The sequence below is a fragment of the Labrus mixtus genome, chromosome 6 (assembly GCF_963584025.1).
Source record: "Labrus mixtus chromosome 6, fLabMix1.1, whole genome shotgun sequence".
Lineage (NCBI taxonomy): Eukaryota > Metazoa > Chordata > Actinopteri > Labriformes > Labridae > Labrus > Labrus mixtus.
Genome location: NC_083617.1, coordinates 20,468,004 through 20,540,092, shown reverse-complemented (window position 1 = coordinate 20,540,092; position 72,089 = coordinate 20,468,004). Strand labels below are relative to the sequence as shown.

Below are 72,089 nucleotides of genomic sequence, written 5' to 3'. Positions count from 1 at the left end.
ACACACACACACACACACACACACACACACACACACACACACACACACACACACACACACACACACACACACACACACACACACCTTTAAAATAACCTCATTCCAATCATTTGAACTAAACATGTTTTTATTTTTCAAGTGGTAAAACTAGGACAAATTGTGTTATTGTGTCCTGTTTTCAAAGCAGTGAGTTCAGTGGTTTTTCTGAGGTGTAATATTTTATTTATATTTATCAGGCGGATCATAGCCTGCAGCTATAGAAGTTCCTCTGTTGGCATTTGATCCAGCGGTACTGCATTAAAGGTGGCAGGGACCCCAACAGACCACCCACTAATTGCAAAACAAGCAAGGTTAACATGCTCATCTTTACAAATGGACTGTTGTTAGAAAGCTGTGTTATTTACATGTGATTGAATATTACTTAGGCCTGACCCAGAATGACCGAGGAGGCAACAAACCAAAGATTTATCTCGAGATAACACAGAATAAAGACACATCTGGATTAGTCCATTTTGTGCATGATAAGAGTGGTCTTGTTGTCAAGAAAGACCCACAAAACCAAGACTAACTCTAAACTCTAAAAAACTAAAGTGTATGCAGACTAAGACAAACCAAGGCTGAGAGGGATTAACACCAAGCTAGGACAAAAAAGAAGATTAAAAAAAAACCCACCAAAGATTCCTTTACATTTACCTTTTTCATGCATGTATAGTCTTATAAGCCTATAGTATCTATGTGTGGTTGAATAAGTGGGCCATGAGGAATGTTGGGTTGAATAATAAAAATACTTTGTATAAGTCATTTTTAAAAGCTTTATATGCGATTTTTTTGATCCAGCAGATGTCGCCCTTGAGCACCAGCATGAACCCAAAACAACTTGCGGTGCATTGTTGGGTTAGCATGCTAATGCTAGCGATCTTTATTATGCTCGTATCTTGACATTGCATGTTAATTTACCCGAAATAAGCGTGATCTAGAAACACAGTTAAGCAGTGAGTACAGTATGTTATTCTTCTTTTCTCTAGTCCCTCAATTAAACAACTTTTATTCGCGAGGGGAGGAGTCAGCCGTCGGGCAAAGAAAAAAGACTCTGAAAACATCACAGACAGCGGGACTCGGGTGTTACACCCATTGTACAGTCATGACTCAGAGTTATTTTCAGAGGATATACTACTATTTCTATTATATTTAAGTGTGAAAAATCGCATATAAAGCCTTTAAAGTGAGACTTTCCTTTGTTGTCTATAAGCAGGGAAAAAATGTCAACGTCTGGAATTAACAAACATCTTTAATGAACATCTGTTGACTCTCAATCTAAGTTATGTTCCTCCCTGTTCAAATAAATGACAATGATCTCCAACTTTATTACTCAAAGTCATTATAATTTAAAAAAATAATTATAATAATAATTAAATAAACACTGGTTGGTGACAGTTATGGTTATGGATAAGACGATGCACGTACAGTTCGGAGACTTGTCAGCACTGATCTTGGCCGGACTTGAAATAAAATCAAGAGTCCCCGTTGCCAAAACATCAAGAAAAGAACAAATTAAAATACAGACTTGCATTATATGCAATCAAGCATGAATCATACTGCCTCAAATCATTTAAAAAAAGATACTGCTAGTGTAGCAGATTAGCATAGTAGTAAATTCCACTGGTCAAAACTACATCTAGTGTCACTGTATTCTTTAGCAAACAGAAACTGTAAAAGAAGGTTCAGACGGATGTTAAGAAACTGCAGTCACATTTTCCATGTTTAAATGAAGTCCAGCTGCAGAAAAAGTTTCACTCATGATTCCAGTAATGATGCAGGTGTTCATTGTTTGAAAGTTCAGGATAACACGCAGTTTAGGAGGAAACTCTGAAACAGGCCTGCAGCGCAATTAAAAAAAAATAGGCGTATCTTAAAGATGGGAATGTAGATTGATGTTTTGACTTTCCATAAATTGGATTGGATTTTCATTTGATCCCGATTGATGGCTCATTACACTCCTACTACACACGAGGAACAATTAAGTTATTAACTGAGGTACAACAAATAAGAGTGTTTGGGCAAACTTTCAAAGGTGGGTCCAAAACTTTCAGTTTAGGTATTTTATCATTTTACAAAAGCAATGACTTTTATTTAAAGATATTTTATCTGACATGAATCCAAGATGAACCTCGCTGATGTCTGACCAGAAACACGTGTTAACTTTTGTAGAGCGATACAACTGTTCATTAACTAATCTGTTCATAACATTTATTAATCCTAAGAGTGATTGTTTTATTCTTACAGGGGAGTGAGGGGCTTCTAGAGACTCAACAAGCATCAGGTAAAAAAGGCTGAAACAACGTATTAAAGCTCATACTATCAGTGCATAAGAAACTCTTAACAGCCTGAGCAAACAAACCTGAACTATACAGAAAGTAAGATCGCAGGTTAAAACTCCCCGTTATAACAGGTCAGCCAAAGTGGACAAGCCTTCAGCTTGTGTCTGATGGTGTTTAACTGTGAGGCTTTCACTGGAACATGGTGACCTGCTAGACAAACAGGATTACTGGAGGTGTTTGGGTTAGGCTGTGCAGGAGAAACAGGATCCATACAGCCTAAAGAAGAATGGGATTATAAAGCAAGGACTCTCTATCTACTCGGTGAAACCAACACAATGAGGTTTAGTTAATTTAGTTATTTTTAAAAGCACTTACCCGTCTATCTGAGGAGACCAGTCTCAATTCCTGCACAAGTTTCCCAAAGATGGACCTGTGCGTCCTCCTGAATGGATGAATAGTTCCCTGCAAATTTAAAGACGTCAAAAACATAAAAACTAACGTCTAAGTAATGAAAGAAAATTACACATTTTGATTCAGAAAATTGTATGCAGCAAAATAAAATCTAGCTTCAGTAATGTCTAGTTTCCAGAAATGACATCAAGATGAATGTGAGTACAGTCAGTTTCATCAGGACAGTGACCGTGAAGAAGAATTGGAGGCAAATTGTGACCTACACTGACATCCAGTGGTAAGTGAGTGAATAACAACATGATCCTTCAGAGGATTTTTCTGCAAAATCAGGGTTTGAATTTAGAACTTTGTATGAGGACGATAACATCGGAACAACACAAGCAACATTGGAACATATCGACAGATTTGACTTTCTTTTCTTTAAAGATGCTTTACAACAGAGGAGGGGAAAGGGGTCGCATGAAAGTTATCTTATCAAAGCAAACTTTTAAAGCACTTCAGCGTTTTTATGATGTCCCTAAACATTTCAAGTTAAAGAATTCCAACGCTATCAACCATTCACATCCTTATTATTTCAACTCTGGTTTGACTTTACATCAGGCAAATCTAAAGAACGATATTTTAATTGAGTAATTTTTCCATTAAAAAAAAAAGGATATATGCATTATGCAGATAAGGATGCTGGGGAAAGGGTTTCACGCTTTTATAGGTAGCAGAGGTAGTAACAGAGCTGAGGGATGTCAAGGAAAATTGGGAGCAGAAAGGTCATGTTGAGAAAGTGTTACGTGTTTGGACCTACTGGCAATTAGAGGATAACAGCAGCTGACCTACAGCTACCAATAATTGGGGACAAAATGAGTAGTTCTCTACTCTTCAAGCATGGCATTAGAAAAACGTTTCGGTTGTATAACAGAAGATAAAAGGTTATTGTTAAAGTTAATAAAGTAATGCTGCTGCCTGGCTGTATGTTATATGTCACATCACTAACTGGGGTAGCAAAATGCAAGTGTTGTTTGGGTGGGTACACTTAAAAAACATTACCTTCATAATGATAGCCTTCATGGCTTTAAACTACATACATCACTGTCACTGTAAAAACACAGTAGTATACCCTGCTGTAAGCCTTCTCCAGTTTAAGTCCTGTCTGGCTTTGCTCTCTGTAGACCAATCATTGCAAAGAAATAAACATAAAAAGAACAACATTACTGGAGTGCACTGATAGAGTGGTGAGGTTTTGGGATGAAAGACAGTGATCAACACTAAAACAAAAACACCAGAGACACTCACCAAGACGTATGTGTCATGTTCATGCTTCTTCCTGTGCAAGTTGACATCTGTGAGAGAAAACAGAGGCCATTGTTAAAATGTAGTAACAACAAATCCCAACCTGGTGGGGAAAAAAATGACAGTATACTAAATTCCTGCAAGTTTTATTTGTAGGTTTCGGGTACAAGAATTGGCACTGTATGTGCACCTTATTATGCTTATGTTGTTGTTTTTTTCTGTCTTTAATCAAGCTTAGAATACACACTTGTCAAAGATCATAAAATGGTCCAGATTCATTCGTTCATTTTCTGTATTTATCATGGAAATTCTGAAGATTGACACGATTTTGTCTACTTTTGAAAACAGTTTTGATAAAACTTTTGAGTATACATATAAACTTTAGCTATGACACAGTGCGTTTTAAGGACATGCGGGTTACAAAAGACAACAGCTCTATTATCAGTACACTGTACCGGCAGGACACAAACAAAAACACCCTGTTCCTAACCTCAAGTTTTAACCAAATTCTCCTTAAAAAAGGAGACATTTTCCCTATTAGACATTTTTTTGCATTTGAGAAGTAGCTCTCATTCTACAGAGGATTTTAAAGAAAAGGCTGTGGACATAAAAAAAAACTGATTTGCACAGCAGGGGTACCCAATCTAGGTGGATAAGTTTCTGCACATGAACTGGCCAGGATTTACTTAAAAAGAGCGTCAAACAGGAAAAGAAATTCACTGTGACGTGTATCACTCAACACTTTGCCTACCCGATCTGTTTTTTAAAGAAAACATTTTCACATCCTAAAGTCTGGCAGGTAAGTCTGTTTTCAACCCTCTTCTTTTTGTAAGTAAAAGATTTCCCATCAACAGCACCGGAAAATGTTGAATCATCATTATCTTCAACTTTTATGTTGAAATTGAATTGACTTTATATATCTGTTTTAGTTTTACATACTTTATTAATTCCATAGGGGACATTCTGGTTTACCCTCTGAGCCAAGCTTCTCAAACACAGGCTCTAAATAAAATCATGCACTAACAAGACCTAAAAACCATTAATGGAGAGGTGTCAGAGTGAGGGGCTTTGAATTGCCCCCCGGGGACAAATAAAGGTTGTTTGAATTGAATTGAATTGTATATTGTGTTGTTTTAATGAAATAATGCTGCAGAATCATTTTCTCTGATGACCCATCAAGGCATCAAGTCTTCATTATAAGTTGAATAAAAAAAGGTCTGAATACAAACAGAATTCAAGTAATAAAATCTGGTGATAAATGATTGTGAATGTTTTGTAGTTTTTAATGTTCCTGACAGGAGGCTAAATGCTAACTGGATTAGCTACTCACAAACGAGATACACTGGCCACAAAGACAGCCCTCTAAACAAAGCACTGACGACTACAACCACTAACACTGTCGCTGTAAACAACCAAAAGCAGAATCAAAATGAAAAAGCTCAGCTCCACCTCAGAGTCAGCTGTTAGCCGCCTGTTTGATTACGTGTAGTTAGCTGTTAGCCTGTTAGCATAACAAACCTGAATCATTGATGTTAATGACATCAACTGACACCATGTCAGGTTTATCCAGCGGACCCACTTTCCTCTCGGTCACCCCTGACGGCACCACGTCGGGCTTCGGGCCGAACTTTCTGGGGTAAAAGTCACCGGCATTGTGGTAAGACAGACCCGAAGACGTGGACATCATTCCGTCCATCGCCATTTTGGACTTCCTGTACCCATAAGCCCCTTCTACACGGCTGCGTTGCGCATGCGTCAGTCCACAGATCTGTACAACACTGTGCACCAAATTTTAGCCAGACGATCCACTTGCTATTGAGATCGTGTTTTTCTTTTTTTCATATTTACAGCAAAAGTCCCTTCTTTGGCAAGCCGTTCAGGAAATTAATATATGGAATTTGAATAATATTCAAAGTTTAATTCAATATATTCAGAGTTTCATTCAATATATTCAAAGTTTCATTCAATATATTCAGACTTCATTCAATATATTCAAAGTTTCATTCAATATATTCAGACTTCATTCAATATATTCAAAGTTTCATTCAATATATTCAGAGTTTCATTCAATATATTCAGAGTTTCATTCAATATATTCAAAGTTTCATTCAATATATTCAGAGTTTCATTCAATATATTCAAAGTTTCATTCAATATATTCAGAGTTTCATTCAAAATATTCAAAGTTTCATTCAATATATTCAGTTTCATTCAATATATTCAGATTTTCATTCAATATATTCAGACTTCATTCAATATATTCAAAGTTTCATTCAATATATTAATTTCCTGAACGGCTTGCCATACCCTACCCTAGACGGTATATAAATGGTCTTACAGTTTTTCTCAGTCGCTTTGGTACATTTCTCGAATCATCCTCAACATTTGCAAAACAGTAAGTGCATTTCTCAAAACAATTCGTACAAATAGCAAAACACCATGGATTACCTGCAAAAGCCAGTCTCTTGCTCAAAATCCTTAGTTCATCTCTCAAAAGTAAATATCTGTGTCAATGAACATGTCAGTGCCATCAGAATGACAAGTCCTTGTGTCACTGTGTACGGATAAGACAGTCAAATTGCTTAGTCATGTTGTCAATATAACAGTGTACTCTGGAGGGGTGTTCTGATATAAACTATGGCTAAAGTTCTGATGACAATTATTGTAAATTGTAGGTTACACCTTAGTGTATGTGGGAGATTGATTGCAAGAGACTGGACAATATTCACATTTACGCTTTTACTGTTTGTACTGTAATTTGTTGACAGGCCATGTCATTGCAATACAGAAAGCAAAAGACAGCACTGCATAGCACAAAGAAAAAAAACAAGAAATGTGAACATACATCTCCTTAGGGAAAACTGTACATGCAGTGCTGTAGGAATTACAGTGCAGTCTTCCTACACCTCCTGACGTTCCTGTCTGTTGGGCCACAAATTCTCATCCACATCACAACGAATATCTTCTCTTGCGATGCAGCGTGGAAAGAATCTTTTAGAGTGTCTTATCCAGCCTCTGCTGTGATGTCATCACACGCTGCATCCATGGCAGCCAGAAGGGTCATCTGTGTATGTGGCTGGCGATCATATACTTTCCAGTATTTCCAGTTGTTCTCCCAACATTTGGCTGCACCCTTCGACCAGCCTCGGCCATTGTAAGCCCATGATTGAGAACGTGGTCTATTTTATTATATATTGAGAAGTGTGGCTCTTATCTCATCAGGAACGCGCATATGTCCTCGGCCTCTTCTGCCTCTTCCTCTGTTTTGCCTCGCAGCCTCCCTCCTCCTCCTCTTCTTCTTCTCTCTGGCTGTTGACCCCGTCCAATTCCTTGTCCTTCCATTGTCAGGCATTGTAACATTGTGTTGTGCTCCGGCTATATATATACTTGCCAGTTGATGGTTCATGAGATGCACCTTTCAGCTATTTCAGAAAACTGGTTGATCATTGCTTGATCTAATGCTTCACACATTTCCCGTCGTGAGAGAAAGTCAAGATTCACCTGGGAGCAATTTACCAATTCACGACAGATTTAGAAAAAAAGTCTCATGGAAATGTATAGAAATATGCTTGACATATTATGACAATTTGTTCAACCATTTTGCATGTAAAGACTTATGTGATGAACTAATGCCTCAATGTTGTGGGGGGTGAGACTATTCAACAGAGACCCATTATAATACATTTTGATCAACATGACATAAGCAATTGATAATGTAGGAAACAGCAGAGAATTGTACATAATCATTTGCATGGATGTACCAAAGCATTTGCAACTTGTTCAAAGAAATGAGAAACTGCTTTTTTGATGTGCACAAGTGACACAATGATGTGAAGATTGAACAAGTAGTTTTGAGAATTTAAATTCTGATCTGAGAAATGTACCAAAGCGACTGAGAAAAACTGTAATATCAAAAACTGAGCTTACCTGACATTATATATAACGCTGATTTTCTTTTCAGCTGTATTCAACACATGCCTGTCACCTTACGTTCATTCAAACAGTCCAACACAGCTGCCATGTTGTTCATGTAGCAGCTTTCAAACAGGTTGGTGCAGTTCAAAGTTATTTTCAGGTCACTAACATAATAAGCATACTTGCAAGACAAGACAAAAGACCACACCTGGCAGAGTAGAAAGGTGTTTCTATACGGTGCTGTTGTTGTTACTTTTGCATTTTAGTTGCTTTAGCAACTTCTTCCATTGCTGGTCACCAAACAGATCAGCAGGATTTGCAAGTGTCTTCATTCATAAAAAGTATGAGAGAAAAGAGAGAAAGCGTGACAAATTCAAGCGTGAAAATGTTGTATTTTGTCTGAGGCCCCATTGATCAGCATGTGTTGAGATGGTGTTGGACCCTTTATGTAATATTGTGTGTTTGTGAGTGTGTTCGGTCGAAGTTAAGTGTATGTGGAATGTATAGTTCCTCTATTCACACATGATGAATGGAGATTTCTGTGTGCAGGAGATGACACTTTGAGGCCCCAGAGTCAAAGGAAATGTCTAAAGAAAGGGGTCGAGAGAAAAAGAGAGAGAGAGAGAGAGAGAGAGAAGGGGGAGGTTGGATGGATTATGTTGAGAAAGCTGAGAAAAAAAGAGGTAGCCTAGCACCTAGCAGCAGAAACAGAAAAAAAAGGAAACATCACAAGAAAAGAGCCACACACAAAAAAAAATGGGTAAGAGAGAAAGTCAGACACACTGATTTATTTTTAATTTGTGCAGGAAGTGCTTCAGACTGCAGTGTAGCACTACAGTTTTTTCCCTCCATCTGGCTTCCAGCCCTGAACAGCCTCTGGATCTGTTTCCTGCCACATTTGGTAGCCCTCATGATAATGCCCCTGTGCAACATGAGCATTTCCAAACACTCAGCTCATAATTATTGTACAGCACAGTGTACATGTGTGGGAGAAAAATGCAACTTTCAAATGTGCCAACAACATCTGGCTCCATCAGGGCCTCTCATTGTGTTGATTTGTTAGATGATAATGTGTAAATCTGCAGCACGGCTGTAAAGTAAGAAATAAACGAGTGCAGCTGTTTGTGCCGTGTCCCTCGATCCATTTTGAAATGTTGGATCAGTCTGATGAGAAAGGAAATAATGATATTAAATACTTCCTATTGTGGCATTATAAGCACTCTTAGATTACAGTTTTCCCTCAGTCGCTTTGGTACATTTCTCAGATCAGAATTGAAATTCTCAAAACTACTTGTTCAATCTTCACATCATTGTGTCACTTGTGCACCTCAAAAAAGCAGTTTCTCATTTCTTTGAACAAGTTGCAAATGCTTTGGTACATCCATGCAAATGATTATGTACAATTCTCTGCTGTTTCCTACATTATCAATTGCTTATGTCATGTTGATCAAAATGTATTATAATGGGTCTCTGTTGAATAGTCTCACCCCCCACAACATTTAGGCATTAGTTCATCGCATAAGTCTTTACATGCAAAATGGTTGAACAAATTGTCATAATATGTCAAGCATATTTCTATACATTTCCATGAGACTTTTTTTTCTAAATCTGTCCTGAATTGGTAAATTGCTCCCAGGTGAATCTTGACTTTCTCTCACGACGGGAAATGTGTGAAGCATTAGATCAAGCAATGATCAACCAGTTTTCTGAAATAGCTCAAAGGTGCATCTCATGAACCATCAACTGGCAAGTATATATATAGCCGGAGCACAACACAATGTTACAATGCCTGACAATGGAAGGACAAGGAATTGGACGGGGTCAACAGCCAGAGAGAAGAAGAAGAGGAGGAGGAGGGAGGCTGCGAGGCAAAACAGAGGAAGAGGCAGAAGAGGCCGAAGACATATGCGCGTTCCTGATGAGATAAGAGCCACACTTCTCAATATATAATAAAATAGACCACGTTCTCAATCATGGGCTTACAATGGCCGAGGCTGGTCGAAGGGTGCAGCCAAATGTTGGGAGAACAACTGGAAATACTGGAAAGTATATGATCGCCAGCCACATACACAGATGACCCTTCTGGCTGCCATGGATGCAGCGTGTGATGACATCACAGCAGAGGCTGGATAAGACACTCTAAAAGATTCTTTCCACGCTGCATCGCAAGAGAAGATATTCGTTGTGATGTGGATGAGAATTTGTGGCCCAACAGACAGGAACGTCAGGAGGTGTAGGAAGACTGCACTGTAATTCCTACAGCTCTGCATGTACAGTTTTCCCTAAGGAGATGTATGTTCACATTTTCTTTGTGCTATGCAGTGCTGTCTTTTGCTTTCTGTATTGCAATGACATGGTCTGTCAACAAATTACAGTACAAACAGTAAAAGCGTAAATGTGAATATTGTCCAGTCTCTTGCAATCAATCTCCCACATACACTAAGGTGTAACCTACAATTTACAATAATTGTCATCAGAACTTTAGCCATAGTTTATATCAGAACACCCCTCCAGAGTACACTGTTATATTGACAACATGACTAAGCAATTTGACTGTCTTATCCGTACACAGTGACACAAGGACTTGTCATTCTGATGGCACTGACATGTTCATTGACACAGATATTACTTTTGAGAGATGAACTAAGGATTTTGAGCAAGAGACTGGCTTTTGCAGGTAATCCATGGTGTTTTGCTATTTGTACGAATTGTTTTGAGAAATGCACTTACTGTTTTGCAAATGTTGAGTCTGATTCGAGAAATGTACCAAAGCGACTGAGAAAAACTGTAAATGTTCTCTATTACCTAAACCCCATTGTGTAGCATTGCAGCCCCTACAAACCCCCAAAACATTCTTTTAAGCAGCTTTATACTTACTTGTGTATTAAATTGTTTCTAAATGTGGTTGTAAGATGTTTTGAAGGTTCACCGAAAATGATAGATTTCATTCTTGGGGGGTCTTGGCGAGTCTGACTCGAGTCCAAGTCGTGTGACTTGTGTGTAACTATAGAAAAAGTGTAACTAAGTCTATTTCGTGAAGTACTTTTCCTGTTGTATTTGTTTTATTTTGAAATCCAAGATCTCCTGTCATTTCACTTCCTGCCTCCATGTGCTCAGCAGTCCCTTGATTACCAGCACCTGTCCTCACCTGCTCGTGATCATCCCTCCTTTGCTTTCCCACCTCAGTTGCTAGATTGTGTTTGTTAACTTTTGATTTTGCTTCTTTTTTTTTTTTTTTTTTGCCTTTGCTCTAATTTGACTTGTTTGCTTTGTTGGACTACCATCAAGTGTACGACCTCATTTTTGTCAAGTAAAGACCAAGACTTTTTGCTTCACTTTTTCGTGTTCTGTTCATCTCTACTTCTGGGCGTTCCAGTGTCTGATTACAGACAGTGTAACAAAGTTGGTCTTTGTGCGGAATCCAAAAATCTTAGAGGAAATGAGACAAAAAAGCAAATAAGTCCTCTGGCAAATAAATTGGCAGCCAAGCCTTTATTCAAATACTATCGCATCATGACAAAGCATATCTGAACAGCCTGAGAAACGAGAATGTTAATCCTTAAGGGTTACACAAATCCAGGTGACAAGTTGTTCCCCAGCTTGTTTAAATTTGCTTTGTCATCATGAGATAGCTATCTGAGTAAAAGTTTATACCATTGCCAGAGGAAGGCGTTGTTTTTTCTTTTGAATTACTCTTTTGGGAAATGTGAACTTTTTATTATTATTCATTTACAAAACATGAACTATTCCTTTAGCCTCTTAGAGTTATAAAAATATTGTGCAGTGAACAACAATTTGTAGCTAAAGCTATTTTCCAATACCTGTCCCTGAAAAGGTTGTCACTTAAATATTCAGGGAAAGAAAAAAAGAAGAAGAAGGGAAGAGGTTAACAATGGATTACAGCTATGGAAGAAATAAAAATTAAAAAATTGCTTGTATTATTTGAAAACCTTTATTACTACCAACACATCCCCAAAGAATAAAAGTACGCAAACATGAATCTCTGCCAGATGACAAAATGTCTGTGCCATTTGACAAAGTGTCTGTGCCATTTGACAAAGTGTCTGTGCCATTTGTCTTGTGAATTCAATGCTGTCACTTCAGAGAAACTAATAACAACAGTAAAGACATAAAATGACACCAACATCATATGTATGGTAATCCCCCTATCCAATTTGATTCTATTGAGGTTTGGCCTCGTAAAAGAAACCAGTCAGTCAGTGTGAAGTTGAAGCCGACTATAAAAACGTCTGAGAGCATGTCTGCAACAATGCTGTCTTTATTATCTCCACTAAAATGAAACACATGGGACAGAGAATCAAGAAACATGAGCCAAATGTTAAGACAGTGGTTCTCAACTTTGTCTGCCAGGAAACCCCTTCGGCATGATGAACGTATTTTAAAAGTGAAACATGAAACTTTAAAATGTGTGATCTGTGGAGATTCACTTTCAGCCTTATGTATACCATTATACTTAGGGGCATTGTTTTTGTTCAGCCTTTTACCTCACTCAACACCAGTAATGGACCTCACTGATGCTCTTGTCTCTGAACTGAAACAAATCCCTGTTGAACATCTGGAGGAGGTCATGTTCCACAATTCCACATTCCCAGTGTGCAGCCCCCCTAAGAGCAACACATTCATGCCCAGGATTCTGTATTGAATGTTTAACTGTTGTATTACAATGAAAATAATCATCGCAGTGGTTCTATATCAAGTCAACTTAATTAAACTGTGTAAGTACACTGGTTTGTTGTTTGAATAAAGGTCTGAATGTTAGTGTATCATTTCAAAAGGAATTTCACTCGTGTCAATGATTCAAGTAAAAGAATATCAAATTAATTCTGTTGAGATGGACTGAAACACATCCAATGACTTCTAGACTTTCTCCTCTTTTGAAATGATATTCACTTAAAAGCTCTTTTAAGTTTTCACAACGAGATCCGATAACTGGCCTAGATATGTTTATATAATAATGAATAAACAATGTCTCAATTATTATGTTGTAACCTCTGCCATCTATGTGAGGCAACAAAAGCACTTCGTCCATGTCTTTGTTTACTGAATTTCCCCCCTGGGATTCATAAAGTATTTCTGATTCTGATTCTGATTAAAAAAACACAGTCCGCACTTAATTAACCACATATTTCCCGGAAATTCCACATATAACTAATAAAAAGTTTAATAATGCTGTAGTAGCCTCAAATCAAACTTTAGCCAAAAGCTAAACATAACGTTAATTAGCAACATTTCCTCATTATGTTTATTTTTTTACAACAATGCAGTAATTTCAACAAGCGCTTATCGCACACATGAGTATGTATTCATCAAAGAGGTATGCACAAGAATTCAGGACAAAAGGACAAAATGGTAACATCCAGTTCTACTGGAGAATGTACGACAACATCCTGTATCTACAAGCATAATCCATCCCTGAGTCCAACTCATTTGCAGAGGGGGCTACTAAAATATCCCCATGTGCTTACTTCATGTTGGCTTGTGTGTCCTCAATCTATGACATATGAACGGACTTCAGATGTTGTGAAAGTGAGATTGATTACCTCATGTAGTATTTGTTATTCTTTTTGAAAGGTAGAGTTGTATTTAATTCAGATTTTCATTTACTCAGCATACCAACATTTTTTCTTGATAGAGTAATAACTCTTTTGACCCAGAGAAATCGTATTTCTCGGAAAGAAAACAAAGGTTATTTCCCTCTAACGCAGGATATAAACCATATATGAACAGCTCTGGATCCAGTAGTACTTGTATGAATAATGTCTCCAGGATACAGGCTCTTATGCATGCCAGAAACTCTGGTGGAAAAGGATACCTTTGTCCCTTCTGCACTTGACACGTACATCAGGTGGGTCTTTATTTCTCATTATGTTAATAGAAATGTTGGCAAAAGTTCCTTTCAAAATATGCTGATTAAAATAAGTTGTTAGATCTGCTGTTTTAAGGCTGGTATTTAATTTGCACTATTGGAAATAAATGTACAGTCCAGTGTTTTTTTTTCCTTAATGATACTTGTGACAAATCTTATAAATATGTATGCCATGTCACTTAAGATATACTGTTCATTATTCACATCACATTGTTGTAGAATGAAACGTAAAAAATAAGGTATACAGTTCAGATGATAGAGTTATAAAAAATAAACCAGAGTAAGAAAAAATGATGGAAATGGCAGGCTGTATGTTTAAGTGAGTAATGACAAACACATGTATATACAAAATGTCATATTCATAATCATTAACTGTGACACTTAGTTACGATACTTGTTTTCCTTTACTGTTGTGCTATTTGCATGTGCCAAAAGAAAATTAGCAAGGACAAAAAATGTGGTGTTACAGCTGTAACGTCTGGCCTTTCAAATTCATCACAAGTGGATGCCAAAAACAATTTACATTTTAAACAGATAATTCTTTCTTTTTTTTAAAGTTGTTTTTTTTTTTTTTTTTTGGGGGGGGGGGGCATTTTTGCCTTTATTGGATATGACAGCTGAAGAGAGACATGAAATATTTGGAGGAGAGAGTGGGGGATGACATGCAGCAAAGGGCCGACTTCAGATTCAAACCTTCTGCCGCTGCAATGTGGACTATAGCCTTGGTATGTTTGTGTGACATAACTGCTATGGCTATCCTGATCTTAGAGGTCATTCTAGTTCATGGTCAATTGACTGGAGAGAATGGTGAAAGTAGGGATATGGCTTGGGCTTTGAAGATGCCTGAGCAGCACAGGGCTTTCTGGGAATGGAGCCCCTCTCACTGCCAAACTCTAGCCTGGTGGAGGAATACAAATGTGCCAACGCAAGGCTGAATATAACACTCACAGAATCCCAGGAACCCATGGTAAGAGGCGCTGGAAAGGGAGTGCAAAGCGACTCTAGCCACAGCAGTGCTGGATACAAAGTCCCCTCTCTGACACCAGGATATAGTGGACCACATCCAACAAAACAAAGGGGTCTCTGGTTTGGAGCAAATAAAACTACCTGTATAAAGGCTACTCCAACTGAATGCCATCATTTGGTGGAAGAGGAAGTGTGCCACCAAGGCGAAGCAGCCTGGTTTGCCAAGACCATGTCCTAAGCAAAGCATGGCCATAGATAGCTTTGGATGTGTAGAAAGGAGGCAAACTTCATGGCACTCCATGTGGGCTGTGGAGCAAGCAGACAAGGCCACATGTCCTGCCTTCTCACACAAACCTATATTTTGCTAGGGAGGAAGGCTAGGTGTCGTCAGTGCACTGTTCTTTGTCGGCTGCAAGACAGCACAAGGTGGACACACCCAGTGCTGAGGTGTTTAGTGGCTGATTTTGAATTAGACGTGCACATTATCAGAAACATTTTTTTACACCACTATATTGGCACCAATTAATCTGAGGGTAGCTGAAAGCTATCTTAAGCTTCATCTGACTGCATCTTTAAAGTAAGGACATTATGCTCAGGTTTCTATCCAGTAGTTAAACGGTATGCATGCCGAGTGAGAAAGCATAATGTCCTTACTTAAGCAGTTGTCTTGTAATAAACATCCAAAACACCCTGATGTGCTGAGGTTCAGAATTGGCATTGTTTCAAAATGGAAGCAATGTTGCCTGTTGGGGGTTGCTGTTGGTGATTGTAGCACTGTCTCTGGTTCTCTCAGGTATCTTTACAAGGATAGACTTTAAACTCTGAAATTTGCATTCCTCTGAGCAAGAAGGCCATCAGGTAAGTAACACCAACTCCAAGAACAATATAACACAAGTAAAATGAAGTGCAGAAACCTTGGGAGTTGTATCAACCAGCCCTTGTAAGTCATCGATTAATCATTTTCTTTTGCATGCGACCACAAGGGGAATAACATTCTGCAGAAACTCAGGAATAAGATTTATGTCTGTTCATTTTTGAAAGGTTTCTCTTACAACCCCCAGCTGTTTGAGGAAGGGGTATCAGGCCAAAATATTTTCCTCTCTTGAGGTTTCTTCCCCTTTCTCTTTCATGAATCAGAAGTTTTTCTTCGCCTTTTAGGGGATTGTGTTGCTCATTTGCAACCGCTGGTGAATCTGAGCTGCACAAAGATACATATATACATATACATATATATATATAAATACAAGATAATATTGGTACTGTTTTGGATTTGTGCGAGAGTGTGCATGAGTGTGCGTGTGGTTCTACAGTCTGTCTGTCATGTACCTCCCATCTGGTGAACATTGCACAGGCATCAGACACACCTCCTCAAACGCATACATTTGTGTGTGTGTGTGTGTGTGTGTGTGTGTGTGTGTGTGTGTGTGTGTGTGTGTGTGGTAACAGAAGGAGGAGACACCAGGCACCGCCTTCTCTTTTTACTACTACACACATACTCACCCTTTCTCTCTGTCTCTCGTTCATTTGCGGGGCAGCAGTGGACAGACGCCGCTCCACTGCACAGAAAGCTGCTTTTCTGTTTTCAGCCTACACCCTTCATACTTGTCTGTGCGCGTTGTTAAGAAAGCCGTAGTTACTTTCTCTCTGAGTTCCTGATTTGAGCAGTTACACAATACTGATACAGGATGAGCTCTGAAGACTTCACTGACAAAGCCCTGTCCAGGATGCAGATGGCAAAGGAAATGAAGGACGAGGATAAGTTGTACAGATACAAGGGGGTCCTGTACCCCTGCCTCATGTGCCCCGAGGATCATCTGAAGGCTCTGGAGAACATGGAGGCCAGAGAGGAAGACCTCATGCTGATAGCGTACCCCAAATGTGGTGAGTAACTTTGGTCAAATTTCAAAAATTCATAATGAACTGAAGCTGTTCTGCATGAGAGGAACATATCAAAAACAATATACATTCATACAAATTATTATTATTCTTCCTCCCTCTGTTGTGACCTCTGAACACTCTTGCACTGGTTGCTTGTTATCTTTATGACTGGTTTAAATGAGGCTAGATTTTTTTAAGTGTAAGACACCACTGCTCTCTCCAAGCAAATCTGAAATTGCAGCAAACAGAGTTTAACTACAGAAACCAACCGAGTTATGTTCTACACAATTTTTATAGTATTTTTAAGCTGTAGAAAAAAGTTCAAAGATGGTAATGACTTTATATATTTCTGTATTTGGATCCCCTTTAGCTCCTTGATAGCAGCTGTCTTCCTCTTGTAAGGAATAATACAGCCACTGCATATGGGATATGTATGTATATATGTGTTGTGTTGTGTGTTTGTATGCATGCTGGCTGCTGGAACACCTAAATTTCCCTGCTGGGATGAATAAAGTATATCTTATCTTATCTTATCTTATCTTATCTTAATGCAATAATGACTTTCTAGCTTTGCAGTATCCAGCCTATGACACAGCTAATAATTAGTGATTTGGAAGAGATTCAGTAAATGAGAAAATGTGTTTTATGAATTACGCTTAAATAAAGTCTGATACATTGTACGGCTAAAATTTAGCCGACATTGGTGGAATAAACCTTTTCCATTTATGCTGAAATGAAAAAAGGTGAACAGCCACACAAATTACCAAGCACCGTATTCATATTTTTTTTGGCTTTTAAGTTGAGACTGTACTCAATTTAGCCATAACTGTGAAATATGTTTGTCACCTTTTCTGCAGTTTGACATGATTGGTCATGGTCCTGTAGAATGTTGTCATTGACTAAATACAATCCAATACTAAACTAAGTTGTGTTATTACAAAAAAATAACATGAAACATGATAACATTTAAATACAATAAATGTAAAATGTTAAAGACTAATGGCAAACAGTCACAAAACATCACATTGTAATTCATCATAGTTGTTAAGGTCTGTAAAATATGAAATGTGAATTAGTTTTATCAGAAATCCTTTTACTTAAATGACCCGATTGTTTCAGGGATCCTCACCAGTAACATGATTTATATTATGGAGGCTCTTAACATTATCTGCAAACTTTTCTCAATGAGAAAAACCTCTGCCCTGTAAGTAAATGTTTTGGTCTCACGGTTTATAATGACTCAACTTCGTCCAATTCGAACTCATTAGTGAATCATTTTGTCATGCTCCTAAAAATAAATAAACTTCATTTCCCAGTTTTTCCACATTAACCATGCCTTGCGGTCTTTTCTACATAAAACATTTGTATGATTAAAATTATAAAGTTTTGGTATCACAATCCAATGTTGAGGATTGATTAAAAAAAAAAAAAATCTTTCTATATATCCCAAACCATGAAAGGTTCAAAATGTGAAGAGCTGAACAAAGGAATAACATTTTCCAGATTTGTATTTATTTGCAGCTTACCAAGAAATACCAAAATGAACGTCTAAAAGTCTAACAGACACTTTGAAATACAATTCACTGCAAAAAAAAAACACCAAAGATCACTTGAAACCTTTTTCTTGAACGTTTCAAAAACAGCAGCCTACTTTGTTTCTTTTGTTCCTCTTGACTTTCATAAATACACTTTTCCACATACTCAAAACATCTGCACAAAAAAAGAGAGAGAAAGAAAGAGAAGGGAATTACATTTCCTGGTTGGTTCACTTAAGGACAGATAGATATCTAGGATTTGAGGTCTAGCACCTGGAAAACATCAACATAGTCTGCAATGTTTCTAAACATCTCCATAACTGAGATCCAAATGTTTTTTTTTAAATGCGCAAACACATACTGAGGCTGTATGCAAGGGAAGAAATCCACCTCAAAGCTGACGACATATTGAAAAATGATCACAGCGGAGTATTTCCAAGCCTGAGGGCTGGGAGTTGGGACCCTGGCAGGAGGAGAAGATAAAACTAAGGGGTCAAGAAATGGCAAAAGAATGTGATGACAAAACAACTTTCTGTAACAAAAAGCTGTTTACTTTGCCAGAACACACCCTCATTTATCAGACACATAAAATGCAAAATAAAGTTTCCTTCCCCTCTTGATTTATGTGTTATAACAGTTCACTTCCTGACTCAGACCACACCATAAAGGTTTGCTTTTTTAGCGGGTTTTCTGTAAACTAACTGCAACTGGCCAAGATCGTAGTGATATTTTTACAGATACTATTTTGTTTTATGCTGCTAAAAGAAATATGTTAAAATAAAATATATTTCAATTAATGACTTCAATGTTATTTTGAAATTGTTGGTGTTTTGGAGCTGACCGTACCAGCTTTTTGCTGTGTTAATGCCTAAGCTAAGCTAAGTTAAGCTAACCGCTGACTAGCTTCATATTTATCATCATGAGGGAGGTAGGCCTACTTATATTCTTTTCTTTCATTCAAAATTATTTAAAGAGTTAATAGTATTATTTTTGCACTATCAACAAGAGCACAGTTGCTGTGGAGATTGTTTCCCATTGTGCTTCTCGTGGAAATTAACAAGAAGAAAAAGGAAGAATCGAGCGGAATGAGAAGCAGCGATAACATTTGCTGGGTTAGCATCAGAAGCTAACAGGCTGTTTAGCAGGGCATTTCCTTTATCTGTGGACTTTACACTTTGGAAGTTCGATCAGAACATCAATACAAGAAAAGGAATGGCTAAAGACAGCAATCCCTTCAAAAGTTGGCTGGTGTGAAACTCTGAGCAATAAAGTAGAAAAAAAAAACATGGCACATTCCAAAAAAAGCTAAACCTGTTTCTTTATCACGTTCAGAAGTTATGCTCAGAATTCCAATAATGTTGGAACTACACTAAGATGGGTCTTTAAGTATGAATTTCACTTCCCATGATGAGTAAAGAATCCCTCCTGATACTGAAAGGTTTTATATCGTTAGCTCAGTTAGGAAGTCCCAGAACATTTAGGAAGTCATTGTTCATTTTAATCTTTAAAATTGTATTTCATAACTGCTTCCTTGAAGAGCTACTGTACGTTTGGGCTCTTAACCTTTCTTCCAGTGATGCTTCAATAACCTTTTCACCTGAACCACTTTGCATGCAACCTGGGTATTGTAGTGCATGACTTAGCATAAATGCCTTCGTGAATGTGGATGTGATTTATTGATATATAAAAGCACCACCAAACACCACCTTAAATCTCTTTATCAAAAAAACACAAAGAGCTCCCAGTGTCGTTTGTGCAGCATGAAAAGCTGCTGTCAAACTGGTGCGTTAGAGGAATGTGGCATGTTTTTCTTTTGGGAAAGTGTTTATTTTTGCCCAGCAGCTTGCTGGTGGAGAAACGACATGAAGACAGAAAAGTTCATCTTATTTGGAGGAATGTCAGATTACAAACACACCCAGCCCACATCTCTATGCATAAAGGACCAGTTTGGACAGGGGCCCACGTTGGGGATAATGGAGCTTTTTATGGACAGGGGTGTGACTTAACATGTCCTCCATCCATTCAGCCAATGGAAGCCCTTTTTTAATGGCTGAATGTCCAATTTAAAGTCAAGGCAGTTAATCAGTGTTTCATAGCAGACCGCAGCAGATTATGGCTTCCTGGCGTCTCTGCGATATATGGAGGAGATTAGAGATCTGTTTGACCTTCACTTCAAGAACCATAAATTTACAGTCTGCTGCCGTTTAGTGGCCGGTAATATTTACTTCTGTCACTACACACTGTGTGTGTGTGTGTGTGTGTGTGTGTGTGTGTGTGTGTGTGTGTGTGTGTGTGTGTGTGTATTTGTATGTTAATTTATGTGTTCCTAAAGAGTTTTTTCTATTCAATTTCTGGGATCTGGGAAACAATTTTTTAACATTTTAGATTTTTAGAACTATTAAAAGTCTCTCTTATTTCCAAAGCAAGCTCCAATTTGATTACAAGGCGATCATTTATATTTCTATAATTAAAAGTGCAATCAACCCAAAATAATACTTTCAGTTGTTTTGTATTTTGCCTGAAAAAAGTTTAAGTGCATACAACTGTATCGAATCTCTAAAAGGACACATTTTCTTCTTTCTTTCTTTGTTTAATCAACAGGTTGCTGAAACATTTTTCACATGCAGGGAATATGTATCTGAAAAACATGGGAAAAAAAGAAAAATATATATTATAATGTGCATTGAAATAAACATAAAACTTGTTCAGTGGTCCTACTAGTGTTTGTGGTAAGTGTTACATGTCAAAATGGGACTTTCACTATTCACAGTTACAGAAGGGTTCAATTTTGTTGCACACCACAGAGAAAATAAAGTGAACACAAAACACACCTGGAGACAAAAATGGCATGACTTTTTCTCTCTAACCATACAAGTCATACCCAAGCCATAAAACAACCTTCAAATAACTCAGGCCGATGTTTCCCCTCCTGTTATATGTGCTGCAGAGTCATTATTTAACAGCAGGATCTGTCAGGGAAACAAGATTAACCTGCTGGAGAGCTACACACCAGCTAGATGCCAAAACAAAAGAGAAGGAAAGAAATGAACAGATAACACATTGATGTTTTATAACCGTGACTGCTGTGGGTGCACTGAAGAATGCAAATAAAACAATCTGATGTTGAAGTTGAAGCCAACGAATTCCAATTACTGAATTAGCTGCAAAATTCAAATGTATTTACAATTTATGACAATGACATTGTAACAAATATGCAGGTTTTTTTTAATATTTTGTATGAATTATTACATCGTCCATCGAAGAAAAACATGTTTTTTATGCGCTGTACTATGACACAGTGATATTGGGGTGTTGAAATTAATTGTTTATACAATGCACCTCGGTGTGGACATTGACAATTCGATGCAGTCATAGAACATCAGCAGTTGTTGCATACTGATGTTGCTTGTAGATTTTCAATTCACAGCTGGACCTACAGTACATATTTACTTATTTTGGGTTTACAGTGTAACGATATTTATGCTGACATTGATTCCTGAAGCACTTCACAATTAATAAAAAAAGACAACATATTCATCTGACTGATTGTCTTCAATGATGAAAACGTCCGGTAACAGAAAATTGAGGATGCAACTCATTGTGATGCATCGTCTGTCCAATCCAGTCGAATCAAATAATTGACAGGATAATCGTAATCCAATCATATCGTGAGACCAATGAAGATGCACAGCCCGACAGTGATATGTGCAATTTAAATCTCTGCAATTCAGATTTTTTATATATTGTTTTAATGTTTCTGTTCCTGTCCAGAATAAGAATTGGAGGGTTGTTTAACAATGCTCAACACTACAACATGTAGATTAAAAAGTGGTGTGGTGTGTGTTTTGAACAGGTTTTAATTGGATGGTTGGCGTGGTGAGGAAGATCATTACTGAGGCCACTGGAGAAAGAGTAGAAACCAAGATGCCCCCACTGATCGAGTTCATGGGACCAAAGGTCTTAAAGGTACTCACTGGATGTGTTTTTGTCTTGATAGACTGTTTATATTACTTTGATGTATAGCCGACAGGAATTCATTGGTTTGTGGACAACAATTTTGAGGCCTATAGAGTTTGGCATTCTTGCAATCACCATCTTGGTTTTATGCAGCCAGAAGTGATTATAATTTGAGAAGAGGGTGAAGTTGGAGGGGGTGTTAACAAAAAGTCCTCAGGTAATCCTAGAGTTAGCTTAGTTTGCAAGATGCATTTATTAATCACTGTTACTTTTTTATTAACTGGGATGCCAGCTTTCACTGCCAAAAAAAATGAAATAATGTTAAATAGAAGTGCTTTCAAAAAACATTAAACAATCAATGTGTCTTTACATCCAGTCAAACTCTGAACTAAACGCTTTTAGTTGCTGGGAGCGACTTTTAATTACAAAGTTGCCATGCTCTAAACATGTAGATGTATTTTCTATTTCACTATAAATGGAACCATAATGTACTAAATGAACATCGTTCTTTTTTTGTGTGACATTTTTTATTTAGAAATGTACAAAGAAATTACATCATATATTAAAAAATGTTTCCCCCTTTACTTTCCCCCACCCCCCTAAAAATGAACATCATCTTTGTATTTTTGTAATCAGTGGAGTGAGCCCCCTGCTGGCCTTGAGAAAGAAAACATATTCAAGGCGTTGGTGAAACTTTTCAGACCTATACAGTCTGAGTCATGTCTCCATAATTATAACCTACAGATGCAATTTTCCAGCCATTCCTCATTATGCAATGAACAGCTTTTAAATAGTGGAACTTTTGCCCACTGAAAAATGGAAAGCCTCTAAAATCATTTTGTTGTGGGTCAATCCCACCTCAGATTGTTGTACTTCTGAGTGCTAATTTAGCCAATTTCAAAAACTAGGATTACTTATTACTTATAAGAAGAAAAAAAAGTAGATTTTGGTATGAACTGATCAAGTCTATATAGGAACACAATCTGAATGTCCTGGAGCTCTGTCAATAGAGGGAATACTCCTCTGTTTAACCCTGGTTTTTATTACTCTTCCCATCCTCCGTCAACAGCGCTCTATTTCTTCTGCCGGGTAGAGCTTACACAGTTACTCTGGTTGTTTAACTGTTCATCGTTTTTTCTGTCCTAAATCGAGGCTTTATTTCACTGGGAGATCGTAAATGTTGTCAAAACTGAATGGTGAAAAGGAGGCTTATAGCAAATATATTTGAGCATTGATAGTGTATGAGTCAATAGCTCTTTCATTGTGTAAACTACAATTACTTAACCTAATAATCTAGTATAATGAGACTTAACTGTCTTTTGTACAAGGACAAAAATAATTCAAAATGAATACAAAAGACAACTGGACTTTGTTGAGGTTCTTGACGAAACAAAAAGGCTGCTCTTCCACTGTATGGGTGGAGTCTTGGAGTGAGGTTATTGATTGAGGAGCTGTGCAGATATTGTATTACAGAAACTATTGTCATCCCAAGAGGAAGGAAGATTGATTTCTTTCTTTCTTATTTCTCCGCTGTGACCTTTTAGAAAAAAAGCTGAAAGAAAATAAGAAGACAAAAGGGCACACACTGGCAGATATGATGGTCCAGGAGATTTCTGTGCACATGAAATGAAAAGTTAAGACCGAGATTAAACTATATATAAAATAAGACTGTGCAAGAACTGAAGTTATTTATATTCTCTCAGAGGTAGTTTGCATTTTGTGAGCACGCTACATGCTAGAATTGGTAACCAATAATCTTGAAGAAAGTGTCCCTAAAAAAAGTTATATTTAGTTTATACGTATAGCTGAAGAGTTTTCTCCTAAAATGTTTCCGTAAAAATCTGTTTCTTCTTTCAATTTTCATACCAAGCATTTTTGCACTTATAGTAGATTCAAAACTGAAAGAAAACTACTGAAAACAGTAGTAAAATAATCACATATTTAAATACAAAACTGTTCTTAATGTTTTGATTGCCTTTTTCTGATTTTGTCAGATTTCTCCACAACTGTGCAGATTTTCATGACATTTGAACACTGGTATAATTAATTATGTGTTTATTATGCAAATCCAGGCAGAAATTCAGACAGAAAACGGCTGAATGAATTATGAAGCCAAATTCTCTAAACTACTCTAATGCTTCAAATTCTCTGGTTTAACTAGTAAACTAGTTATTGTAGCTATTAATATTCAAACAGAGGCAGAAACACAGAAATAAACTCGCTGTTTTAAAACCAAAAGCCTTGAAAGGTCAAGGACACACACACATCTGCTGTTGAAAAGTTAACTTAGGTTTCATTTAAAAACAAGTTTAAATCTATAGCCTGAAAGCAGCCTAACTGCTGTTTAGAAAACAACAAAGAAAAATAAATCACCATTTACTTTGTAATGAAACACTTTCCTCTTGCTCATGATGGACCATTCAATCTTTTTTTATAACGGTGCCAAGCGTTAGTTTGATTTAACATGCATTCAATGCTGAACTGTTTAAATCATGAAAAATCAATTGGGAGGAAAATACCTTTTTTCTCAGTGAAAGTTAAATGGTCAAAATGTTAAATTGTCAAGTCTCTAGTCTTAAAACACAGAATCAGTAGCTCGTTAGCTTAGCTTAGCATAAAGAGCAGAAACAGGTGGACAGAGGTGAAACCGAATCAAACCCTGTTTTTTACATAGGGAACTCAAAGCTCTTTGTGTGAAATGTTGGCAGGGAACTTTTTAACTCTTTGTAAATATTATTTTTTTCAGGAAATGTATAATTCTGGTCAATATGCTATATGTTATATACTGTCTATACAAAACATATTTATATTTATGTACATTTATTTATTGTAATATATGACGTTTACTATCCCTACTGCCCTTGTCTCCCCTCAGGCTGTAAATGAGGCTCCATCTCCAAGGTTTCTAGGGGCTCACCTGCACCCTGATAACATCCCCGCCTCTTTCTATACAAAGAAACCCAAAGTAAGTTTCAAAGCTTTTGTAGTAAGATGTTAAGGTAACCCTTATTAACTAGGGGCAAGGAAATCAAGTAAGGTCAAAAGGTCAAAGCTTACCATGAAATCTTTTTATTTAAAGTCTGATGGGACATAAAACCATAACAGATTCCAGAGATGGAATGCAAAGAAAATCTGAGAATATCAAAAATCAGCAAATGGCTCAGACTTTGGTGTTTATTCCCAGCATCGCAGACTGTTTTTTAGGAACATTGACTGTCACCTTTCTGGCAGGGAAAAACCAGAGCTTGTGAGAAAAGTGTAGCAGCTGAATACAGAATAAGTGGTCTTACATCTACCTATAATGTAGTTCAAGTACTAAACTGCCAGGGAGAACTATTACATTTCCTGTTACCAAGGACAAGGGGCCCAGGACTGGTGTAGGGATTCTCTTGAGCCCTTGGCTAAGCACCATGTGTGTAGGAGTTCTCCCACGGAAAACGACTAAAGACCTGGCTGGACGCACATGGAGGAGGTTGATTGTTTAGAAGAGGTTGAAGTGGTATCCCGATCTGAAAATGAATTGTGTTTTGTTGTAGGAATTCCATGCTTGCCATGAATCCTGACCAACCTAGGGGAAAATGCTAATCACCCACATTGCCTTATCATCAGATTTGCAATAATATGTCTTGTACACTTGATCTGATCTGCAACTGATGATTAGTGTGATGATAAATGGCATGCAACCAGACAGACCGGGTAAATCTTTCTTTGTATTAAGGGTGAACTGGGAACTGACTGTCTGAATATCCTCAGTACAAACTGAAACACATTCCCAGTGGAGGTGCTGTTGGCAAGGGTTGTCCCTTGTTACAGATTCTGTTTGTTATTTTCATATACAAGATCTCAAGGTACAGGAAGAGGCACAGGAGGAGAGTTTCCAGTTAAAGGACCTCAGAGTTGCTTGCATGTATTTATCAGATGACTATCAGCAGTTACTTGGGTGGTTTACAGCCAAATGCGAAGCAGATGGGATAAGCACCTTCAAATCTGAGGCAATGGTGTTCTACTGGACAAAGTGATGGATTGCTCACTTGAGCATAGGAGTGAGTTACTATCTTTAGTAGAGGAGCTTAAGTAAGTTTATGAACAGCATATCAGCAGTAAAAGGGTAAATTGACTTGTCTAGTCTTCTGACCACTCAAAGTGCTTTTACACAACATGTCACAATCACACACTCATGGCAGAGGCTGTGACATTAAGTTCCAAATTGTCCCTCCATACTATTCCATTCACACTGATGGAGATTGGGATCAAACTCTCAACCTTCCAGTGAATAATCAACCAACTTTACCATTGAGCCACAGCCACCCACCAATGCACCAGCCCACCCGGGTAGGCTATTGTACCAAGGCATACTATTGAAGTGGGAGCTGATCCAAAAGGCAAGGCTTTCAACTTTGCCAGTCGGTTACAGTTACAAGCTCAGACAGTGTAATAACCTTTATAGCTCAATTTATTAGGCATCAGAGGCATTACATGAAAAAGCGTCTTTCTTTGCCGGACTTTGTATGTAATATGTCTTTGTGTTTATGCCCATGTGTTGTTTTTCTTCTTCTCTTGGATGATGTTTTATTTTTTTGTGTCAAATGTATGTTCTTCAATCTACTGTGTTGAATTTTAACTCCATTGCTTCTAGCGCTTCTGTACAACAAGTATTCAATTGCAACTTTTTTTGTGTTGCGAAGATGCTGGTGATCTTCAGGAACCCTAAAGACACTGTGGTCTCCTTCTATCATTTCTGCAACAACAACCCAGTCCTTCCCTCTCTAAAGTCCTGGGACTCCTTCTTCTCTGACTTCATGAGTGGTGACGGTGAGATAAATCCACACTTCCAACCCTCAGGAGCCAAAGACATTTATGTTGCATTTTTAGATTAATCTGTTTTCACCACCCAACAGACAACACAGTTGTATTATCCCCGTATCATGTGATGTATGGCCAGACTAACCCTTCCTCCTTATGGTCTCACAGTGTGTCAACGCTGTAGTTGACAGATATAAGTTAAGATAAGATAATACCTTATTGATCCCCAGAGGGGAAATCCGGGCGTTGCAGCAGCACAAAGACAAGTAGCAAGTAGGTAGTACAAAATAAAAATCGAAACAGAATAGGTAAGATAAATTCAAATAAGATAGAAAGTATATACAACTGGAATATAAAGGAGTGAAGTAAACTATACAGGACAATGAAGACGATCTGTGCGTTGGATGGAAAGTTAAAGTAACAAATAATGATTTAAAGTGACTTGGTATGATTAATAGCAGCAGTAAGGAGGACATACATACTACCTTGAACTGTCTGACTTTATGATCCTGAGCTCAGCTGGGTTTATGATGTAGTAAACAGCCAACTCAGCAGGTTCACTGAGAAATCTGTGTTGACCGCGGCGCTCTACTCAGTGAGTCTATTAAACCAAGAAACTCATAAAATCTGAGTTAAGATGATTCTCACGCCTTCTCACAGCAAAGTATACTCATACCTGTACGTCAGCAAGAACAGGCAAGAAAAGAGGTTTGAAAGTACAAATAGTTTTCTCATCTGTTTTTATCTCTGTGTATGTATGTTTAGTTCCCTGGGGGTCTTACTTTGAGCATGCCTTGGCCTGGGAGAAGAGGATGGACGACCCCAATGTCATGATTGTCACCTTTGAGGAGCTAAAACAGGTAGATAACATTGGGTCGCTTTAAAAAACGTTTTAGATTTTTAGATATTTCCTTTTTACACATTTAATCTTAAACATTTAAACCACTTATTATAATGAGATACTGGAAATGAGTAAAATGTGTCTGAGAAGCTCTTTTCCCAAACACAAGAACCTTCTGAGGGTTTTCATGTCTGTTTTATGTTTACAATATTAATACAAAACTACTGATTCAACAAGGTAATATATATTTTCTTACTCTTTAAGTTGACAATGTCTCTATATTTCCAACAGGGTTTCAGTACATTTGATTTCTTCCAGTCAGCCAGAGGTTTCAGTCAAAATCCATGAAACATCAACATTGATCATCAAAGAGCAGAGATCATCAGTCACAGTCAGTAACAACTTTGGGGTTTTTTTCTGCCCTGTAGAACCTAAATGAGGGCGTCCGTCAAATCAGCACCTTCTTTGGCTTCAGCTTGACCACGAGTCAGGTCCAGAAGATCACTGAGGAGAGCACCTTCAAAGCCATGAAGGAAAGCTCCGCAAATGCCCACACTATTGGGAACATCATCTTCAGGAAAGGTGCCTGAGAGATTTTTTTTTTATACCAAACTAAACTGTTTTACCCATTTCACTAAATTTACAAAACAGATGGAAAATATGATACCTCTCCTATTTTAATCCCTGTGCAGGTGAGGTCGGTGACTGGAAGAACCACTTCACACCAGAACAGAGCAGAGAGATGGATGACGCCTTCAACAAACACCTGGCAGGAACAAGGCTGGGAACCAAACTCAACTACCAGATTCACTGTCAGTAGGAAGCCAGGGAGAAATCAAAGAGAGGGAAATGTGTTGTTTTCTACGCCTTGGGGACTTCTCTGCCCTGAGCTGAGTCAGATAGGCCCCCTCCTCAGGATAGATCTGCACAGATCTCTTTCTTTCCTGGTTTGGACTTCAATCCCAAAGGCATCAACCCTTCTGACATTGTTGGAGGCAGGAATGTGAGGCAAAAAACTGCCTGGGAGGCTCAGTTCAAGCACTAAAGTCCCTTCTGAAAGTCTGGAATAATGAAGAAGGAATTCAAAAAGAGGGGATGCAAGAAGTAGATAAGAATGCATTATGGGTTATTTACCTTTAACTTTAACATGATGGCTGACTTTTGTTGATGAACAAGTTGTACCACATATCATTCAAGGAATAGTTTTACATTTTGGGAGATCAATACCCTCCTTGTATTTTAAAACTTAAGAATGTTATAGCAGGGCTCACCAAAAGACTGCTGTCCAAGTCCTGTATAGAAACAAACCCAAACCTTATTTTGACTTAAAGTGCATATGTTAAGTTTTACGATTGGGTTAGTAGTACATATTGTAATTTCACTTGTATGTTCATAACTTAACTGAACTGAACTGACCTTTGCTCAAACCCCCAATGAAGGTTGCGGCAACGTTGTGCGCAGTCCTTGAAAAGCTTTGTCAAATGGCACATGTTCTGTAAGAAAACAGGTGTGATCCAATCAGATACTGTTAAGACTACATATCCCAGCCAGGCAATCCATTCCTTTATGTCAGTTTGTCATTCTTAGTGGCTGTAGCATCATAAAACATCAATCCTAATAGTTGCATCAGTATTTGTTTTAATCAGAATAAACAATTTTCCCCCTCCCTCCCCCCCCCCCAAAAAAGTCAAACTATTCTTTTAACCAACTCATGGGATTCCACATTTTGGTTCATCTGGAGTCTGTCTGTTTGTTAAATAGAGAGATGTCAGTGAAAATAACAGTTTACAACTTAAAAAAGACTTAATGACTTAAGTACTGCACTCAGTTTGTATAGTCATCAGAGGAAATAAAACTTCAAGTACTGCATTGTGTTTTAACAAACAGCCAAGGTGTTTTCAGTTTGCTCTGAGCAAATAAAAAATGTTTAACCAGGCCGTTGATTTTCTACTATTATGAATGTAGTGTTGTTTGTCACTCTCAGGTGTCAGATTTATCTATAACGATAAGTCCCAGGTTGCTTTATTTCCTCATGTTTAAAAGTGGTTTACAAAAATAACAGTTGAATTATCCTCAAACTGGCAGCTATTACTTGAATCTTGTGGAGAAACTGTAGTGTTTAGATAGTTCTTTAATATGATTTTTGGCTAATACATGACCTACATTACATCTCTTTTCATGACCATTACATAATCAAAATAAAAGTCAACCCATATCTCAAATTGTTTGACTCCTTTATTGCTCAGCAGGATGGATTCATGCATGAAGCAAGAAAAGCCACCAAGGATCTGCACATGTGGTTATAAAACAGGTATTATGTGTGTATAACTTAAGACACCTAATGGAACAAACGTGATGTTGCATAGTTAAACACCAAGTGAGCCACGCAGATACAGACTTGAGAGTAAATTGAATGAAGTAAAATGCAAACATAAAAAGGCTGTCTGAAAGGAGTCCTGTAGCCTATTAAAATATCTTAATGAGGACAAAGTTGTCCAATGAAAGGGTGAGAACAAAGCAGAGCCACACGGAAAGTCCACAGAAACAAGGATGAAACGAAAAGATATGCACAGAAGGCAGACTTAATACACACAAGGTCAGACAAAGGTGAGACGGACAAGACAAACATAGTTACAAATGCAGGAAAACAGACTAGGAAGGTAAAATGGTCACTATTATTCCTTGAGGTGTAAATAAAAATAACTTCTTTTTTTTTATCTGTATTCTTGTCCTTGTAAAAATCTCCTGCGGGAAGATTTTAGTTGGATGTAAAACAGACTGATAACAACACAGACGCCTCTATATGACCTACACAAGCAAACAAGACCAACAAAAATGTAATATTTTCTTAAAGTTATTTTTTCAATGCTTGAAACCGCTGCCAAGGATGACTGATGAAGTTAGTCCAACTTTTTTTAAATAGTTTCCACAGCAAATATTCTTAGTGAGTGACAAGTTTGACTGATAAAAGAAAGCAGGATGAATATAGATAGATAGATAGATAGATAGATAGATAGATAGATAGATAGATAGATAGATAGCTTTAAGCACTGGTGCAACTCTACAAGAGCTTTTAGATGTTAACAATAGGCTACACAAAAAAGTGAAAAAAAATAAATAAATAAATAGCCTAATGTATTTAAAAAAAGTAAAGAGTTCCAGTAAAGAGAGCTTGAAATTCAAATCCGGAAGTAACATTTCCACTAGCGCCCCAGATTTAATTTTGAAGGGTCAAACCGGATGTGTTGGTGTTATTGTTCCTGATCTTGACAGCGCTGTTCTCCGTCTCTCCTGAATGAATGACATCATGCGGGATGCTGTCTGTCCCATAGTCTGTCCCTATCTGCGACATGACACCTTCACACAGTGACGGCTACAGGTTGATTTAAAACCTTTACAGGCGGTAAGAGCAGCACGTTAACGAGTTTACAATCATGAATCAGCGATTGTTTCTGTTAGCTAGCTAGCGTTAGCCTGTACAGAGCTAACCTGGTTAATAATGCTAAAGGGTTAGTTATTTAAATGTGATGTGGAGGAATAATGAGCTTTATTTTATGAATAAATCCGCTGTTAGTTGATCAGGTCACCTGTCTGTCCTCTTGGCTTTTATTCATGTTGTCTCAATGAGATTTAACAATTAGATACAAATATAATTGTTTATTTACAGTCTGTGGTTATAGCTGGTTTTTCATCCTGCTACATGATGGATCATCATCACATCATTTTAATTTCTGGAGAATATTTGGTTTTACAAAGCAATGAAAACTAACTGAACATGCAAATGTGATCCAGAAATATAAATACAAATCTGTGGTGGTGAATATTAACTCAAGTCCCGTTATTGTAATAACTATTTGCATTTAATGCTATTATTTTTAATGTGCTTCAATGATAAAGCACCCCAGCAGAATAAATTATATATTTACTATAGTTCCATCATTAGTGATGCAAACACATAAATTATGCATCACTTTGTAAACAAGTCCTTTCATTGTTTATACATTTGTTGGTATACTTTGATATTTATTATTTTGCACTTACTATAGGTGATATAAAAAAATGTAAAGATTGACTGCTCTATAATAATTGGCTTTCATAATTCAGTTGATTGAATAACCAATAATGTCACAGCTGAAAGTATGTCAATTTTCATTCTCTCTAGATAAATTGCTAGCTTTAAATCTTCAGAGAATCTCATTTAACAGGGCGTATTGTTTGCTCTAAGTGTATTTTTTTGGAACAACAGTAATAAAAAAAACGGAATCAGAGATTTTTAAAAACTGTTTTTATTTAGTTTTTGACTGATTTAATATTAGTTTCCGCTCTGATTGCCGTCATGTTCTTCTTTGTTTTCCAGGTTTAGAGTGATGCAGCAGAGGTTGTGTTCCAGAGGCTCTGGTTCTTTCTTTTTGGAGAGGAACGGCCAGGCCTGTGGCGCCATCTCCATCACTTCCCGTGACCTCCCCTTCCGTTGCCCCCGCTGCGGTGAGCAGGAGCGTTTCGGCAGCCTGGCCTCACTCCGTGCGCACCTGGAGTACCGCCACTCATACCGCTCGCCGGACGTGACCGCCGGTGGTTTCAGCATCACCGGCAAACTCCCGGACCCATTGACTGCTGCGATACCCTGGTACGACATGAGCCTCCCGACCCGCAGGGGGCAGCAGAGCACGGGGAGGCCGCCTCACGCCCGCTCCCTTAGTGACAGCAGAGACAGCGGATACCTCCACTCCTACGGCTCTGCGAGGAGACGCACACAGAGTGTCGGGGTGGGTACTCAGGCTGATGAAGAAGACGAGGATGAGGAAGACGACCAGGAAGTCGGGACGGAGGATGAAGATGCTGAAGAAGAGGAGGATGAGGACAATGAAGGTGAAGAAAGACATGGTGGGAGAAATGAAATGGATGTCAAAATGTCTGACAAAAAGACAGAGGCAGGTCACCATCACCTGAACCACCATCACTTCCTGTTCCCTGCTCCTGCTCCTCTTGGCCCCCCTCCAGACCCGGACCTGGACCTAGACCTGGAGCTGGTTGGTGCGTTCAGGCTTACATGCTAAAGTAAACAGTATGTGTAGAGTGTGATCTGAGAGTTGATCAGGCAGTTTAAAGAAAAGTGCTCTGTTGAAGACAGATTTGGTTTTGAGTATAAAAACACACATTCAGACAATCAAAGTTTGTAACAACAGTTCGTATGCAAGACAAAAAAACAACAACAACACCGGAGCTAATTAGAAACAGAAAACAGACAATGAATTAGGCAGGCCTTGAGAAGAGGTGTGATGTGCAGAGTTTGGGGTTGTGTGACCCAAAGAGAGAGAGAGACTGTTGCTCTGTGCTGAAAGAGTCAGTGCTGCATGATTCCAACAAGTTCTTAACTTGTTATTTTGGTACTTTTTAAGATTTGATTTACTAGTGACAGAAGGGAGATCTTAGCAAATAAGGTGAATCGAGAGTGATGGGGAACAACGGCAGTGGTAGAGTCGGTTGTCTCTCAACTGGATGGTTGGGGTTTCTCAGCTCCTGCAGCCACATATCCGATTTGTGTCCTTGGGCACTTCACACAGCAGCCTCTATCAGTGTGTGTGTGAATGGGTAGGTATGACCTGCGATGCAAAAGCCCTTTGAGTTGTCAGAATACTAGAAAATCGCTATACAAGCTCAAGGCTGTTTACCATTTACAAGAACTGAACATGTCATGGCTATTTAAACTAGATGCCACCAGGGAACCAGCAATGACATTACATTCATGCACTGTAATGTCTGGATTAAAAACGTTGTGACCTGTAAATACTGACAATGTCTGTTTAAAATCCTATATTTAAATGATGTATTTTACATTACAGTACTGAAATGTATTGTTCATGTATGTGTGCAGGGTAGATTTACCCCACATTCTGTCAATTCATTGTAATGTAAATGTGATCATTCTTCTTCTCAAACAGTCGTGGTTACAGTAACAGTACCTCTTGTCTCTGTAACGGTAACCCACCAGAGCAGAACTCATACACCGGCTTGGAGACGGCAGCAGCCTCGGCCGCAGTTCAACGGCGACTGGCCAGGATCCTGAGGGCGGCCGACAGCACCATGCAGCGCCGACTGGCCAAAGTGAGCACAGAGCTCGCCCAGACGGACACGGAGCTCCTGTGTGAGCGAGCTCACTCACAGCACCTGGCCCAGGAGAGACAGGAAGTGGCTGACAGGGAGAGGTCACTGAGCCGGCAGGTGGACGTGGCTGTCATGGTGATCGCCGCGTTGAGGGAACAGCTAAATGCCTCAGAGAACGAGTTGGAACGCCGAGAAAGGTAAAAAGGCGCTGGATCTGCGCTTCCTTAGGACTTAGGGGGAAACTCAAAGTCCTTAAGTGATGAAGGGATTCAGTTTTGTGAGAGTTGTTGGGAAAAGTGGTCATTGCTAGTCTAGATCTGCAGAGAGGATAACAGAAGAGTGAGCAAGCAGGAAGGAAGGTACAGGCCAAATAAATCTGAGAGACAAAAAAACATAAAGAGCAGGAACAAAGCTACACAACACATAGAAGGGCTGGCAGCCGAGCACAAGAACTGATCTGGTGTATATTTAGTAAGGCTGGTGAGTGAAATGAAACACTCTGCTGAGAGGCTGCCAAGAGCAGTAGGGACAGGTAAGCAGATGGTTGGGGTTGTATGGAGAAAGAAAGGAAATTCCAATGATCTCTTGGGGATCGATGGGAATAGAAAACCTGGCTGCAGAGAAGAAACAGAAGGACAGACTTTGAACCTTAAAGTCTGACATTACATTCTTGGAACCACATTCATCTGTGATGCTGCTGACTTAGACGTTTACTCCAGAGATCTAGTGAAGTCTCGAGACTTACAGGAGACACAATTGAAGCTGCAGAGGTGGAAATAACCTGACTTTTAGTCTCAAGTACATGTTGAACTGCAGGAACCTCATAATCTTACCGAATGATGTAGTTTATTCTTCATATGAACTACATAGTTCAGGGTTACTTCTCAAACTTTTGAGGGCAACAGGATTGATTAAAGTGCTGCTTTTTCAATGTCTTGTTTGTATTCCAGAGAGGTGATAACCATACAAAAGTTTCTGGAAGCGGCAGCTCGACAGGAGACTTGCGGGAAAGTTCGAATCCAGCAATTCATCGAGAACCTGCTGCGACGCATCGCTCTGGCCGAGAGACTTGTGGAGTATTACCAGGTCAACGGCAGCCTGCAACAGTGCAACCACTACAAGGTACAACAACTTACCCAGGGCAGGTTTTTCTCCACTGTTTGACAACTACAGTGACGTGGCATATTTCAGTCTGTGCAAAGCAACACAGATGTTTTCAAATGCCATGTCTGATGAACTGAATGTACTAATAAGAGTGATGACAGTGAGCGTCCACACCCTGGAAACAAGAAACAACAAAACCAAGTGAAGGGGCATCAACATGTCAGTACAGTGCTGTTTCTATGCACCCACTCTGACCTTTGATCTTTTCTGTGTTCACATTAGTACCAGCAGCCGACTGATAATGGACCTCACAGAATCACTAAAAGCAGGTGAGTCTGCACTTAGTTGTTTGGTATGATCTTGTGTAACCCTGTAATGTAAACAAAAGGAATGATTTGTTTGTAATGTTCCAAATACAAGCCTATAAGTTAAGCTAGGGCAGCGTAACACTGGACAAAGTGTGTGGAAACTTAACATTTTGAACCCTTTATTAGGAAATGCAGCATTGTCTTATTGTGGTAACTCTTTGGAAAGTTCAAAAGGCGCCAATTATTTAAAATAAAGACCAAAACAGCTACATAAAAATAATCTGTACTAAACTCATTTTAAAATGCATCAGAATGTACTTTCCCTCTGCGCTGACTTTTAATACTTCATCAGATTGTATTCTCTTATGTCATCCATATGAGTTTCTTTAGAACAAATCAATGATCTTATTTCTTAAATAAAGGTACATTTTCTTAAGGCCTCTTTCTATTTTGTTGTTAGACACTTTACAGCTAAGCTGCTTGAAACAAACTCTGGTGCGCTTTGTCAGATAGTTCGTTTGGTTTGGGGTGTTGTGAATGCTCAAACGAAGCCTGCTGCTGACCAAAGAACTGAACTCTGATCCGCTTAAAACTGGGGGTCTCGGCTTGCTTCAAAGTGCATCAAAGTTAGGTTCGCCATAGGTGAGAACACATTACAGACCAAACAAGGGAAGTCAACCAAAATGCAGTGCATTGTGGGTTGAATTTGGCGAGCATGGCTAACGCTGGGATTGCTAACAACACCAGTCCTCATTGCAGATTATCATTCACCTGCCTGTGCTAAGTGTGGTTACACATTGCCCCGGTCGATATGCCAGTTTAAGCTGGCACAGAAGACATATAACTTTGTCTCCATTTTATAGATCAAAATACTGCCCATCTGCGCCGCGCTACAGGATGACATTCTTCCACCGTCCTGTTGTTTTCTTTTGGAGTCATATTGCTACTGGCGGCACTACAGCTTCAAGTGGCTGGTGGCTACGATACACAACATTTGACAGGCTTTGGTGCACAAAACAAACCAAATGAAAAATGCAACAATGTTACAACTTCACCCCTGAATCACACAGAGTTCACCGGACTTCATATGTGAAAGCGACCTTAGATGACTATATAAGCCTGTTAATGTCAACGTAACAGTCTTCAATAGGGGCACATTCGATCCTGTTCCAGCCATTTGTCTCTGGCTGTTAGCTGGAGCTAAAACTAAAACTTCTAAAACTTTTTAGCATATAGTGAATTAGACCACAAGCGGCCGTATCTCAGTAGCTCAGGCCGGTTCGAGTCCCTGTACAGGCCAAATATGGATTTGGGACTGGTTGCTGCAGAGTTGCAAGTTCACTCTCTGAGTACTGCTGAAATGCCCTTTAACAAGGCACTAAACCCACAACTGCTCAGGGAGCCGGTCCCTGTGTGCAGCCCCCTCACTCTGACATATTCCCATACATGCATGTGTGTAGGTCCTTTTTCTGCTTTTGGGCATCAGGTGTGAGTGACTGAAGCGTGTCTCACAATGACAAAGTGAAGAGTCTTATTTCCCTCAGGATCAATAAAGAGTATAAAATAAGGGTTTTAAAAATACTGTACAGTAATTTGTATCTCTATCCATTCATTCAATAGCTGCTTGGTCTGCTGTCCCTTTTCTTTTTATTTATTTATGTATAAGTGGAGAATAAGCTTAGGCCAGTATAGGAGGTAGTAACAGAGGTGAAACGGTGTCACTGTAAAGCATCAGAGCCGTCGGGACACAACAGCATTGAGCCTTTTTTCTTTCCTTCCTTTCAGGGCAGCATGTTTACATATTGTGCCTCTTGTGCTTCCACAACACCACAACAAATACTGGAAATATATTAGCTCTTGTAGCTCTATATCCACATTATGTTGTAGGGCTCAATGTGAAACTTCCATGGCTGAGTGATGGTAGAGCTTTGTTTAGGTAATGCTGCAGAATTTTAATGTGAAATAAGCTTCAGTTTTTCCAGTTTTCAATTTTTTTGAGGTTTGACTTGAGCTATTAAATTACAGCATCTCGTTGTGTGCTTGTCAGGAAAATTTGCATCAACCCCGACTGGTTTTTACAAAATGTGTGTAGATGGCGTCTGTAACATTAACGAGCCTTTTCTTCCCAAAAATCTTCTGGAAATTGTGTTCAAATTTAGAATAAATGTGGACAGAAAGTTCATATCATTGTCACATAGTTTTCAAATTGTCAGTTAATTGATTGTAGCAGCAAAGTTAGCGATTAAAGATGCCGTTAAATTAAAATGAATAGCACTAAATCAGCGAAGTCACGACTACAAGTTGGCTTCCACTTTTCATGAAGATCCCTCCTAGTGGCCAATCAAGGTACTGCAGTGTTAGCGTCCAAACTTTGATTTGGTTATTGAAGATGTCCCATGTTAGTCTATTGGGGGAAAAGGATCACATTTGAAAGGCACCCATAAGAAGTTTTTCTGTAACTTTGACCAAAGCGATGATTTGTAAATTCTGATTCAATAATCCTCTTTGTGTGTTCTTTTCTTCATGATCATGTGATTTTTCCAGGTCGGCGGGAGGTCAGCTGTCCTCGTCTGGTCTCCATGACAACAGATCCCACTCCTCACACTTTGGTGGCTGTCCGCCGTTCTCCAAACCCTGTGGGGAACGCGACAGGGAGCGAGAGCACCGGGAGCGGCTCGCCCAGTCATCCAGGCTGTTCTGCCGACCCGAACACAGAGACGACATCTGGAACCACCAGCGGCGCCGCTCAGCCGGGTACGAGGCGTAGAACTGTGGAGAAGCACCAGAGGAGAGGGGGTGTCAGCGGGTAAAACTATATTCAACAACCACTATTATTTCAGTGTGTTAACCTGTGGAAAAGAAATATTAGGTCACATTTACATCGAGCTTCTCTGGGGTAATCAATCTCAGCTCTGAGAGGGTTCCTCCTCCAGTAAAAACAATTGTTAATATCAAGAAAATTACCACAATAAGTACAATTTAATCTGGATGAGAAGAGGACAGATGGAATTTTTCTGCTTAAATAACTACAAAATCCCTCACCTGGCAGGACGGCAATATAAAAGCAATTTCTGAGCCATAGTGATGTTTTTTAAATAACCTTTTGTAAATTCATGGAAGGTTATAACTTCAACGGGGATATGAAATCCAATCAAGTATCTTATTTAGACATGAAATTGTATGCACCTCGGCAAAATTTCAGAAATCTTCTCATGTCTCAATGTTCACCAATGGAACAAAAACAACTTTATCAGGACTTAAAAAATACAACACATTTTAAAGTAAAACATGTTCCTTTTTTCAAGTCCCAGGACAAAAATATGTATATTATACACTGCTCGAATCATTAAAGGATTACTGAACACTGAACAGAGATCCATTTCTCACCACTTAAAGCACATTTTTATGTTAGTTAACAGTAAGGAACAGGACAGCTCTGCGCATGTCAAAAGTTTATTCTGATTAAATGCTTGATGCATGTATACGCACAGCAAACCTTCTGGCAGCCACATGTATAGATGTACTAGAGGTTGGCGGGGCATCATGGGAGTGATTCTCTCTGTTGACCGTAGTCAAGACGAACGAGTGAAACCAACCTGAGGAAGAGAATATGTTCACCGACGAGACATCCAAGTATAATTTACATGACGTTTTTTTATCACAGCAGCACATACAGCAACAGTACGGCAGCTTTCAGTAGCAGCTCCCGCTGCCTTGTGCAGCTGTCTTTGATGTAGCATCCGGTGCTTCCACGGCAACTATAAACATTCTGTCTGTCATGGCGGCTCATCATGGCGGGCGCCAGAACAAGACACGTCCCATTACTATTTAGATATTTTAGTGTGAACAAAAATTCTACATATTACACCTTTAAGTGTTCCTTTAATTGTATTGAGCAGTGTATTTTCATTCATACATGAAATAATGTAACATAACGTCAACTGATTTGGATAAATACAGAAAAAATATTGAATTTTTTTAATTCAGTTTCAGGCTGAGGACATAACATACATCGTAACAGGGTCAAATAAGAAAATGCAATAAGTGATATTACTGCATGTCACATTATCATGCCATCGTGGTCACGAACACTCTAGTTGATATTGAGATTTTTTTATTGCCAACACTTTGTTTAGCAGATGCACTTTTCCACAGATTTTTATACTGAATGAAACCATTTTAAAGTGTTACACTGGGTGTACGTGTAGGTAAATGTTCAGTATTCAAACTTCTCTCATGTCTCAGCACAAATCATTTTGTCCATTACAACATCATCTCTCAGTCTATAGTGATGCTCTCTGTCTGATTCCTCTCCTGTGTACTTCAAGGAAATTTCAGGTAAATATGTACTTTTATAGTCATCTTCTTATTTCAGTTTGAAGTACTGTTGAGGTCCGATAATGACAAAAAAAATGGTTTAAATGATTTTGATCCTTGTGAATCCAACAGAACAAGGGGTGAACAGATCCCAGTGATGTTTCTGACACTTCCTCTCCTCTGGTTGAACCTTTACATCCCGGTCTGGTTCTCAGAAAATACTCCCGAGCAGTCCAGTCATCCAAACTGTGTCTGTGCTTTGAAGGCCAACGCTTACCCCTCACTCCTCCACAGCTCCTCCTTCTCGACCAATTATGGCCACTCCTTTAAAGTATACAATAAGTCATAATGTCACATGAGAACAGACTGAGTAGCTCTTATGTTATACTGTATATAGAATTGTTAATATTCTCTTCTTTAGTGGAGCGTTTTTTGTAATGAAGATGTCGTCATGTAGCCCCCTTGCAGCCCTGAAGTGGTTTGTAAAGCACAGACACGAGTTTGATGGCAGCAGACCTGGGTCAAATAAACTCTGCATGTCATTCTTGGCATTTATTGAAAGAGGCTTCATGGTTCAGAGCTTTGGGACCTATTCACATGCTGTCTAGGACTGAACGTCGAGTAAAACATGAGATATGTTGACTGGAAAATCCTAGATTGTGATTTGATGGATTGTGATTTGATGGATTCTGGCAGTCTTGGTTCAGTAGCCGATCACCAACCAATACTGCTACCAACGAGGAATTAAACCAGATACTTAGCAGAGCCGGTACAATATCTTCTATAGTTTTATATATCTTCAACAAGACAAGAAGAGGATCATCAATTGCACGCTGTCCAGTATTTGTTGGCAGAGCTTTGCACAATAAATAAATGCACAGTTAGACGGAGAAAACATACACCTTCAAACAACTACAAAGCTATCTGGATGAATATATATTATACAAATGTCCCTTAAACTGTATGTGTGGATATATTTACAGAACTGAAGTTATTTCATTTGGAGAAACCAGAAGCTTGTTTTTGAGGCAGATGCAGATCCAGTGTAAAGACGAACGGGTTCCTCTTGTAGTTTGCCCTTAAACTTCCTGACAAACAAACAGCTGCGATCCAAACAAAATGCAGAATGAAAGTAAGACATGTTTGCTGTCATCTGGAAGCTGATTTTTTTTTTTTCCATCACTGTTGATGGAGCTTTACACAGTTTTCCGTGCTTCTCGTCTTAGAAAACGGAATCTTGACTCTTCGCTGTATTGCCTGATTAAAAAAAGAAGCCTTGAAACATGCAGGGTAAGGGTTCGCCCCAGGTCTGTAGGACCCCAAACATATAACGAATGTACACCGAGTTAATGTATAGCTCACACTGAAGAGGTGCCGTGTTCAAAGACCAGACGTTTGACTCGACTTTGAACCGGCGCTCATTCACACAGAAACGGGTGGAGATACTCCGATCACTAAATGAATGACGTTGCATCAGCGCTTTCATCCAAAGTGGCTTACAGTGCCGTGAATGCAAACAGTTCACTTTGCAGTAAAACTAAACAGCTCATGAAAGCTTGTTTAGTCATTCCTTCCTCTATAACCATCATGTACCATCTCTGTTTACACGTCATCTTTGCACTCATCCAATGATAAGAATGTAAATGTAAAAGACAGTATTTGGTGTAAAATGTATCTTTGCTGTCGTTGGTTTAGGTTTTGTCGACAGTGTTAATAGATATTTTGTATACAAAGCTATATGTATCGTCAAGTGGAAGTAGTAGTCTTTCAGTACTTAAACTTGGCAAAACATTGATCTTGGTCAGACAAAATCTTTTTCTGTGTTCAATGAGGTGTCTTCAGGTTCTGGAAAGATCTTAGAAATCCCTGAATAAATCATATAGACTTTTCAAGGATTTGCCTTGAACATGGGTAAACTGAAGAAACGTCTGTGTATAGTTTTCATGCATCATGGTGTACTGCTTCTCTTCGGATGGGTCACCGTGATTCTTTACTTTCTCCTCTAGCTGTAGTTCTTCTAAAAGCTATTCTAATTGGCGTTAATAAGGTAAAGCAAACTCTTAAATCTTTGTAAATAGAGCTTGCAGGCAACCTTATCAATGACCTGACCAGCAGTTTTGTCCCCCGATGATTTCACCCCATTCTGTTGGAAGTTGCCAATTTGTTCAGCCAAATTGTTTTCTATCAGTTTAATTAACAAATAATGTCTGAACTATAACTGTACCAACAACATCCTACATTACATGGATTATATATGTATTCTGCTTTACAGCCTGGAAAGTATTAGGGGTTCCTATTTTTAATGGCTTCACGTTCCCTGACAGTACCGAGCGTAAGCTTGAATTTTTTGTCATTTACTTTCCCCTGCTTCTTTCCACACACTAAAGCCTGATCCTGAAATTTATGTTGGATGATTTTGCACTTTGTGAGGTTCTGTGCCGATGATCAGGAGTCAATTGCCACTGCTGCTGTAAACTAAAAACCCCATTTCTCTTTGATTTTCAGTTGCTTAAAAATATCAACCATCGTATGTACAGGACATCTACTTTCATCAAATAGTAAATGACACATATACGTATACCGTAAAATATGGAATATAAATCACACCGATGTATAAGACGCAGCCCACGTTGGAAAATAGGTATTAAAAGTGTCTTACATACCGTAAGACACTTTTAATAAACTTTTAATAAACTTTTAAAGCTATTGTGAGGAGTTTTCAGTTTGGGTTGATTTTGGTGCCCCCCTGTGGACAAAGTGGTACCTCTTATCGTTTTACTTATTTTGTCCAAGACTCGGTTTTTCTGATTTTTTTTTATAAAACTCCTTGGAGTGTCTGTAAGTAATTCAAATATTCATGTGTGATCTGTGGTGCTCAGAAAACTACAAATTTAGACTTCTAGTTGAGCTTTTTGTTTTTCTGACGTTGAAAGGATCCATGGAAGGTTTTTGGTCACGCACCATGCACACATGTAAAAAGCAGATTAGAAACCAGTTGTTCATATACATGAGAGAACCATTTAGTTATACACAAAATATCAAGCTTCTCAGATCCCTGTCTTCATTATTGCTGAAACATTGTTTTAAGTTTTCATGACATTCAATGGGCCGGTGTGTATTTAGGAGAAACCATTGGAAACATTGGGATATCATCCACATGAGTAAAACGAGGGTGTTAAACTTGTTAGGCATACACTTTGGAGTTCTACACTTTGAGAAAATTACAAAATGATACTCACCCATAGGCCGCCATTGTTGAGTACACAGTGCATTCTGGGAAGTGATCACATGCTTGCATCGTTCTTTTCCCCCATACTCTTTCCTAGAGGTGGGGGAAAAAATCGATTTATGTAATAATCGAGATTCTTATCCTCTGAGATTTGAAATAGATTCCTGACTTCCAAAAATCTTTGGGTTTTTTTTAAACACCTTATGTCTCGCCATCCGCACTTCGTTGGCTCTGTAGAGGAAGCTACTGGCTAGTCAGTCACTCACTGCTAAGTGCTAAGGCTAGCTCTTTAACTCAGTAGAAAGCCAAATGCAGCAACAATAAATTCAGCCAGTCTCACAGATGACTGGAGTAGATCCTGAAAAATGTACTAATTAAAAAAACAGACTTTGAATCATGAATCCAGAATCGTTTTGAATCGAAAATAGATTCTGAATCGAATCATGACCCCAAGAATCAAAATCGAATCGTGAGACACCCAAAGATTCCCAGCCGTACTCTTTCCCTCCGTGAGTGTTCTGTATCACAGTATTTACAACAATAGCAACCTATGAATGAAATCCTTTTTTACCAATCGTCTCAAGTGTAGAAATGCATTGTGGTAATCCTATAAGGTCAACATGTCTTAATATGCAAGGTTCCCTTTAGGTTTCTACACCTCACCACTAGAACGTATTCATCTCTACACACTGCTCCTTTAAGGAGGGCATGTGCATGCATACTTTTGGTCATTGTCAAATGTTATTAAAGAACACATGTTTCATAAATCTGTCGGGAAAAACTCCCTGAAACAAGAGTTGTGGGGTTTTTATGCAAACAGCAGCTTAATTCTCGCCAGTGTGCGTGCAGAGGAATGTGTGCACTTTTCCCTGTGGTGTGTCTCTGGCTCACTGAAGAGATGGTGGAAGATGCATGAGGAAGCCCCACTACTACTATTACATATGTAGCTATTGTGTGATTGTTACAGCATGCTTCATATGTAGCAAAAAGTACTTATAAAATACTGTTATCTTGTACTATGTGTACTTTTGTAGCAGAGCGAGGTCTTTTTTAGTGGTACAGTATTTGAAGGAAAGTTGCACTAGAACAACCCAGAGCACTTAGCTTGCAGCTGGTGGACTTGATATGAGCAGGAGTGTTGTATACTGGACAATCAGCAGGTTACATGCACAGGTTTGGCCGAGTGTGGAAAATAAACGTATTACTTCTGTGGTTTGAAATGCTTTGGGGGAAAAAGTGCAAGAGTTGTGAAACGGAGAGAGAGAGAGAGAAAAAAGCCTGAGAAGAGTGTGAACACATAACCAAACACGTATTCCTATCTGTTAGTTTGATTCTGACACCACTACCTTTTTCTTGCCGTGAGTCGGTAGAGATGACGTTAGTTTTTATGTTGTGTAAATCTGTTGATCCGCGCCAAGTTTGATATCCTTCAGTCCATCGCGTTTGTCTGTAGGGATTTTTTCGTTTTTGAAGAAGTAATCTCTAGTTTCGTGCCTTCACTCAAAAACTCTGTAGTCTGTACAACACTGTGCAAAATGCAATACTGTGAAGAACTGGAATACTTTTTATGTTCAGGTCTGTTGGTCTGTGTGAAAACCATCAACGATTAAAGAACAAACATGACATCAAGATTATCAACATGTTTTGTTTTTATTCTATTTATTTCTGTTACCCATCTTCTGTGACCTGGAATTATCTATATTGTGATGATTAGTCATGTGACCATATTAACACACCTGTGTATGCCTGTGTGATTATGGGTTCTGTAATGTCAGGGAACAGGGAGAGACCCCCTGATTACATCATCACTAACAGGATGTCATTTTTCTAATTTAAACATTTCTTTGCATCCCTAAAGCCAGCACAAACAGCAGCAGAGTCATCCCTGTCACTCACTGAGGTTTAGGTTTCTTTAGTCTTTATCAAAATCATCATGCAGGAGACCCTGAGAGGCACATTCTGTGGATGCACACGCACATATGAATCTCTGGCCGACCTTTAACCTTTAAAAAAAAAAGAAATTTCAACACTAAATGAAGGGGGTCGTCTAATTAAGGCCTGACTTCATTTGTAGAAACATGCACAAACAGCAGGCGAGTAAAAGGGACTGGGCCTTCAGTTGGAATGGGCTTTAATTTGAAGTTTTACGGTATGTCAGTGTAGACTGTATCCTTTTCTGTACGATTTCTTTTTCAAAAACTCAAACGATTCTGTAAAATAAAAACACAAAAATGTGACACAATAACAGCAACAATCCTCCAAAAGGCCTCCCAAGAGTTTCAAACATCTATGCATCCTGCAAATAGATCCTGCACTCTTCATAGTTAATCTGAAGTACCAGCACTAGCCACTTGGTGTCTCTCTCTCCTTCACTTAGGAACTAGGGCTTTTTTTTATAGTGCTCTCTGTTCAGTGAGTTCTTGATATCAAGATTCACTTGTTGGTTCACATGACTTTTTCTTCTCGGGTATAAGATTCATGAAATTGCACAGAATGTTTACTGTGAGCTTTTTATGTTGATTTACTAATCCTGAGTAATCACAGCATGCACTGCTGTCTGCAACAACATCCTTTCATATTCTTTATTTATTCACAAAAACAGACCAACTTTTCTAACGTCTTAACTCATTGACTGAAAAGAGTTGGGCAACTTGGTGGAAGCGCAGACTTTGGCCATTTCTAAAACTCAACAAACTCACAAACACAATTATGTCGATCACATCCAGTACAGTCATGTGGTTTGTAACATGAGGACGTTCAGATGATACCTTTGTAATGATGATGTTGATGAAACTGCCTGCCATCATCAGACACAAACACACATGTGAACCCGCATGATGATGATGAAGACTACAGATCTGTTTGCCGTCAGCTATTAATACGACTGCAGAGTGTGACATACGCCTACACACTCACAAGATGGCTGCTCTCAGTTTGCATCATGCATGTTTCAGTACAAACAAATAAAAGCAAACCGGAAATATTTTTATATTCTTGGGTAAAAAGTTCAGATACTGACTGGATAAACAGACAGCTGACCCCAAACCTTTAAAAAAAAACATTTCCCTGTAAGTAAATATCAATATTAGTACTGTACCTGCTTTAACCAAAACAATGAACTTTCTTTGTTTTGTGCTATGACTGACGTGTTCCATGTTTTCTTTTTTAAGCTAATGACATGTTTCGCTTTCACTGGTAAGATGCTTATTTAGGAACCGCTCCCGTGGGTCAGATATGGAGCAGTGGTCCTGTAACCGCAGAAATGATTTCCCTGCAAAAAAAATAACAAAGAAACAACAACTGCACTTACAGCAAAGGCGACGCAAAATGCATTAAACGACGCAAAGTCAAAAATACAAAAGTGGAAGTGTCTCAGTTGAATTTGTTTGTTATGACAAGACATTTTTTTTTTTTTTTAAATATGTTAAAATGAAAGTAAAGTGCAAATCAGTTGGGCTGATACAGTGCGGCTGCTCTTGTAGGTCATCAGACATGTGGATGGTAGAAACAAATGTGTTTAGTATCAGTTTCAAAAGGTGGTTTCTGCCATTGCAGCATTTTTTTTTTATTGGCTGCAGTCTAAAACAATTTATGGAGCAATTGCAAAATGTTTTTGTACCCATTAGAGATCTAGACCCAAATATATGAGCGCTATACCTTTAAATATACAAGACTGGCCCTGTAAGGAAATGATTTCTTTTCATTTGTGCAGTGTCTAATAAGGTTTTTTAATCCACCCTCCCCAGTATTGAAGTGAAACATTTTGACCTTTGTGTTGCACAGTGAACTGATGACTGCAGATTTAGTTTGACCAAAGCCACTACATGTTTACACCGACTCAGAAACAGAACCTTTAATATGTCAGTATACTGAAGTATAGCTGTTATAGTTATACTACTAATACGAGTTTTACTTTCATGCCAGTGAGCGTTCACATGTAGAATCAGCCTGCATGGTTTTATCTCTCCTTTTTTCTTTCATTCTTTTTTGACCCCAATCCAACAAGCCATCTGTCTGTTGGAAAAATATCTGTGAGATTTTCACTTGAGGTCACGTCAGAATGTTGAATGGCTTGTTGTGTTATGGTTCCTCGCTGCATTACAGCGTGTCAATAAATACTGCAGGCTGTTGTTTATCTTTCATGGAGAGAGTAAACACTGTCCACGACACTTTGACGTCACTGCAGCGCCTCACACAACAAGTCCACACAGAAACACACCCCTTTGACGTTGTTTAATTGCTTTGCAGCCGTCACGCAGCCGTATCAGCTGTGAGCATCTACAGATTGTCACCCTGCAGACCGGCCACCATCTGAGGCCATGTGGGCCACAAACAGCAGACTTTTACACGCAATGCCACAAAATGAGTCACGAAGCCGAATTTTTACAGGGAGAAAGGATGCAAATATATATCCAAAAACACTTAAGGAATACATTAAAACACATATAAAATGTCGTATTTACTTTCCTGACACATAAAGCAAAAAAACATCCCATCATAGTAACTGTAGCAGTTTTTTCAGGCTCTCTCCACACACACATACAGTCAAGCCTCTCCTGTAGTTTGGGCTCAACAGTTGTGATCTTGAAGTCTAATTTATCGCTCCTTCCAAAAAAGAACCCAGAGTCATCTATGAACTCACTTACTATGTGAGAGTTTCTTGTGAGAATCCTTCCGATCCAGTTTCCTGTCTTTACCCTGTGGACTGAAGCCTGTCATAAAACACATTTGGAATCACTTGAGTTTAAGTGTCTGAGGGACAATGGCATGCAAACTTCAGAGGAACCTTATTTGGGTACAAAAAAACCCCGATATCTGCAGATTGGAGCGTTTTGGTTATCACAGGAAACAAAAGAGCTGCAAGAACTTCTAGCAATACTGACGACCTGATGTGTTTGATGATCTCCAGTGTTCTAATTTCTGCATCAAAGGGTACTACAGTCAACAATAAAAGCTGCTAAACTCCACATAAATGTTATGTTGTTATTTTTTTTTGTGTGAAACGAATGAGATCATTTTAAACAAGACAGCTTTTAAACTCCAGTCAATAGCAAACAAACTACATAAACTACAGCGTATCACTTCTGGTGCTTTTAAGCCTTGAGGGGTTTGGAGTTTTCAGATTATTCAAAAACAACTTTTATAGTCGACGAATAAAAGAAAAAGCCAAAAGTTCCTCCATTTTCTAATAATTTAAACGTTAAGTTCACATGTTTTGGTTGACACTGACAGGAAACCGCAGACGGCCCTGCCTCACAATTTCATCATTTTTGTAGAAGCCACTTCATTGCATTTTTACCACATGGAGAGGGTTCTATAAGGGCCGTTTTTATCAGGGTTTCTCTTTTTTATAGAACACATATGGGGCCTATTATCTCAATTTCTCCTCAAAAAGTTTACCCCACAGGAAATGCGTCACATTTACTTCACTGAGAGGCCAACCTTGAGGGAACCGTTTTCATGTTTTTGTCACTGGAAGGCAACTTAGTGGGAATTTATCAAGATTTGTCCATTAAAAGGCCACCAATCTGTGTCACAATCTACTCGATGAGAACCCTACAGGCAGTTTGGAAACTCTGGACATGGCACCCTACTTGCCACCCTATCATGATGTTCTTCCCTGGAAGAGCCCTCTGAAGGCATCCATTTAAGGACACATTAGTCAGCATATTATTCAGTTTTCCTCATTTTTAGGGCACATATTTGTGCAACATTCTCTCCAATTGAAAGGCCATTTAGAGGGCACATTAAGTTTAACTTAAACTTAATGTTTTCTCCACTAGAGGGCCCTTTCTTAAAATACCCCCACTAGAAGGACACCATACCATGCATTCTCTAGATTTTCTTCAATTCTTGCAGCAATGTTTTGTCCACTATTAGGGCACTACAGATTGTGCTTCATGATGTCCTCCATGAAACTTAGGTCTCTGCACAGTGCAACCAAAAGACACATTCCTTCCATTTGCAAACAAAGGGCAGACACTAAAGTATTTTCTATTCTAAACAGTGAACACTTTCATATAAAATGGGGCACTTTTGCAGGGTGGGGCATGGGTCCATCAGTAAACATGAGCCATGATTACAGCAAAATGAAAATGTCGACTTTCATACAAAACCTTCAAAACTTCTATGTCTAATATGAACAGCAGGAAAAGAGTACTGTGTTCAAGTTGAACTAAAGTAGACACACTTAAAATTGTGTAACTATCTTATAAGTGGACTATGTCCCAATTTAAACCCACGACCTATGACAGCAGGTCTTAAAAGTGTCATCTCCACACACACATTACAGCATACAGAGCTTCTGCTGTTTACTGTTGTGTTATAAATAAACAAAGCTCTTTGTGTGTATGTGTGTATGTAACTGTGTGTGTGTCTGTGTGTGACCCGCAAGCGACAGCCTCTTGCACCAAAATAATTCATCCTGTTTATTTTATTTGAAGGAGCAGGGCTTCCACAGTTTGGCTCGACATCAGCTGTCCGAGCTCTGAATCATGTTGTCTATTTTCAGCATGCCTTCACTTCCGAATGATCAAAAACACCATGTCGCTGAAGAAGATCTGCGATGTCAAGAGCTGACCGCACACACTCATTCTATGACTGTAGTTATTTGGCGTACAGATAAGGCCACTGTGTCCCATCGAGAGTAGGTGGGTGACAAACTGACTGCCGCAAGCTGAGGATTGAGGAGCTGAAGGGATGTGAGGAGATGATCTGTGTGGGAGCAGGTGACATCTCTATTGAAGGAACTGTGTGTTTCCTCATGATGAGTTCACTCACACAGCCTCAGAGAAAATACAATCTTTTTATTGTGGGTATTAAAGAGTCAACATGAGGGCGTCCTGCTGGAGAGTGGGCAGGAGGAAGTACCAGCTCTGGTTCACGCAGCAGTGTGTCATGGATGATCTGATCATCAGAGGAGAGCTCAATATACACACAGTCAACACATCCATGTGGAAGGTGTCAGGGAGGACTTTTTTTATGTGTCAAATGCAGTTTATTCTTTTTTTTTTTTCAAAATCTCTTGGTGGCGCAGTGGTTAGTGCATGCGCCCCATGTATGGAGGCTGTAGTCTTCCAAGCGGACGGCCCAGGTTCAAATCTGACCCGTTGCTCCTTTCCCGCATGTCATTCCCCACTCACTGTCTCCCTGATTTCCAACTCTATCCACTGTCCTATCTCTCAAATAAAGGCACAAAAAAAACAAAAAAAAAAGCAATACTTAAAGATAGTTACATAATTTATTAAATAAAATGCACTTAATTCTGGTGGTGCAAAGTTACATCTGGAACTTTTTCTTACCTACCTTTGATTCAGAGGAAATATTGCATGTCTGATTCCACTCTTTATACCTGACTGATGGAGTTACTTTTCAAGATTCTTTATAAACTCAGCACTTTAGAAAGGTTAAAACAGTTTGAAACCATACAAAGAAGTTAGCTGTGTGTCCCATTTCCCATCTGAATTGTTAGAATTTTTTTGTTTGAACATAATTTCCAAGCTAAAGAATGACAAAGTTATTTTGCAAATAATATAGAGGTACCCTAAGGTACTGATTGTCAAAATCGTTGATACTGATTCTTTTCAATACCACATGTTATCAGAAAATTAACATCTCTGATTTTTTTTTAGGAAGAATGTGCAACATTTTCCAGCGTTTGGTGACATCACCTACACTATAGGGACTTATCACGATATCAGAATAGTTGACATTTAATCATCTTTTAATTGACAAACTGATTTACTACTTATCATTTCAACTATGCTGTTGTGTCACCAAACAAGCAGCATATTTTATAAACAGTATATTATATGCAAAATGGTATAATCATGTTTTATAAAGTAACATATGCAGGGGGCATGAGAAGAAATCACTTAGATTTGTACTTCATTGCAGCACTTGAGTTTCCCCGCTCTTATTAATTAATATATTTAAGAAATGTTTGTTTCATGCAGTTATTGCCATTCATCCAATTCTTTCTAAAGGAGCTGTTTTCAATGATGCAGGCTTTGTGACATAAATCCAAGTGTGAGAAATCAAGACAGCTAAAAAAAAGATATATTTCCATGTTCAGGGAACAATAAAATGAATCAGATTTACCCTCAAGATGTAAAGTTGATCAAAAAAAATCCTGGAAATAGACAAAGAGACACCTCATTTAAAGCTGAAACACTCTGATCAGACATGTCACACCAATCCCTCCCACTGCTCCCTGTCTCTCTCTGCTTTGATAACAGTAATAAATGAAAATAACTCCCTGAAAAGGCTGATAAAAATTCCACCAGAAAAATCTCTTTATCAACTTGAATTTCCACCAAACGGGCTGCCATCTCTCTCTTTGTATGAGCATGTTTGTGATTGTGTGGGTGGGTGTTTCCCAGTAGAAAGATGTCTAAATTAACTGCCTACGTCTTTACAATGAAATGCCAAACAAGGACGCCACAACAAGTGAGTCATGCTTCGATAGCTACATGAGTCATCGTTGAGCTTGCGGGGACTGTGCAATGGCCCACCAGGAAAATAAAATCATGCATGTTTTTTTTTTTATCACTGTTTCATCTTACTGTGCTTCTACTCAATGATAGAAAGCAGCAATGCCTAAAGGCTGCATGACTTTTTGACCATAAACACGAGAGTTTGATTACAGTATGATGAGGCCTATATTTACGGGGAGGCTTGTTTGGGTGTCAAGTTGTTTATGTTTCACACAGTACCAGCTGACTTTCTTGGACTAGGCCAACTTCAACATTAAACTCCCCTGGTTGATTCTCTTAATAATGCATTTGTTTGTCCATTTTCCAAATCACTACTGTTTTAAGTTTTTTGTTCATCTACTGGCTTGTCCAAACAGTTATCCATCTATCAAAGCTGTGAAGTGTAGCTCACTTCAGTAGCCAATAGGTAAGGCTTCTTAACCATATTCAACATGTTTATACATTTCAATTTAAGCGCTATACTCTGTTACGTTTGGCTAGTTTCAACTGTTTAAATATTTTCAACTGAGATAAAGTGTTTTGCTTTGGATAGCTAACTCAATTGTTAGCTAACTTCAATTAAAAAGCTAACTATTCCAGGTTTGAATATCGCTTTAGCCAGGCCTAACTAATTCAATAGATTAGGCTACCTAACAATTGAACAATTCTATATCATAGTTTTTAAGATTGACTATGAACATTTTTACACATTTCTTTTGCTAACTGTTCCAACTACTAGTCCATCATTGAAGCTAATTCATCTATTACTTTTAGGTTGTTAGTGTCCAATAATTTGGACTGTTTATTTTCAGGTGTAAATAATTGTACAAACTGGTAATCCATTACAGCCTACTTTTTTTGCGAGAAATGTCAGACATATCCACAATGAGCTGACAACAAATGTTGATCAATTAGGCTATTTTCCCTTTCATGCTAACTATAACTTTCACAAATGTCTGTACAGTTTAGCCTATATCTACAATAAATAATGTATGTATCGATAGCCTATAACATTTCTGCCTGTGACAAATGGTACTGTGGTTTAAATAGCCAACATCTAACTTGATATTATTAAGACTTTAGCTGTGTGATTTTCAAATTGTGTTGATTTTTATTTCATTTTATAATAACACTGCAGAAAACCTATTGCATATATGTACTTCCCTTTAAGGGCCACTGCAGTTGAGACATTATATATTGACAGTAATTCAGTAATGACTGAGGGCAAAAATCATTAAAAGTTAAACTTTCAATGGTATGTTGGGTATTGTAGTTCATTGTTAAGTAGAGATAAAGTAATCTACACACACATAGTAAGACTAAACTTGTACAGGCTTTATAAAGAGACTTCTCAGCAGTGAATCTTTATTTTGCATACTCGAACACGCTTCTTTAAGGCCGACTGACTACAATTCCCAGAATGCACGAGGTGAAAGCGCTAAAGTTCTGCCTGCTGCGGACGTGTTTGACAGTTATTCAAAAATGGGGAGCTAAGGTCGACAGGAGCGAGAGCAATGATAGTGTCAAATTATGTATGAAAGTCAGCTCTAATTGTATGCAGTACTAGAGTATAGGTGCTGTGTTATTTAACAATATATAAAACGAAATCGTGTGTTCATAGGTTCACATCAAAAACACGAATGTATGGACGCGTGAAGGTACAGCTGCTATGTTTGGTTGACCAAAGAGAAGGGAAAGATGAAGGGTCTCACTCTGACATTTATTATTTTGACCTACAATAACGACATCACAGTTCTGTATGGTATAATGTCAAATAAATTCCAATTCCTTAGTATTTTCCAATTTCTTTATTAATTATATTCGACCCAATTTCACGTTTTGTGACTGTGAGGCATTTTTTGGCTTATTTTATACAGTACAGAAACAGGTTACTAAAGGCTTTAATGAGATAAGATGAGGTCAGTCATTTGAGCCCCATTGGTTGACATTGACAAGTTAAAAATAACTCAGACAACACCAATTAGAATGATCCTAATATTCTCATCAATTATTATATAAATAATATAAAGAGGGGATTTAACACAAAGCGCACAACACATATTTAATACCTTGTTGCCAACTTAACCCTTTTATCAATATAAGACAAGTTGACTTGCATGCCATGGATTTTACAAATTATATATTTCCGCTGTTTTATAACATGTAAAAAAGGTATTCTGCTCAGACGTTTGTGAATTGACATTTTGCATTATCTTCGTGTTTTAAGATGCATTCATTTTAAGGTTTGGATAAAATTGTTGTACCAATCTTTTTGATGTCAGGCTCATTTTTAGCAGGCGGAGTGAGACGTCTTCCTAAATCACGATCTTTGGAGTTAGCAAAGCGGCTACCGCTAACGGGGGGGACAAGTGGAGACCGGTCAGTTCCCTTTCTCGCTTCGGTATGATGCCTGGGGACACCAACATGACCTCCATCGTACAGAGAATAGCCCGACAGGCTCTTCTTACATTTAGGAGCCCACCTCGAGTCGGCGAAACGGCCGGTAAGTCGTTTCTGGACAACCACGGCAAACTGAAGAGCCTCATGACGGAAGTGCGAGCGGCGGACCTGAAGCTCGTCCCGCGGAGAGCCGACGACGGTTCTCTCGGCGTGCTCCCTCCGCTCACGTACCACAGTGCCTCGCCCCCGGTCACTTACATGCATATTTGTGAGACGGACCATTTCAGCATGGGGGTGTTTTTGCTTAAAAGTGGCGCGTCTATCCCCCTGCACGACCACCCGGGAATGCACGGCATACTGAAAGTCATGTACGGGAAGGTCCGGATCAGCTGCTTCGACAGACTGGAGCGGGCGGACGGCAGCCCGCAGGCGGTGCCCCCTCTACCCCCGGCCCAGCTGGGGTCTATGCGGCGGTCAGTGCTCCGCTGCGCCGGGGAGTACACAGAGGAAAGCGGGCCGTGCGTCCTCACCCCTGACCGGGACAACCTCCACCAGATCGACGCTGTGGACGGTCCCACGGCGTTTATGGACATCCTGGCCCCGCCGTACGACCCGGACGAGGGCAGAGACTGTCACTATTACAAGGTTCTGACCGATTCGGATGTCAACAGCACGGAACCGAAGGAGAAGGAGGTCTGGTTAATGGAAATCTCACAGCCTCCGGATTTCTGGTGCGGAGGGGAGCCGTACCCGGGCCCGGAGGTCTGCCTTTGAGCCACCTGGCCCACCTTGGCTGTCTTCTTTTCTCGACTTGGTCTGGTTAATGCGCCCTGTGCGGAACAAGGCTGGAGCTTTTGGACTTGGTTGGACAATCCTGGCTAAATTTAGGATCAATCTTAAATCCTAAAAGAAACTATTTCATGTAGACCTGATTAAAGTGTTAACTTTGGGCTTAAGTCAATTTGCAGAACCTGCTCCTTTTTAGTGAAACAATGCAGCTCAGAAATAGGTGACCTCATTGTTTGGTATTGTTGCCAGTGATTTCTGCTGCTGCAACTCAGATGTGACTCCCAAGTTTCTATTTCACTAGAACACAAAATGAAGCCTTAGGTGATTCAAACCTTCACATTTGGACTGACATGGGTTATATCACTCTGTGTCAATCGACTTCTATCTTAAGACGCCCTCAAAGTTTCTCTGTGTTGTTGAAAAAAACAAAAGATAGATTTCAGATATGACTTTATTTAATTTGTTGGTCGTTAACTTTCTCTCCCATGCGTTATGTTCGCTCTTGATCCCCTGTGTTGTTGGAGGGTGGTTTAGAGGTGTTCTGAGTCTCGAGGCAGCAGGGTTGATGATGGACAGCTGACTTCTACCTTTGCAGATGCAACTTCTGGCAATATCCATTATTCTGCAGCAGTGCACAGACAATTTGAGGTGTGAGGCTGTGCACCACCCGCCACCATGTGAAGTGTGTTTACCCGGTGGATTAGGTTTAATCAAAGGTGGTGTTGTTTTGTAAACAATAAAATAGCTTTTCATCTACCTGCTGAGGGGTCTATAACTACAGATCATCAAAAAAGAGTCTCACACGTTGGAGAAACAGGCTAAATTAAGACGCTGTAAGTCTTTATATTTTAAAGGAGATGAACAGAAAGGTCAAACAGATGCTATACAGGGTGCTGATGCTGCCTTTTCCGCTTGAAACTTTTGTCAACAGTTGGCGCTTCAAGTTGAAATTTCAAGACAGAAATAATAGAGGGAAGGATTACAGAGCAATACTATTAATAAGCTATAACCTTTGCAACATTTCAGCTTTCAATATTGTATGCTCTCTGGTGGAAAACTTGCTGACAATAAGCTAATGATATTTATTCAACATGTGCTGTTAAACATACATGAAGCTTGTTGCGTGAAGAATACAAAGCGTGCACTTTTCCCAAGCTGCCGGCCTGAAACACAATCCTTCGTTTTATAATCGACGTGTCATGAATTCTAGACTCCTCTTGAATGCAGCGTTGTAACAAAAGTGTGCAGACCTGAGTCTCTCCTGGGACCACGGAGGGACTGCGTCCTTGTGTTTGAATTGTCTTCCTGCTTTTGAACGTTTGTTCCCGCCGGGTGAAGAACTGTGAAAGTTTAGGTTCGTCTTCTGGGGAATGAAATGGTTTCCTTTTTTTCTTTCATTGTGACAAACTGTTGACTGCCTTCTTGTTTTCTGAGAAGAGTGTGATCCTCAGGGTTGTCTGTGATTAGTTTGCTCGTCTGATTTTCAGACGATTGTGTGAAAGATGTGCACTAAATCAGGCTTCTTAACACAAATGTTGTCCCACTGAAGGAAATAGATATTTAGTGGTAACAAAATAAGGATCATGAAAAGTCTCCGGTCTGACACAGAGGACATAAAAGATGAAGGTTGATTTTATAATAAAGTTTAAATATTCAAAGTTTTATTGACTTCCAGAGTTAAACCAACAGATGAACGATTTCTCTGCTGCTTAAAAAAGCTTCAGGTAGAGCAGCTGTTAGTTTCATGTTGGAAATGTGTGTGTCTACTGAAATCAGTGGTGGATTGACAGAAAAGCACTTATACTCAATTAGAATCTCTGCGTGCAAAGCTTTTGATTCAACAATGATTCTAAACCTGGAGTGATGCAATATGAATAAGTATTCAACACCACTGTTCTCACAGTCCTGAATTCATTTCAAACACATTTTTATTCTAGAGGAGTGATTTACTGTTTGTTGTACTAAAGTGGGAGTCTGGACGACGATGCATCAGTTTACTCTCTGATGAATAAACAACTCTCATTCTCTAAATCAGGTTGTTGAATGGAAATAATTACTGTCTGTTTGTTTTTTGCCTGTAATGGAGGTTTATCTCTGCGTAAAAACAACTGCTGTCTATTTTTCCTAAAAATGTTCTGTCTCACACCGTGTGAGGATCTGTGATTGACAGATAATGTTGTGTGAATGTTTCAGACAAGTTTGGCTTCTCTGAAAAATGTCAGCAGAATAAAGTCCCTTTAATAAACTATCTAACCTTTGTTTTTTTTTAACAAAGTTTTTCATTTCAACACACATTTAGTAGGTTATTTATATTATTGTTTATTGGGGGGGATCCCCCTTAGCAACAACTAAGTCAGCAACTATTCTTCCTGTGATGAACACATGCAAACAGTGAAATCCACAAAAATCATATTGTTCAAAGACCAAAGCATAACAGAAAATAAAATCACTCGTATAACAACAATTGTGAAGCCTGAAATGCCACTACGTGTTTTAAAAGATGTGTTACACAGCGTCATTTCAGGTGAAGAGGAGTACTCCAACATATAAATTAAACTTTTATTTTCTGTCCTTAACCCTAACATAAAAAGAGAAACATCTTTAGCTGGTCTGTCTGATGTTTCTGCTGTGGTTTTACCTCTACATACTGCTGACCTGTATGGACAGAGCATAATGAAGAGGCTCACAAGTCGAAGATAAATTGCTAACAAAGCCACAAAGGTTTTCGGCTCTTGATCCATTGTGAGAACAGGTCACTTGTTTCCAGACCACTACATCACAATATGACACAGCACTGTGTTTCTATGAGGCTTTACTGAGCAAACTGAAGTGTGTGAGTTAATGCAGTCTCATGTTTTGAACACGTCATGAATTCATGAGATTAATTAAAATGTCATTTCATTCCAAGCACAAACACAGAAAAAATCAGTTGATGAAGTAGAGTAAGAGCCACCACTCAGTCACACTTAATCATCGTCATTCATTAATGCTACACCCCTTATGTATCTTTAAATGTTAACTTATTTACATTTAATTGATGTACATGGTTTTTATTTTTAACTGGGACGTTTAGCAGCTAAAAGATACTGTGATCATCCTTTCATGCTTATATCAAAAAAAAATTAAATACACTGCTGTTATGACTGAGTGAAGCCTTAAATATAAAAAACCTGACAACTTAAATGTTGTCAAAATGGTTTTTAATTCACACATCATCCCATGAGATACTCCTGAGTATCATAGTCAGTATCAATAGTAAAGTAGCTGTTTGTTTGTTTCCCTTAAAAAAAGTGCCAAGTAACATACATTGTTATTTTTATCATCCCAGAGGCTAATATTACATAGTGGCCATTTCAATATCAAATTAAATGTATTTCTATTTGGATCATATCTTCAAAAGAAGATTTCCTGTTTTCCGTCTTCACTTCATCTGTTTCTCGTACTTTTGTGTTCAGAGGTCACTATCCCTTATACCAGGATTTCCCAACCTTGGGGTCCCGACCCCACGTGGGGTCGCATGGATTTCAAATGGGGTCACCACAATGTTTTGTTCATTAATCAATAAAAAATAGATTTTATATTAAAATATATTGATCACAGGCTACTGTGGGCCATAGCCAATGTCAAAACAAGAAACTTGCAGAGTCTCTGACCGTCTGTCATCCACTATCCTTTCTTCTTCTGTTCACAATAATATACACAGAAAAGCCTAAAAGTGGTTAAAATTAATTAAATTAATGTTTACTTGCAACACTAAAGAAAAACTATTACATGATTGAGATAAAAAAAATTAATTGAAGCAAAGACTTGGATGTGTTTTGGATGTCTGGGGTTGCCAGAATTTTGTGAAGTCAAAGATCACAAGCCAAAAGAGCCTTTTAAGGTAAAAGTATAAGGGCTTATACTTTCTCCTAGAAAATACTTTTATTGTGAATCATCAATAGGTCATTTTTATTGGCATTAGCTTGACATCAAAATTAAAGCTAATCAATGTGTGACTCTGCACTTTAAAGGGGCAGTTGTAAACATATAGAAATCCTGGAAGTCCTTAAATTGTGATGATTTAATTTCCTTAGTCATTACGTGAACATGAATAATGCTGGTTTTTAAAAGTATGACACCTACATTGTTTTTGTTTCAGAGCTGGCAGTGTTCTGGACAGAGCTTCCATACCAGTTAACTTTGAGAGTAGTTACAGTAACAGGTTAGTCTTTATGAGCAGAGGGATTTGTTTCTGTATCCCATTCCCGTTTTGATGGCTTCATGCACTACATTGACTTTTTGCCATAACTTTTCCCAGGCACACACTCGCAACCCACTGAAAATGGCTCCATGACACCCTTTTGGATCTCGACCCCAGCAGTTGAGAACCAGGGCCTTAAAGCATTACCTGTTTACACACAAAGCACTCCTGTAATGTCCCTCACAGAAAGTTTACCCTGTCAGTCCGGCGTCTCAGGAGCTTGGACATGATGTAAAGAGGACACTGTGGTCATGATGTTTGTAAGATGTCCAATGATTGATTTGATTTAGTAGCAATATATTGAAAGGAATTAAGGATTCACAAACAACTACCTCACAGTGCAGATTAAAGTTAGATTTCATGGGGCGCTGATGGAATATAGTGGTTAGGTCGCGCTCCATGTATCAAGGCTAAAGTCCCGGGTTCAAGTCCGACATGCAGCTCCTTTCCTGCATGTTGTTCCCCACTCTCTTCCTGACTTCCTCTATTCGCTGTCCTGTCTAAATAAAGGCTAACACCCCCCCCCCCCCCTTAAAAAAACATTCAAAAAATGTCTAATGTCATGCTTTGTGGAGAACTTATTCTAAAGTGCATGTTTTTATAAAGCTCCTGTGAGCTGGTTATGAAACACACGTAAGTTATGTGATGATTCTTTATGAGCTACAAAAGCCAACGAGACCTTCAGCGAGAAGACTGATTACGTCTTCATAGAATTTTTTTATTTTCTGTTACAGCTCAGGTCTGTGTCAGAGGAGGACAATAACTGCTGAGACGACTTCTTTTTTTTAAAACTTTTTTCACTGTAATGATCCAGGAGAGTGACATGTTTGATCAAAAGAAAGATGAAGGGTGTTTTTTTGGTAAGAAAGCATTTCTTATGCATGAAGTTTAGCCATGAAATCCGCAGGGGTCAACACAAATTGAAAAGATCCTTTTATTTAATGGAGTTCTGTTTGGGACTGAACACATCTTTAAATGATTTTCATGAGAAGAAAAGGAAACTTTTAACATCTTAAATTCTCTGCCAACAGAAACGTGCTCTGACAGATTATCTGCTATGATTTATAAAACTCCAGCAGGAACATAAAATAGACACAGAGTTGATATTGTATTGTAGCATCGATAAAGGCAGGCAGGCAACAACAACTCGACAAGTCAACATTTATTTGCATCGACAAGAAGCATCAGTCCAGCAGAATAAAAGCTTTAGTGCTCGACTTGATTGCATAAAAATGATAAAACAAAAAACACAACTTTCATTTGTCAAGTCAGTGACTTTCTATCTCTTACTTTCTCTCACATTCATCAGGAAGAAAAGCTGGTCAGATCAAAAAGTCAAAACACTCCTGAAAGCAGCCAAAAATAGCAAAAATGTAACCAGAAAGAAACAGATTATTAGGCTACAATCTCATCAAATTCCAACAAGGTTACCGAGCTGTAAAACAAACTGTTTATCGAGTGTAGTAAACAAACATATCATTATATTTTTTTACATTTCAAATAGGATACAAAACCAGGTTTTTTTTAAAAAAAGCTCAATTTTGCTGCATCTAGCAATAAAGTTTCCCACTTAAGCCCCGTCCTGATTTGTGATGTCACAGGTGTACTCTGACATCACTACTCTCCCATACTTAAAAATAATTGTCAAAAAATATTTGTTTGTGAAACAGACAGAGTTATACTAAACCAGTGGATGTAATTACAGTAATTTTGCATCTTTTTCTGTTTCTATCAACTTGTTGCATGGTGACTTATTTTAGTGCCTACACATATAAATGACATTTTCATTTGGAAAAAAAGAAGAAAGAATGTGTGGCATTGCAAAAATACAAGGCTGTGTATATGTCTCTTGTCAATCCTTAAAAACTAAATTTATTTGTGCTGTCTATTATAATTCAAAGTTTTTCAAGAAAATATTATTTTTGTTTCATCCAAACGTTCCCCCTGATAACTTCTTGACTATACGTGTATTCTTCTTCTGTTTTTTTAGATTAAAAAGTTTTGCATCTGAAACCAAACTGCACTAAACTGGAGGCAGAGCAGCAGCAGTAAACTCCCCTGAACCACTTTGCTGACTTGCAGGAATTTGGTTTCGTCTTTGCAGCCTGAATTGTGACTGAATCCCTGAGATCATGAAGCATAGACTAAAGACACAATAATGCCTTGCCACAAAGCTGAAGCAGGCTGTAGCAGGTGAGCACATTGAGGCACACAATCAGAAACTGTTCGTTCGTTAGCTCGAACACCTACTAAAATCACCAAACAGTGAATTAGGTGAACCACACTTTTACTTTTACTTTTCAGTCACTTCAACCCCCCAAATACTCGATTTTACTTGATGACTTTGTTGTTGGAGAGTGGAGATGTTTTTTTTAATTCATGATCACGTGACTGATGAGTGATTAATATTGTTTAGCTTCTGTTAAAAAATAATGAATCACATCACATCATTCGAAACTCGGATACTCCCTGATTTCTTTTCAAATATGGCTTCCCAAAGAGATTTGTTTCATGTTCTTTGTGAGATCAACAGACTGTGGGATAAACTGTGAGCTATGTTGGCACTTGGCAGGCAGGATGTTTTAGGAGCTGATAGAGCTTGTGTTCTGTTTCAGGCCAAGCACGCTGGATTAGGATGCAGAGGACTTTTTCTCCTTCTGTCTGAGATGAATCTTCATGTGCCTCCTCCTCTCGTCACTCCGCGCGAACTTTCTCCCACACTGGTCGCACGAGAAGGGTTTTTCCCCGGTGTGCGTGCGGATGTGGGTGGTCAGGTGGTCGCTGCGGCTGAAGTTCCTCATGCAGATGCGGCACTGAAAAGGTTTGTGGCCGGTGTGGATGCGCAGGTGCCGGCTCAACTCGTCCGACCTGGAGAATCGGCGGTCACAGCTCTCTGCAGGGCACGGGTACGGCCTCTGGTGGACCGGGGTCTTACTTGGCCGGTTCGGGTACTTTCTTGGTCTTAGGATGGGCCTGAGAGGGAGGCTTTGGTGGCCTGGAAAGGCTGCAGCCATCGGGCCTTCTGTCGCAGGCGAGGGCGCACCGAGCGTAAAGTTCCTGATAGTGTTGAGAGGCGTAAGAGGAGGGGGAACCCTGAGGGAGTCCAGTGGGTACGGGAGGGATTTCCTCTCCGGGAAAGCCGTCTGGATGTCTCTCTGGCAGCTCTGCTGGTAGAAGCCTCCGTACTCAGGCATGAGTGACAGCAGCGCGGCGCCGTCAACTGTTGGTTTGGGTACGGAGCTGTAGGACGGCGGCGCGTGGTAGGACATGGCGCAGGTGGACGTAGCCAGGTATCCCCCTGCTGATTGGTCCTGGTATATGTCCCCGCTGCATGAGTAGGAGGTTGCTGGGTGAGAGTGAGGGTGGGGATGGGGGTGAGGGTGAGGATGAGGAGGCGCGTACATGTGGCTGATGTCGGGCTGACCGTGCGCCATGGTGCCTTCCCCCGCGTCCGCTGCGTCTACTCCTCCTCCGCTTTCACCTGCTGCGTAGAGATCTGGAGATGCCGAAGGAGATTCGGACTCGGTCACGGGCCCCGGGGTGGCGATGTCAGCACTGACCACGTTGATGATGTCCCCCGGTGTCCACGGTCCACCTGCGCCTCTGGAGTCCACCGAGAACTTCCCGCTGAACGCCACAGGGTGTGTGCGTAAAGTTGCCACGTACTGTGCCAAGTCTCCGTGGAGAAGCAGATCAGTTGGACTCCTATCCTCGAACAGGAGATCACCTGAAACATGTGCAAAAATACATTAGGATAGACCCCTAGACTGACAGATTTTTTTTTTTTTAAACATTCCGCTGCAGTCCACGTCACAATTTTCCATCCGAACAACCCTAAGGGGAAATAAAACCTTACCACTTTCATCCATAGGAGGTTTCCTTTCATGTTCGTCCTCACCTACAGCCTCTTGTTTAAAAACAATCTGTGAAGGCAGCTCCCTTTCCGCTGCGTACACATCTTTAGGAAAACTGTCTACAATTCCGCTGAGAGACATAGACACTTCATCGGCTATCTTAGCAGTCATCCTTTCTTTGAGATGGAGATCAGCCGGTTGAAACTAATTAAACATTCCAGTCAATGTTGTATTTTCTGCTTTAAACATAATGACTAATTTCCCTAATTTTTCTCTATTAACCCCTGTCTCTTCCGCCTCTCATCTCTTGTTAATAGCTCCTGGATGCTGCAGTATGGTTATAAAGGGAATCTCTGGGTCTCCCGTTACGTCATTTTCCAAATATGGACTTGGCCTTAAAAAAAAAAGAAGAAGAGGGAACTCCAGAAATAGGACTGGCGGAGCTCGCCGTGACGAAGCGTGGATACAATTGAAATGCATGATCCAGCTAAAATAAAATACAAACTCTCAGATAATAAACACGATTTTATGTCTTTGTTCCAGAATTAATCACAAACATGAGCACGTGCCTCCTGCTGCTCAGACTCGTGTAAGGGATTGAAAAAAAATTAAAGCTCCATGATTCGGAATTCCGGTCCCACTTTCTCCATACATGGATTCTCCGGTGAGGTGAGAGGATCCAGCTCTGCATATATGGCTGGTATCCGGGTAAAGTGTGTTACATTGTTTTGTCTTTGTGCCAGCTGAGCCCACACACTGACTGCACACAGCCATTTGTTTTCTCCTCTGCCTTGTCAGAAACAGATTACTGCTCTGACTGAGGCTTGCTATTGTTGGCGCGCTGAGATAGATGGCGTGATTAGTGAGGAAATAATTGCTGAATTAACTTCCTGGAGAAGCTGCGTGGTCTTGATGGTATCCCCTTGTTTTTAAAAAAAGGATAGGAGAATAAAAAGGGATGTTTTTATAAGGATTTATTCTTAGAGTAAATGGTAGATTGCTGAGTGGGAGAAAACCTGCAGCTACAAATCCATCAATTTACGGAACTGGTATAATTCAGACATATTTCTTTTTTTTTTAAATGGTGTGGCCAAAGAAAACATTGATTATGGTTGTATGTTGTATATACCAATCACAACAAAACCAGAAAACACCTTCGAATTACTAATAGGCTATTTTATGGTGAACCAGATGTGCCATAAAATGTGTTCTCTTTAAGTTTTTGAGTCATATTTATACACATTTCAATGTAATATTATTTGAAATAACAGGGCTTTATATGAAAAAATAACAGCATTTTGGGCTTTTGTCCTTAATCTACGGAAGCCCAAAGCAGAAATACATTTTATTTTACTCCATTCTTATACGTTGCTTCACTTATAAGACTTTAATTCACCTAAATCTATTCATTTTAGTTTAAACAGTTTTCTTGTTATAAAGAGTAATTTCCGATGGTTTTCTCGAGATCTTGAGTTATTAATGTCGATCTACTGACATAATACAGTGGTTTTTGTCTTGATAAAGAGTACATTTCTGGAGATCTCAAGAAAAAGTCTGATATTAGGAAAAACTGAATTTTTATTTTTAAGATTTTAAGATAAATGAGTCCAAATCTCTTGAAAACAACCAAAATGTACTTGTTATTACAGGAAAACAGGGTCAGTTAAAATGAATAGTTGCATGTCGTCTTAGGCTTCTGTATTAAGAGAAACTGCATCACATGTGAAAAAACGAAAATGATTTTATTATTGAAGATTGCATTTACCTGCTTTTGTTCACCATATTACAGCCCACGTTTTACAGATTGTAGAACAGAGATTTTTTTCACTTAAAAAATGTCCCCCTGAGTTCATATTGTTTGTCTTATCTCATCTTATCTTATCTTGTGTTAAGAATTCAAACTTGGTTTTTGTGATGAATGAAGAGGCCAACAGGTCACATCAGGGGTAGTTGATGCAAAGATGTCAGTGCTGGCTCCTGATGAAATTAGCATTTAACTTTGGCCATATTTCCGCTCTCATGGCTATTATCTCACAGCCTATCAAACATTATAATTTACATGGAACATCCTATAAGCCTTTGCTTTTAGCCTGCACGTGATAGCACACACCCATTTCCAAACACAAAGTGTTCTTGGAGCCACGGATAAGAAAAGTAAATTTCCTCTGGAGAAAGGCAAACAATGATTGGACCCGAGGGGCATCAAACAGGCAGTGAAAGTGAACTCGTATTTCCTCACAAGCTGAGCGAATAGTTGAAAAAATAACTTAATTTCAGATGTAAACGAAATTGTTTGGATAGCTCAAAAGTGATTAATCACATATTAAGATTCACAGGGCTTCATGCTAACCCCAAAGTAAACACTCAAAAGGCTGCTCTCGCTGTCGAGCACGTGTAGAGTCAGGTGATGTAGTGAAAGAGTAAGAGAAGTCTGAGTAGGTTGGTAGTGGGAGTTGATGGATGGGTCAAACAACACAAGACTTTTAACCACACCCTAATCTTTTCCTGAACAAAAAGTACTAAATATAACAACACTGTGACTGTTTCATAACATTCAGCGTGACTTAGAAAGTATTTCTGGCAGAAAGGGGCAGACAACAGAGGGTAAAAGAAACAGAGATTAAATGGACTTTTATGGTCTTTTTGAGACATCGAAGTCTAATATGTATTAAATACCTTGTATGAGAACATGCTGAAACTTGTTTCTTTAAAGCCAAGTCTTCATGGCAACTTCTAAAAGAGTCACTCCACTGAATGAGCATTACTGTAAACTCCTATCACACTCAAGTTTCTGCTGAAGTTTGCCAGTGAGATTTTACACATGATGCTTAAATGTAAATGATTCGTAATGATTCTGTAAAAATGAATATTACAGTCTGTTATAGACGAAACAATAATATATATAATATAGACTGTAAATAAGATAGGGCCCAGAACTGAACCCTGTGGAACGCCTTCTGTTAATGGCAGAAACTCAGATTGAATAGTTCCATCCTTTACACACTGTAATCTATCAGACAGGTTGTTCTGGAACCATTTCAAAGTGCTGGAGTCAAACCCAATGTTACAAAGAGTCTGAATGAGAAGACCATGATTGACTGTATCAAAAGACAACAAAAACAGCAGCACAATACATTTTCTTGTCTATACTAGTGACAATATTGTTAACAACTAAAGTGACAGTAGAGGCAGTACTGTGCAAAGGTCTGAAGCCAAAAGGATGACGGCACAAGACAGAAAAATTTGAGAGAAATATTTGAAGTTGATTATTTACCAGTGATTCCAGGGTTTTTGACAAACAGTGCAATTTGGATATTGGTCAGTAATTATTAAGATCACTATTGTCCCCACCCATGTATAAAGAGGTCACTTGAGCAGATTTCGAGATAGTAATAAGTAGACCTATATTTGAACATAATAAATCCAATTCAGTAAAACCCAAACCGGTGTCATCAATGTGCGTACAAATAACACGATGCATCTGCCCTCCAAAGAGGTGAATGGGAGAAATAGGCATATATTCTGCACGTAAAATTGGGCGATTTGGCGTATGCACTGCATGAAATTTGATTGTAGAGACCGGTTTGCAATAACCAGATGCACAGCCTTTTCATCTACATTACCCACAATGCAACATGACCTCTGAAATTTGAATGGTAGAATAGGTTGTTTTCTGCCAGTAGCAGCTAATTTAGCACTCAGCCTGTGTTGTACAGCACGACACACGTTTCACCGACACACGTTTCATTATTCAATCTACAAGTCTTTATCCTACTTTTCACACCAATGCAGTATCACCACAATAAAAATATAAATATATAATATTATAATCTCTTTTTTTTCTCTATAAATTCTATGCAGATCTTCACAGTCCCCAGAGTATGAATCTACACCTTTCCCGCAGAATCACCTTCTGGTTTATCAATTTTTAAAAAAAATGTTTTTACATCTCTTGGATGAATACATTTAATTTCTGTATTATTACACGTCATGAACGTTCCTCAAGCACCATCTTTCAGGCAAAATGTGATTTTGTCATGGCACGATTAAATATTATAACTGATAAAGGGTCCTCTAAAGGGTCATTACAGTATTTTAGAATCTACAGTAATTGACAGATAAAGAGAGAAAAGGTTTTAGTCCTACTGTAGTAGATTGCTTCAGGTGGCAGCTGTGAAACAAGCTTTAATGTAGCCAACATAATCCTTCAGGATAAATTAGTTAAATGAAAGTGGGTCTACTAAAAGTGCTTGCTGTGCCACGTACACGCTTCGACTGTTATTAAAGTCTGGAAACATTACAGAAAGTGTCACTCCAGAAAGGAGGTTACATCTCTCTCTTCCAGACTGCTGAGGAGTTTTAACCACAGAAAGAGGAAGTTGGTGGTCCACTGTGACCAGGATGTTCTCTTTATACTGTGTCTCTTTCCTGTTTAAAGGGTAAGATTGGATCCTACACAATAAGTATTTAAGGCACAATACCACTCACACAAACTATTCTTTTACAGAGGCAGATGTAGATTGTATTTATATAGACCTTTGTATTATTTTTTGATGTTTTGGCAATATGGTCACTCAGTTACAGTCATGGCAATAAAGCTTGTAAATTGAAATTGAATTGGTAGACAAGCAACTCCCATGTTCTGCACAGTGAAACTACTTTTTTTTGTCTGGTGGCTTTAAAAAACAGCAATGTAGCTAACAGCTGACCATGGTGAAAGAAGAGCTTACGAAAAAGGTTGAACTCTGCAGGATTCTTCCTGTACTATTGTCAGACACTTTGAATTACAATCTGTTTCTTTGGCAAAACCAACTGGAGGAGGAACTTTAATGGAGGAAAACGTATCTCAATGATCATGTTGCAGCTGTGACAGCACGTTTTTGCAGCAGCTGGTTGTAGTGATCTGCTTTAGCAGTTCCACAACTTATCACATGTACAGTCTCTTAGATCGAAATATATATAATTTAAAAAGCCACATTAAGTGTTCCCTTTAAACAGAGGTTCTTCGTGCTCCTCAGAAGACAGATTCTGCTGGATCACAGAGAAAGGAACAGAGCGAGCGGCAGGACTGCAGCTCTCCGAGCCTTTTGAACGCCCACAGTTACAAAAATGTTGGTGTGTATTGTCGTTGTGTGGCAAGCCGCCCACCCTGTGGCAGATGGGGGGTTTGCTCGGTCCACGAGCACACGCATGCATTCACGCACACACACATACACAGACGCACACACACACATTGCAATGAAGAGACTAAGAAATCAAATGCACAAACTTTGGAAACACAAAAAAACTCCCACACTTACATGCATGCATACACACACACACACACACATACACACTTTCACTTGGGTCTTCACCGTAACAAACATACACACACCAACACACACTTTCTCTGTCAGAATCTGTCGAACAAACACTCACAAATCCACCCACATCTACACAATCCTTCTTTTTCCTCTCCACACACACACAAACACACACACACACACACACACACACACACACACACACACACACACACACATACACACACATTGCTCTGTGGGGACGGTGCCCTGCTTCCACCCTTCGCCCACGCTCCTTTGGGCCGCTGAGGCTCTGGGGGGTTTCTGGTTTTGTGTTTGGTGGCTCTGGGTGTCAGCCGGGGGTCTGGCAACTCGGTAGACCCCACCACGCCGATTAATCATCTGTCACCTCGTTTTTTTGTTAATATGGATCTTTGTCTTCATCCTCAAACGAAGCTCAGGTTTCTGACCGCCTGCCTGCTTACCGCCTGTCGCCCTGTTTTCCATTTTTGCAACCAAACGTCACCAAAAACAACAACAACAACAAAACTCCTTTACGTGGCTTTCTTCACGTGAAAGGTTCAGTGCACTCATCTGCTGTCTCAGTGAAATCTGTTACCTTCAAGACCTCATATCGACATTTGACGTTGAAAGGTTTTTAAAAGATCCAGTATGAAAACAAAAGGTCCTATTTCATTTCTTTTGAATACATTTAAGTTTTGTTAACACAGAACATTTTCCATATTTTGGCTAATGCTAACCGCTGCTAGCCACCTTGCGTACATTTCTTACGAGTTGAGCATTACATCAAATCTAAACTACAGTACCGTGATGTGTCTGAGAAGTAGTTGCCTTTTTTAGGTCCTAACTCTTTGGAACTTCACTTTAATATTTCAGGTTTTTATTTTAAAAAGAAAAAAAGATGATTCAAAACCTGATCCTATCCATTTCAATTGTATAACTCTCCAACCAATGGGTTGTAACCTGTCTCCATATGGATCATTATAGTTTAGACTTCATTTGCTTTTGGCTAAAATGGGAAGTTCTCCATGTTTGGATGTAGTGAGAAAACACATCGAATCCACTCCGGAGAATGAAATCCCCCCTCCAACACACATGTCCTTGTCTGTATTTAAAGATGCTCAGACTGTCATTGAACAACGTTAATCATCTGAATTTCCTGCTCGCCAGTGTGCCAGAATTGTAGGTGTTTTGTAAATAGTTAAGGACTCATTTGGGAAGAAAACAAACAAACAAACAAACCTTTTTGTTGAAGAAATATTAGATAAATGAAGGTTCAGAAGAATCTAATATTCTCTCATGAAAGTAGCATTAGACCTCTCTTATCCTGAATGAGTCGGTGTTGTTCAGTTTGGTGAAGGGACACTGACGTCTTGGTGAAGCCAAACAGACGTCAGGGTGAATAAAACGCCATAAATCATTCTGATATGTTCATCTGCTTCATAATGAATTGGTTGGTGTGCCTCACATTTCTCATTTTGGGATGAATTCTTCATCAACCTGCAGATGAGAATGAGTTTGGGAGGTTTAGGCAATGAACCCTCAAACCGAAGCCGTCAATAGAAACGATTGCATATTCATGGGAAATGTATTGACTGCTGAGTGTCAGATAATAGACAGGCCCGTCAATGACCCTGGAACTGCAGTGAAAGGCTTCAACACAATCTGTGGGAGCAGAAAGTGTCGCCGGTCGCTCTCAGAGCTTGTCCTCTCATATCTAATGAGGATAATTAGCTTCCAGAGCATCCAATATTCAAATCACATGCATGAAGCCAAAGATAGAATGGATCACTTTATGAAAAAATTAGAGCCCTAGCATTTAAAACTACAAGTTAAGAACATCTTAAACACCCAATCAATATGTCCAGATACAAAAGCTCAAATTAAAGAAAACTAAAGAATGGTCCTCTGGATCACTGATTTTTTTTTTTCAATGTGCACAGAAAAATAACAGTTTTGTTTTACAATTTTGTGCTTAGTTTTCAAAAACGTATAGAAATAGTTGAAATGCTGACAGATATAAACATGAACAGTTACCATGCTGCTAATGTGTAAGTGCAGTTTAACGCTGATTTAAATTTGTTCTTTTATTCTTCTCTACAAATCTTGCTCCGTCAATATTTTAAACAAAAATACATTTCTCCAAATATTCTGGGCAAATTCTTTTTACCTCTAGCGTAAGCATGAACCAGAAGATTTCACGACAAATGCATTACACTTCAAGAATTCATTCTGATTCACAACAAAACACATAACCCTGAAGCAGCAAATCCTCATGTTTTCAGGTGCTGGACCTTTACATGTATATGCAGTATTTTGTTGTTTTGCTTAAAAGGTTAAGTCTCAGTTTTGCTTGAAAGATTTTTTGGGGGAGTATTATTGTATTATATCAACAAAGATCCTGTGTGTGAACCATAATGGGGGCGGCTCCAACCATCCTTAACACATGTTTGGATTGTCCAAAATAACCTCAAATGTCTTGTAATCAATATAAAGAAACAAACTAAAAAAAGACGTTATGATGTGTTTTTGCAGTCCGGTTCGACAACATTAAAGACCTTTTTTAATACACATTGTTGTCGCCATGCACAAACTATGCCAGCTTTTGCTGTTTGGTACGAGCGACCCAATACTATTATTTTATAAAATCTATTGTTTTGTTAACTTTTAATTTACCTATTTTTTGTCCAGTTTTTTAATTTAATTTCTTTATGTCTCTCTTGTTGATCTTAATTTTTAACATACATGACATTGTCTCACTTGTACACTAAATGCTACAATCACACCAGAGCAAGGATTGGCTTTGTTGAAACAGAAACATGTCGGGGAGATATTGAGATATATTGTGTTTCTTCGAGTATATCTGTGATTTATTACATTTTTTATGACTCAACACACAATTCAAAAGACCATGTGTGTTATAATGCATGCTACTACTCTGAGCTAAATCACATAGGCTACAATTAGCCATAAGAGGTGACAACTTCTCTAACACATAAAAACAGGCACCCAATGAACAGCTAACTGACTTCAAGATTTACTTTTTTTTTTTTTTTTTAAAGATTTACTTTAATTGAGCCCCCGCAAAGGGGAAATTTCTGAATCCTTCATACTTTAGACGTCTCAGCATTGAGGCTTCATGTAAGAAAACATGGGGACGTGTGGAAACAATGCAAAATTTAAAACTTATAATCCAGCCAGGAATCAGACAAAACTGCATTATGTGCAACATTTCTCCAGAGACTGAATTTGAAAACTCACGCACAAAGACGAAAATCTTTAGATAAATAACAATAATCGTCGTGACATTTTTGCTGTATTTCACTTTCGTATTTCGTACAACCCTGGTGAATTACTATTTGATAAAACTTGGTGAAAATAAATTCCTGAAATTGTGAATGTAGATAATGTGAGTCAATTTAAACTCAGTTTCTAGACATTTCAGCTGTTATTATTCTTCACACACAAATCCTCATGCAATAATTGTAGCAAAGAGAACTTAAAGTTAAGACACAAAACCACCAATCAGAACAGAACTCAAGCTCGAAAAAGAAGCTTGATTTATTTTTACATGTTTATCCAAATTTTCCATCTTTTAAAATACTACTTAACATGTTTTTTACCTGATTTCTTTCATACAGCTATTTATTTTCAAGAATCTCTAATTTCTCATAGTACAACCTTTAAAGTAGTGTTCTGTCTATTTGCTTTATCCACAACCAAAGTGGATCAAGACCCTCATGTGAGAAAAGAACAAATTTCAAACCTGCAATGAAAAGAAATCCTCCTTGTCCTCCGTCAGGGTCCCACCAAGACGACCTCCGTCAGGCCTCCTCCTCCTCCTCCTCAGAGTCGGATGAAGAAAGAAAAAGAGCAAGAGAGGGAATCGAGAAAGATCTGAGATGTTTCTTATGGTGAGTGAAGCCCAAATGTTTGACCACTAAGTTACCCGCTCTGGATTTCTGGCTCGCCCCCGGAAAAGGGTCATCATCACCCGGGGTCTGAGTGGGCTGTCAGTGACAAAGAGAGAGAGAGAGAGAGAGAGAGAGAGAGAGACAGAGAGCGAGAGACAGAGACAGAGCTAGAGAGAGAGTGTAGGGGGGGGAGAAACAATACGATTGTTCCCACCTCACTTTGCTTCCACCCTCGCAGTTAAAATTGTTATGTT

The 72,089-nt window shown here is 38.9% G+C and overlaps 5 protein-coding genes across 5 annotated transcripts in view; 3 read left to right on the top strand and 2 right to left on the bottom strand.

The window, feature by feature from the left end:
* The window catches only part of slc30a6 (solute carrier family 30 member 6), a 57,809-nt gene extending 52,077 nt beyond the window's left edge, over positions 1-5,732 (bottom strand). Inside the window, exons 1-3 of the mRNA XM_061040408.1 lie at positions 5,532-5,732; positions 4,017-4,063; positions 2,694-2,780 (exon numbers count right to left, since the gene is read on the bottom strand). Coding sequence (XP_060896391.1) covers positions 2,694-2,780; positions 4,017-4,063; positions 5,532-5,715 — 318 coding nt within the window. The 5' untranslated portion in view covers positions 5,716-5,732. The remainder of the gene's footprint in view (positions 1-2,693; positions 2,781-4,016; positions 4,064-5,531) is intronic.
* A 10,546-nt stretch (positions 5,733-16,278) lies between these two features.
* sult6b1 (sulfotransferase family, cytosolic, 6b, member 1) lies at positions 16,279-28,948 on the top strand. Its single transcript, XM_061040398.1, has 7 exons — positions 16,279-16,662; positions 22,048-22,160; positions 25,027-25,116; positions 26,837-26,963; positions 27,720-27,814; positions 28,224-28,377; positions 28,488-28,948. Exons 1-7 carry the CDS (start codon positions 16,467-16,469, stop codon positions 28,613-28,615), a joined length of 903 nt encoding a protein of 300 aa, XP_060896381.1. The 5' UTR covers positions 16,279-16,466; the 3' UTR covers positions 28,616-28,948.
* A 3,180-nt stretch (positions 28,949-32,128) lies between these two features.
* Positions 32,129-44,489, top strand: znf365 (zinc finger protein 365). Its single transcript, XM_061040390.1, has 5 exons — positions 32,129-32,829; positions 33,788-34,097; positions 34,851-35,022; positions 35,287-35,333; positions 37,857-44,489. The coding sequence occupies exons 1-5, from the start codon at positions 32,163-32,165 to the stop codon at positions 38,077-38,079; spliced, it is 1,419 nt and encodes a 472-aa protein (XP_060896373.1). The 5' UTR covers positions 32,129-32,162; the 3' UTR covers positions 38,080-44,489.
* Positions 44,490-53,537: 9,048 nt separating this feature from the next.
* Positions 53,538-56,769, top strand: adob (2-aminoethanethiol (cysteamine) dioxygenase b). The gene has a single exon (XM_061040389.1). The coding sequence runs from the start codon at positions 53,736-53,738 to the stop codon at positions 54,504-54,506; it is 771 nt and encodes a 256-aa protein (XP_060896372.1). The 5' UTR covers positions 53,538-53,735; the 3' UTR covers positions 54,507-56,769.
* A 3,653-nt stretch (positions 56,770-60,422) lies between these two features.
* On the bottom strand, positions 60,423-62,932 carry LOC132975674 (early growth response protein 2b-like). Its single transcript, XM_061040388.1, has 2 exons — positions 62,621-62,932; positions 60,423-62,491 (listed from the first exon to the last, which is right to left on the bottom strand). Exons 1-2 carry the CDS (start codon positions 62,787-62,789, stop codon positions 61,395-61,397), a joined length of 1,266 nt encoding a protein of 421 aa, XP_060896371.1. The 5' UTR covers positions 62,790-62,932; the 3' UTR covers positions 60,423-61,394.
* Between the last annotated feature and the right edge of the window lie 9,157 nt (positions 62,933-72,089).

Bases quoted from the DNA above. Each gene is read 5' to 3' on its own strand.
- LOC132975674 (XM_061040388.1), bottom strand. From the start codon at position 62,789: ATGACTGCTAAGATAGCCGATGAAGTGTCTATGTCTCTCAGCGGAATT. The intron at 62,492-62,620 runs GTAAGGTTTTAT...CACATGTTTCAG, and splicing joins ACCTCCTATGGATGAAAGTG to GTGATCTCCTGTTCGAGGAT.
- znf365 (XM_061040390.1), top strand. From the start codon at position 32,163: ATGCAGCAGAGGTTGTGTTCCAGAGGCTCTGGTTCTTTCTTTTTGGAG. The intron at 32,830-33,787 runs GTGCGTTCAGGC...GTAACCCACCAG, and splicing joins CCTAGACCTGGAGCTGGTTG to AGCAGAACTCATACACCGGC. The intron at 35,334-37,856 runs GTGAGTCTGCAC...TGATTTTTCCAG, and splicing joins CACAGAATCACTAAAAGCAG to GTCGGCGGGAGGTCAGCTGT.
- sult6b1 (XM_061040398.1), top strand. From the start codon at position 16,467: ATGAGCTCTGAAGACTTCACTGACAAAGCCCTGTCCAGGATGCAGATG. The intron at 22,161-25,026 runs GTACTCACTGGA...GTCTCCCCTCAG, and splicing joins TGGGACCAAAGGTCTTAAAG to GCTGTAAATGAGGCTCCATC. The intron at 28,378-28,487 runs GTGCCTGAGAGA...ATCCCTGTGCAG, and splicing joins GAACATCATCTTCAGGAAAG to GTGAGGTCGGTGACTGGAAG.
- adob (XM_061040389.1), top strand. From the start codon at position 53,736: ATGATGCCTGGGGACACCAACATGACCTCCATCGTACAGAGAATAGCC.